Source organism: Tachypleus tridentatus, chromosome 12 (assembly GCF_004210375.1).
Source record: "Tachypleus tridentatus isolate NWPU-2018 chromosome 12, ASM421037v1, whole genome shotgun sequence".
NCBI lineage: Eukaryota > Metazoa > Arthropoda > Merostomata > Xiphosura > Limulidae > Tachypleus > Tachypleus tridentatus.
The window spans coordinates 118,760,244-118,826,708 of record NC_134836.1 but is presented as its reverse complement, the minus strand read 5'-3'; the positions used below and the strand labels follow the sequence as shown (position 1 = coordinate 118,826,708).

The 66,465-nt window shown below is 33.9% G+C and overlaps 2 protein-coding genes across 5 annotated transcripts in view; both read left to right on the top strand.

The window, feature by feature from the left end:
* Positions 1 to 5,735: 5,735 nt before the first annotated feature.
* LOC143234492 (corticotropin-releasing factor receptor 2-like) lies at positions 5,736 to 44,398 on the top strand. 2 transcript variants are annotated; one of them, XM_076471888.1, is made up of 12 exons: positions 5,736 to 6,227; positions 19,844 to 19,978; positions 21,656 to 21,744; positions 23,840 to 23,946; positions 24,930 to 25,059; positions 26,879 to 27,035; positions 28,213 to 28,343; positions 31,491 to 31,576; positions 36,217 to 36,352; positions 36,687 to 36,728; positions 38,330 to 38,385; positions 43,626 to 43,764. In XM_076471888.1, exons 1-11 carry the CDS (start codon positions 6,140 to 6,142, stop codon positions 38,378 to 38,380), a joined length of 1,152 nt encoding a protein of 383 aa, XP_076328003.1. In that variant the 5' UTR covers positions 5,736 to 6,139; the 3' UTR covers positions 38,381 to 38,385; positions 43,626 to 43,764. The 2 variants fall into 2 exon arrangements, with proteins under 2 accessions (XP_076328003.1, XP_076328002.1); XM_076471887.1 differs by lacking the exon at positions 38,330 to 38,385 and having other exon boundaries at positions 5,843 to 6,227; positions 43,626 to 44,398.
* Positions 44,399 to 53,227: 8,829 nt separating this feature from the next.
* Positions 53,228 to 66,465, top strand: part of LOC143234491 (ADP-ribosylation factor 1-like) — a 19,420-nt gene continuing 6,182 nt past the window's right edge. The window contains exons 1-3 of one of the 3 annotated variants that reach the window (XM_076471884.1): positions 53,228 to 53,385; positions 58,213 to 58,390; positions 63,213 to 63,323. In XM_076471884.1, coding sequence (XP_076327999.1) covers positions 58,243 to 58,390; positions 63,213 to 63,323 — 259 coding nt within the window. In that variant the 5' untranslated portion in view covers positions 53,228 to 53,385; positions 58,213 to 58,242. Of the gene's footprint in view, positions 53,545 to 58,212; positions 58,391 to 63,212; positions 63,324 to 66,465 lie in introns of all 3 variants that reach the window. The other 2 variants (XM_076471885.1, XM_076471886.1) reach the window with 2 other exon arrangements.

Sequence of the window (66,465 nt, the reverse complement as noted above, 5' to 3'; positions counted from 1 at the left end):
TTATAACTCTTACAACAATAGCACCACGAACATAGCTTATAAATACAGGATATTTTTATAACTCTAACAACAACAGCATAACAAACATAGTTTGTAAATACAGGATGGTTGTTTCTAACTCTTACAACAACAACATATTGAATATAGTTTGTAAGTGTAGGATAGCTGTTTCTAACTCTTACAACAACAGCATTACGAACGTTGTTTGAAAATACAGTAGAGTTGTTTATAACTCTAACAACAATAGCATCATGAACATAGTTTGTAAATACAGGATAATTTTTTATAACTCTAACAAAAATAGGATCACCAACAGTTTGTAAATACAAGGTAGCTGTCATAACTGTAAGATTAATAGCATCACGAACATTGTTTGTAAGTACACGACAGTTGTTTATAACTCTTACAACAATAGCACCACGAACATAGTTTCTAAATACAGGATAGTTGTTTAAAACTCTAACAACAATAGCATCAAGATCATTTTTTGTAAATACAGGATAGTTGTTTATAACTTTTTGAATAATAGCTTCAAGAACATAGTTTGGAAATACAGGATAATTGTTTATAACTCTAACAACAAAAATATCACAAACGTATTTTGTAAATACAAAACAGTTGTTTATAACTCAAACAAGAATAGCATCACGAACATAGTGTGTAAATAAAGTATATTTGTTTATAAATCTTATAACAATAACATCACGAACAAAGTTTGTAAATACAGGATAGTTGTTTATACCTCTTCTAACAATATCATCACAAATATAGTTTGTAAGGACACGATAGTTGTTTATAACTGTTACAACAGTAGCACTACGAACATACCTCTTAAATACAGGATAGTTTTTTATAACTCTAACAACAATAACATTACGAACGTAGTTTGTACATAGAAGATAGTTGTTTATAACACTTACAACAATAGAATCACCAACATAGTTTGTAACCACAGGATAGTGTTTTATAACTCTAACAAGAATAGCATCACGAACATAGTTTCTAAATACAGGATAGTTGTTTATAACTCTTACAACAATAGCATCACAAACGTAATTTGTAAGTACAGGACAGTTGTTTATAACTTGAACTACAAAAGCATCACGAACATTGTTTGTAATTACAGGATGGTTGTTTATAACTTTAACAAAAATACGATTACAAACATAGTTTGTAAATACATAGTAGCTGTTGATAACTGAGAGAACAATAGCATCATAATTTGTATATACAGGATAGTTCTTTATAACTCTTACAACAATAGCACCACGAAAATAGCTCTTAAATATAAGATAGTTGTTTATATTTCTAACAACAATGGCATTACTAACGTTGTTTGTAAGTACGGGACAGTTGTTTATAACTATAAAAACAATAGCATCACAAACGTAGTTTGTAAATACAGGATATTTGTTTATAATTATTACAACAATAGCATCACAAACATAGTTTGTAAGTACACGATAGTTGTTTATAACACTTACAAAAGTAGCATTACAAACGTAGTTTGTACGTACAGGATAGTTGTTTATAACTCTAACAACAATAGCATCACGAACATTGTTTGTAAATACAGGACGGTTGTTTATATCTCTTACAAAAATAGCATCACGAACGTAGTTTGTAAGTACAGAACAGTTGTTTATAACTATAAGAACAATACATCACAAACATAGTTTGTGAGTACAGTATAGTTGTGTATAACTCTTACAACAATAGCATCACGGAAATAGTTTGTAAGTGCATGATAGTTCTTTATAACTCTTACAACAACAGCATCACGAACGTAGTTTGTAAGTACAGGAGAGTTGTTTGTAACTCTAACAAAACTAGGATAACGAACAGAGTTTGTGAATACAGTGTAGTTGTTTATAGATGTAAGAACAATAGTATCACGACAATAGTTTGTAAGTACAGGTGTGTTGTTTATAACTCTAACAACAATAGCATCACGAACATTGTTTGTAAATACAGGACGGTTGTTTATATCTCTTACAACAATAGCATCACGAACGTAGTTTGTAAGTACAGAACAGTTGTTTATAACTATAAGAACAATACATCACAAACATAGTTTGTGAGTACAGGATATTTGTTTCTAACTCTTATAACAATAGAATCACGAACATTGTTTTTAAATACAAGATAGTTGTTTCTAACTCTTACAACAACAAATATAGTTTGTAAATATAGAAGAGTTGTTCATATCTCTTACAAGTATAGCATCACGAAACTAGTTTGGAAATACCAGGTTGTTGTTTATAACTCTAACAACAATAACATCACGAACGTAATTTGTAAGTACAGGAGAGTTGTTTATAACAATAACAACAACAGCATTACGATCATTGTTTCTAATTACAGGATGGTTGTTTATAACTTTACCAAAAATAGAATCACGAACATAGTTTGTAAATACATACAAGCTGTTTATAACTGTAAGAACAATAGCATCACGAAAGTAGTTTGTTGTTATGGGATAGTTGTTTATAACACTAACAAGAATAGCATCACGAATATAGTTTGTAAATAGAGTATAGTTGTTTATAACTCTTTCAACAACAGCAACACCAACATAGCTTGTAAATACAGGATAGTTGTTTTTAACTCCAACAATAATAGCTTTACGAACATGGTTTCCAAAATACAGGATAGTTGTTTATAACTCTTATAACAATAGCATCACGAACGTAGTTTGTAAATACACGATAGTTGTTTATAACTCTTGCAACAATAGCTTCAATAACATAGTTTGTAGATACAAGATAGTTGTTTATAACTCTGACAACAATATCATCACGAACGAAGTTTTTAAGTTCAGGAGTGTTGTTTATAACTTTGACAACAATAGCACCACGAACATAGCTTGTAAAGAAAGGATAGTTGTTTATAACTGTTACAACAATAGCATCACGAAAATAATTTGTAAATACAGGATAGTTGTTTATAACTCTAACAACAATATCATCACGAACGTAGTTTGTGAGTACAGGATAGTTTTTTATAACTCTTACAACAATGACACCACGAACGTAGTTTGTAAGTACAGGACATTTGTTTATAACTCTGACAATAAGAGCCTCACGAACGTAGTTTGTATATACAGGATACTTGTTTATAGCTCTGACACAGAACAATTGTTAGTATAAGAACACTTGCATCACAAACAAATTAACATATTCCACAAGAGGTTTATGATAATTTCCATATGTTATATATTGTAAACTTCCTCCAATGTGTAATTTGTGTAACTACAATAAACAATATATATACTCACAAGGAGCACATTTATGTTATCTGATTAACAAAATTTCATGTTTTAAATAGGCATAATACGCATTACTGGCTTCACTTATTCTCAGGGATTACAATCATCTGTAATCTTCACTTATTCTCAGGGATTACACTCATATGTAATCTTGACGTAACAGTGGTCGTCACCTTCATTATTGGCTTCACTTATTCTCAGGGATTACACTCAGATGTAATCTTGACGTAACAGTGGTCGGCACCTTCATTATTGGCTTCACTTATTCTCAAGGATTATACTCATATGTAATCTTGACGTAACAGTGGTCGTCACCTTCATTATTGGATGTAATCTTGACGTAACAGTGGTCGTCACCTTCATTATTGGCTTCACTTATTCTCAGGGATAACACTCAGATGTAATCTTGACGTAACAGTGGTCGTCACCTTCATTATTGGCTTCACCTTATTCTCAAGGATTACACTCAGATGTAATCTTGACGTAACAGTGGTCGTCACCTTATTATTGGTTTCACTTATTCTCAGGGATTACACTCAGATGTAATCTTGACGTAACAGTGGTCGTTACCTTCATTATTGGCTTCACTTGCTCTCAGGAATTATAACCAGGTGCAAGTGTTATTTGTTTTTTTAAACTTAATGGTAAAAGTGTCGAGATTTTGACGACCAAAACGGTTTTCGTCTTATGAGGAGATAAAAGCTGAAAATATGTTTGTAGGAAAACGTTTTATTTTTATTTTCTGCTACGTGCTCGGCTTCTCGTCACAGACGTTGAGACTCAACAAGTAGCCACTGTTAGTATGGTGCATACACTGCGTTGATACACACATGACGGGTGTGGAAAGTTTAAGAAATGTGGGTAGAGGTAGGGCGGTGGAATGTTTAATTTTCTATGATATCCTTAAACGTAATCACTCATTACTTCATAAGTAAGTTAGCGATTATTTTCCATTCTCTTCTGTTACTCATTTTGATGTTTCGCGCTCCTTAAGAGTATCACCAGAACACAATATTTGGAAAGAAACATGTAACTGTTCATTAGAAATGAAGAACTCAATATACTGGAACACGACACTTATTTCTACTAACTAGGAAGTGTGTACAGACTTGACAGAATATGTAAGCGATACCTTTTAAAACTAAAGATCATTGTTCATTCCAAGAGATCGAGTTAAACAAAAACATTGGTTTGGTTATTAAGTTAAATAAACTTTTTTTCTCGTGGTTTAAATGTTTATTTAACCGTTTTTGTACATTTATCTATCACTCTAAACAACTACATCAGCCTAACGTTTTTACGTTTCAGTTTTATAACTGCGCACCCGATAAAGTTGATCTTTCAAATCGCTCTATATAAGTATCTAACAAGTTTATAATACATGAACATAAACAGCATTTAGGAAAATACTAGAATCTTGTGAAAGTGATTTTCTTATCTTGGAAAATAATAAAACAACAGAGATCCCCAAATGAGGGAAGGCAGCTAGTCATCACCACCCACCGCCAACTCTTGGGCTACTCTTTTACCAACGAATAGTGGGATTGACCGTCACATTATAACGCCCCCACGATTGAAAGGGCGAGCATGTTTGGTGTGACGAGGATTCGAACCCGCATCCCTTAGATTACGAGTCGAGTGCCTTCACCACTTGGCCATGCCGAGGCCTGTGTTTAAAGAACATAAAAAATGAAGTAAGCAAAATATTAAATAGCCGATCACGTTATTTGCTTGGAGACAAAATAGGACGGAAATACTAAAAGAAATCGTAATAATTTTCTTTGTTTAACCAACATAAAAACATGGAAAATATCTATGATTTGATTGTTTAATTATAGGAGAGAATAATGTTAAAGCCATAACTTTAGTCTTAACTGTTTAAGAAACAAAAGTAGGAATAATGCATCGTTGTGTATAATTAACAACACTAACATAAATAGTTTGTTTAAAAAAAGTGACGAAACTTAACTTTATCTGTGTTTGTAATTAGGATATACTACAAAAACGTAATTGCACAGTTTGATTTAAAGTATAGACGGTAAGGAAACGTTGTAGAACAAATGATTTCTGAGTCGCGTTTACATTGTTTGACTAAAAGTTTGTTTTTCTTATAGCAAAACCACGTGGGGCTATCTGTTGTGACCAGCGAGGGGAATCAAACCCCTGATTTTCGGGTTGTAAATCTAAGACTTATCGGGTGTCCGGCGGACAACTCAATTAAATGGATGCTTTTAGATTACGTAATATCTAAAGACTTTTCCCCTAATGTACTTACTAAGTCTTGTGATCCGTGGTAATCGACAGGAACATTCTGTTAAAAACGTGTCTATTAAGGTAATGCACATATTTTATTAGTGAGACAATGTAGATTAAAAACGCGAGGACTGTTAAAAGAGTCTTCAGTGAATATTGTAAACATTTTCTCATTACCGGGATTTTGGTCTTTGTGGATCAGGGAAGGTCAGGTTCACAGGGACCTGTTCCCACTTGTAAGCAGCTGGAGTTGTTTCTAATTGCAAACAAATCAGCTGATAGGGGTCGCTTATTTCTCATTGGCTGCTTGATGAATGGCGTGTTTCCGTCTTTTTGTACTTGGGACTCGTAATGATTACTTGTGAAATCACCCAACCAGTTTATGGCCCGAGGCTTAACTTAGGAGTAGATACTATCTCGTACTTGCTTTAGATAGGATTTAGTACATGTAAGGTTTACGACCATTAAAAAAATAGATGGTGCGTGTATCAATAATAGAAACAGATTTATACGCTGAGGAAGAACTATGACAGATTCTCTCTTTCAGTAAGAATTTTGGTTACCATAGTTACAACGTGGTTTCGCAACCCAGTGAGGAGAAGAAAAAAATTCATCGTAATGGAATTCACTGACCAGAATGAAACACGTGCTCTGACCATGAGTGAGATATGTCACTTACAGAACGGAGATAAGACACTGAATAAAGGTATATATAATATTTTAATACGAACTATAATTCATAACCAAATTAAAATCATTTAATCTATTCAGTTTCAAAGGTTTACTGAATAAACAAACAAAAATAGAGTAAAATTGATCTTGTAAGTTGTTCTATTTTATCACTTAAATTCCAAACGCGTAATTTTTCTGGTTTGATTTCTCTTTTATATACTTTCAGTTTGTCCGCTCTAAATTTACAGATTTACAATGCTAAAATCCGGGATTCGATTCCATCGTGGTGGACACAGCGCATTAGGGATAAATAAATGTATTTTAAGCTTAGACACCTGTAAAATAAAACGCTAAGTCCTACGTCAAAGAGCTCGGCATGGCCAGGTGATTAGGGCACTCGACTCGCAATCTGAGGGTTACGTGTTCGAGTCCCGTCACATCAAACATACTGTGTGGGTTATAATACCACAGTCAATTTCACAATTCATTGGTAAAAGAGTAGCTCAAGAGTTGGCGGTGGGTGGTGATGACTAGTTGCTTTCTCTCTAGTCTTACACTTAAATTATGAACGGCTAGCGCAGATAGCCCTCCTGAAGTTTTGCGTGAAATTCAAAAAACAAACGAAGCTAAGTTGCATAGAACACCTGTAATCCAATAACAATTTAGGTGTTAAAGAAAACAGTTCTCACTTTGGAAATTCATTTGCACTCCTAAAATCGGAGATTAAGGAGAAAACATGTTTAACAAACTACAACACGCACAGGCTTCTTGCCTTTGATTCATATACCATGTAAAATGTCGCTAAATTCAATGTACTAAATACGTAGGTCGTTTGTAGAGTAAGCTTTCTCCAAACAATGACAGTAAAGTGTCAAGTGATCACAGTTAATAATGTCTTTCATAGAAAATACGAAACCAACTTCTCATTCAAACTAAAGCAGCAAGTAGTTTCCTGAACTAATCCAGAGACAAACACACAAAGGACAGGAAAGTAAGTAACGTATTAAACAATACAGAAAGAAGCGTTGCACAGCCATAATCTACTAAAGAGAACACAACGTGTGTATGACTTTAATATAATAAACAGTACACAATAAACAGAAGTATTTCTGACTCTAATATAATAAACAATACACAAAACAGTGTTATGAGTCTAATATAATAAACAATACACAACGTACAGTGTTATGAGTCTAATATAATAAACAATACACAACGAACAGTGTTATGAGTCTAATATTATAAACAATACACAACGTACATTGTTATGAGTTTAATATTATAAACAATACATAACGAACAGAGTTATGAGTCTAATATAAACAATACACAACGTACAGTGTTATGAGTCTAATATAATAAACAATACACAACGAACAGTGTTATGAGTCTAATATTATAAACAATGCACAACGAACAGAGTTATTAATCTAATATAAACAATACACAACGAACAGACTTATGAGTCTAATATAAACAATACACAACGTGCAGTGTTATGAGTCTAATATAATAAACAATACACAACGAACAGTGTTATGAGTCTAATATTATAAACAATACACAACGTACAGTGTTATGAGTTTAATATTATAAACAATACACAACGAACAGAGTTATGAGTTTAATATAAACAATACACAACGTACAGTGTTATGAGTCTAATATAATAAACAATACACAACGAACAGTGTTATGAGTCTAATATAATAAACAATACACAACGAACAGTGTTATGAGTCTAATATAATAAACAATATACAACGTACAGAAGTATTTATGACTCCAATGTAACAAATAATAAAGTGTAGATTAATTTTGTGAACCACAATATTATGTTCAACTTTCATTATCTATGAATCGAATAAAGGGTAGATTATTTTTGTGGACCATTCTATTGTGCTCAAATTTTATTATCTATATATATATAATAAAGTGTAGACTGCTTTTGTAGATCATTCTATTGTGTTCAATTTTTGTTATCGCTATATCTAATAGTGTAGATTAATTTTGTGGTCGACACTACTGAATACATAGTAATCAGTGTCGCCTATAGTAAACAATTCTGGAGAAATATTCTCAGAAATGTTAGTTGCTAACCGAAGTCACATGTAGCAAAACCTACTGGACAAAATATGAATTAAAAAACAAAACACGACAGCTATTGACTAGGGTTACCCAAAAGGTGATGATTATAAACTATGCTAAATGTGTTTTATTAAACAATATAATGTGTAATGACACATTACCTACCAGCACTACCCGTGTTTAATTAAACAATGTAATGTGTAACGAAGTATCACCTACTAACACTACCTGTGTTTTATTAAACAAGTAACAAAGCATCACCTACCAAAGCTACCTGTATTTTATTAAACAATGTAATGTGTAACGAAGTATCACTTACCAACACTACCTGTGTTTTACTAAACAAGTAACAAAGCATCACCTACCAAAGCTACCTGTATTTTATTAAACAATGTAATGTGTAACGAAGCATCACCTACCAACACTACCTGTGTTTTACTAAACAATGTAATGTGTAACAAAGCACCACCTACCAAAGTTACCTGTGTTTTATTAAACAATGTAATGTGTAACAAAGCACCACCTACCAAAGCTACCTGTATTTTATTAAACAATGTAAAGTGTAACAAAGCATCACCTACCAAAGCTACCTGTATTTTATTAAACAATGTAATGTGTAACGAAGTATCACCTACCAACACTACCGGTGTTTTACTAAACAAGTAACAAAGCATCACCTACCAAAGCTACCTGTATTTTATTAAACAATGTAATGTGTAACAAAGCATCACCTACCAATACTACCGGTGTTTTACTAAACAAGTAACAAAGCATCACCTACCAAAGCTACCTGTATTTTATTAAACAATGTAATGTGTAACAAAGCATCACCTACCAACACTACCGGTGTTTTATTAAACAACGTAATGTGTAACAAAACACCACCTACCAACACTACCGGTGTTTTATTAAACAATGTAATGTGTAATGACACATAACCTACCAAAGCTACCTGTGTTTTACTAAACAATGTAATGTGTAACGAAGCACCACCTACCAATACTACTGGTGTTTTACTAAACAATGTAATGTGTAACAAAGCAACACCTATCAAAGTTACCTGTGTTTTACTAAACAACGTAATGTGTAACGAAGCATCACCTACCAAAGCTACCTGTGTTTTACTAAACAGTGTAATGTGTCACAAAACACCACCTACCAACACTACCGGTGTTTTATTAAACAACGTAATGTGTAACAATGCACCACCTACCAAAGTTACCTGTGTTTTACTAAACAATGTAATGTGTAACAAAGCACCACCTACCAAAGCTACCTGTGTTTTACTAAACAATGTAATGTGTAACAAAGCACCACCTACCAAAGCTACCTGTGTTTTACTAAACAATGTAATGTGTAACAAAGCATCACCTACTAACACTACCTGTGTTTTACTAAACAATGTAATGTGTAACAAAGCACCACCTACCAACACTACCGGTGTTTTATTAAACAATGTAATGTGTAATGACACATAACCTACCAAAGCTACCTGTGTTTTACTAAACAATGTAATGTGTAACGAAGCACCACCTACCAAAACTACCTGTGTTTTACTTAACAATGTAATGTGTAACGAAGCATCACCTACCAAAGCTACCTGTGTTTTACTAAACAATGTAATGTGTAATGACACATAACCTACCAAAGCTACCTGTGTTTTACTAAACAATGTAATGTGTAACGAAGCACCACCTACCAATACTACCGGTGTTTTACTAAACAATGTAATGTGTAACAAAGCATCACCTACCAAAGCTACCTGTGTTTTACTAAACAATGTAATGTGTAACGAAGCACCACCTACCAACACTACCTGTGTTTTACTGAACAATGTGATGTGTAACGAAGCACCACCTACCAACAATACCTGTGTTTTACTAAACAATGTAACAAAGCATCACCTACCAAAGCTACCTGTGTTTTACTAAACAATGTAATGTGTAACAAAGCATCACCTACCAACACTACCGGTGTTTTATTAAACAATGTAATGTGTAACGAAGCATCACCTACCAAAGCTACCTGTGTTTTACTAAACAATGTAATGTGTAACGAAGCACCACCTACCAATACTACCGGTGTTTTACTAAACAATGTAATGTGTAACAAAGCATCACCTACCAACACTACCGGTGTTTTATTAAACAATGTAATGTGTAATGACACATAACCTACCAAAGCTACCTGTGTTTTACTAAACAATGTAATGTGTAACAAAGCATCACCTACCAACACTACCGGTGTTTTATTAAACAATGTAATGTGTAACGAAGCATCACCTACCAAAGCTACCTGTGTTTTACTAAACAAAGTAATGTGTAACAAAACACCACCTACCAACACTACCGGTGTTTTATTAAACAATGTAATGTGTAACAAAACACCACCTACCAACACTACCGGTGTTTTATTAAACAATGTAATGTGTAACGAAGCACCACCTACCAATACTACCGGTGTTTTACTAAACAATGTAATGTGTAACAAAGCATCACCTACCAACACTACCGGTGTTTTATTAAACAATGTAATGTGTAATGACACATAACCTACCAAAGCTACCTGTGTTTTACTAAACAATGTAATGTGTAACGAAGCACCACCTACCAACACTACCGGTGTTTTATTAAACAATGTAATGTGTAACGAAGCACCACCTACCAATACTACCGGTGTTTTACTAAACAATGTAATGTGTAACAAAGCATCACCTACCAACACTACCGGTGTTTTATTAAACAATGTAATGTGTAATGACACATAACCTACCAAAGCTACCTGTGTTTTACTAAACAATGTAATGTGTAACGAAGCACCACCTACCAATACTACCGGTGTTTTACTAAACAATGTAATGTGTAACAAAGCACCACCTACCAACACTACCGGTGTTTTATTAAACAATGTAATGTGTAATGACACATAACCTACCAAAGCTACCTGTGTTTTACTAAACAATGTAATGTGTAATGAAGCACCACCTACCAATACTACCGGTGTTTTACTAAACAATGTAATGTGTAACAAAGCATCACCTATCAAAGTTACCTGTGTTTTACTAAACAACGTAATGTGTAACGAAGCATCACCTACCAAAGCTACCTGTGTTTTACTAAACAATGTAATGTGTAACGAAGCACCACCTACCAAAGCTACCTGTGTTTTACTAAACAATGTAATGTGTTATGAAATATCTCCTTTGAAGGTAAGTTTTGCTGATTCTAAAAATAATGTTGAAAATTAAGTGATGACAGATTTATTTAAAATATTTTTACATATCGTAAAACTAACCTTTTCTTTCATAACTATTGATTGAAAATTTTAATTAAAAATGTCCAAAATCAATGCATAGTAGCAAGAACAGTTACAAAGAGTAACGAATATAATAAGATTATATACTGAAAATATACCCAAGTTATGTTCGAAACTTACATCGTGATATCGTTTTTTGTTACGAAATAGTTGCTTGACTTATACCTTTTGTGCATGTTCTAAGTTTCAGACTGTAAAAACTAACAATAATCTCTCGTGATCTCAGGATTCCATGTTCCATTGTAGAAAGATGTTGGTGGGAACTCTTACCTTGTTCATTGTTCACTGCACCTAGATCATTTGGAAAGATTGTTCGTTGATTTAGAATGAAGCACAAAGCTACACAATGGGCTATCTGTGCTCTGCCTACCATGAGTATCGAAACCTGGTTTCTCGCACCTTGAGTCCGCAGACATACTGATGAGCCACTGTGGGGCTATTTGGAAATGTAAAAAGTTCATCTTCAGTGCCATCATATACCTCATTTTCCTGTAGTTCTCGAGCATAGATTCAATCATCACATCATATCTTCATCTCTTTTCTAAAAAATGGTTGACAACTGACTTGAGTTATTTCTAGGCAACAAGTTTGTTTGTTTTTTGTCTGATTGAGAACTGTTCTAATATCATCATCCATCAATACTTCCGAAATCTGTGGCTTAACAAAGATTCATTCTTCCATTGGATGTGGCACTGGAAGATCATCCCTGTGAGGTACTTGTTTCAATGCAGATGCAATATCTGGATATTTAATGTACTGTTTAGTTACCCTGAATATCGAAAAACATTAATCATGAAAATCTAACTGTCAATTAGATCATCTTTGGGCTTCCTTCATATCGTGGGAACTGCGAATGGAATATTTGTTCTCTTCTAATTCGGCCACTGTGTCAAGCCAGATGTACAAATTGTACAACACGCATGTGGAGCCCAAAGTTTTTCTTAATTCCCAGTATGACACCCACAATAGTGATAAAATGTTATCTTTACTTTGTGTGCGACGTCTTACCTTCGCGAAACTGTAATATATTTTCCACAAATGTAACAGAAACTGTTTAGGTGTTAAAGAAGGCTCCGCCATTCAAAGCGCTCGAAGTGTTATAGTGTGTGTTGTATTTTTGTCTTATATTTCAAGAAATGTTGTGCAAGGTTTTGAATTTCGTGGAACAGAGATCAAATCCACTATAAACAAAAAACGCTAATGAGTTTTTTCGCATAAAAAAGGTCCAAGTTTTACGTGATTATTATTTTGCATCTTGTAGTTATATTTAAACGACATATAACTTACTTTTTACTACAGTCACAGATAATGAATCTTTCGAGTTTACTTTGCTCGGTAAATTACGTATCTTGTGTGTGTATATATAACACAAAAAAAAAAAAAAACAGAACGTTTACTCTTCGCTCGTCACGTTCGCTAAGCTTCGTTTTAATCAACAGACAAGAGATGTGATGTGAGAACACGAAACGTTAGCTTGAGAACAGAAACGTAAGTGCTGTCCCGCACATATCTCTCCTTAACATATCATTCCCACTAACCAAAGTTACGTCACCATCGTTATCATAATCGGGCAATTTGTTAATAAAAACAAATACTACGTTTGAAATGAACTTGTGGCTTCTTCACCTATACTGTCCTGGTGTCGTTTTTTGTTTTCTAACAGTAGAGATAGTCTTTTAAAGTTTTTTTTTAATTACTTTAAGTTTTACTTTGATTTGATTACGTTTTTCAGATTTCATATAGTTCACAGCGGTAAGATCAACATACTATGTCCTTAGCTATCCCTTGTGAACTTTTGAACTGGTTCACTAGAGAGAAGACGAATAATAACCAGCAACCACTGCCAATGCTTAAGCTACTCTGGTCTGACCGAATAGTGGGCCTGGCATAGCCTAGCGCGTTAAACAACTAAATTTCATGTGTTTTACGCCTTTATAGTAAGGCTTAACTAAGGGTAGCCCTAAAGAGGTGACTGATGGAGGAGGCGGGCTTAGCCACACCAAAATTTACTTCAGACACACCAATCACAGTACTCAACACACACACACTGACAGTAAAAAACCCACTATTTCTGTCTGGTCCACCTCAGACTCCCTATATGAAAAAGGCTAGACCCCCGCTTCACGTGGTATGTATAAAATGGTTTGAAGAACAACCATAGATGACATGATAACGTTATTCTCAATAAACGAACAATGGGTCTCGTTCACGACAACTGATGACGTAACGATACGTAAAACTGTAATAGCTTCTCGCAGCACGTGAGCTGCAGTATGTAAACTATTGAAAACTATTATATGGATATAATCTGTGGTATTTTTCAAGCCACGTTCGACGTTAAGAAATGGAACTAACTATATATTGTTCCTAACAATAGATTGTTCCTAACAATAGATTGGACCCGGCATGGCCAAGCGTGTTAAGGCGTGCGACTCGTAATCTGAGGGTCGCGGGTTCGAATCCCTGACGCACCAAACATGCTCGCCCTCCCAGCCGTGGGGCGTTATAATGTGACGGTCAATCCCACTATTCGTTGGCAAAAGAGTAGCCCAAGAGTTGGCGGTGGGTAGTGATGACTAGCTGCCTTCCCTCTAGTCTTACACTGCTAAATTAGGGACGGCTAGCACAGATAGCCCTCGAGTAGCTTTGTGCGAAATTCCAAAAAAAAACAAACAAACTGACCGAATAGTGAAAAGTGATTCGCACTCGTGGCCCGAAGTACGGATGGCGTTCTTGCGATGATTGAAGACTCTCAGGTTCACGGTTTGGGCACACTAACCACTAGACCACGTTTGGTTCAATTCAATAATGATAAATCTATTGAAATTATTTTATGTTTGATGACACACCTAAAAAGAACAGCAATATTAATCCACCTTATAATCTCATTTTAACAAAAACATCCATTTTTCATTAGTGAAAAAGATATATATACATGTAGATGTTAGTTAACCTACTATTTAAACGCAAAACCAAGACACAGGGGTCGCTAGGTAGTGATATAGTGGGCTGATTCCTAACGCGAGATCTGATGACAATGTCGGTTCATTGGTTCGCCAATTATACGTTAACATAATGTGGAAGAAAGACACAGGGTTCCCGTGAGTGACATATGAATGTAATATGAACGCCGACTTCACCTGTATCACTCCTTGGGGCCCTGAGGACACATGTCAGGTTTGGTGACAATCGGTTAAGTGGTTTTTCCTGATGTAAGCGGTCATACAGATTTTTTTTATCAAATAATAGTGTGTATACATATATACAGACACACAGAAAATACTAGTAAACCCCTTATTATTTTACTTTTGAACCAAGTAACAGATGGCAAAATGCAAAACTCTGGTGTCATTGGTATACACGTTGAACTATCTGAAAAACGTTTCATTCAGACAAACAACTTGTGGCGAAAATACTGTTAAAGTTTTGTTCGTTTTGAACATCGCGCAAAGCTACACGAGGGCTATCTGGGCTTTAGTTGTGTAGGACTAGAGGGAAAGCAGCTAGTTATCACCACCCACCGCCAACTCTTGGGCTACTCTTTTACCAATGAATAGTAGGATTGACCGTTACATTCTAACGCCCTCACGGCTGAAAGGGCGAGTATGTTTGATGTGACGGGGATTCGAACGCGCGACTCTCGGATTACGAGTCGAGCGCCTTAACCACCTGTTAAAGGATCTAGTGTCATGGGTATACACGTTGTAAAATCTGATAACGTATTTGGTATTCTAAACAAATAACTGAAAAAAAAAACACATAAAAACCAACTATTAGTGAAATATTAACCATGTAAATAACCTATTGACTACATTTTGAACGTGATTGGTCCGTTTTGTTAAATAAATCATATTAATATAGTATGGAAATACAAATAAATCAATCAAGTTAAAATGTTACCAGGCTGCGTTTGCACTTTCTTTAATTTCTGTGGTTTTGTTTTGATAAAATACTTCGTTTTTGTTTTTTTTTAGTTCGAAGATCACAAGTTAAAGTGCACGTACTTGTGTCGTATTACGTTAATAAGCCTAACAGCTGTTGCTATATGCGTTGTCAACTGAACAAACACGCTACAGAAACTAAGGCTTATCATTTTGATTGGTATAACTTAAAGACGAATTGTTATTTAATAAATGTTCCTTGGCTTTATGGTCGAGCTCGCATGTTGGTTATGTTTCTTTAAAATTATGTTTGCATATTAAAGATTGGTTTAATTTTTCATGTAAGCGGCAGCCATAATAATACAACCGTTGAAGTTAACACTAACGAATACGAAAAAGTTATTTTGCTAAAAGTCATCAGTGTGAGAAACAAAACACCTAAGATACAATTAACGATGAACATTCTGCACAAACACACGACTGATATAGAATATTATTGTGGCTGTCGCAAGTTTGCTCAAATTTAGTATTTAGAAAAATTACAAAGAACAGAAGCGAATCGTTTCGAAATATATTATTTTCTCAAACTTACTGACACGAAGTTATAGTGACGTAACCGGAAGAAATTCGAGGCTAGTGTTTGTCTGTTTTCGATTTCGGACTCATTTCATTTAGGTCACCGAAAAAAAACAAACACCAATGTGGTAAATAACTTATTTTTCCCCGTTCTAGCATCAATTATAACTATCGACTTTTAAAGGAAGAACTAAAATTTTACTTTCACGTTTTTACAACTACGAAAATTCTGCGCACATTTCTTGCCTTTCGATATGTTTAAATATAAAAACGCGAGTGCAAACTTTCAGATTCTATAAATTGATTCCGTCATGATTTATAGTTCATATCAAACAGGAAAATACTTTTGTCGTTTGGTTTTAGTTTAATGTTAAATACTTTATTTGTGTAGAATTAGGCTATATAACTATTTGTGCTCTGTCCACCACAAGCATCGAAACTAGTTTGTAGGGTTGTCAAAGCATGAAGACCTACAGTTGTGCCACTGAGGCATAACATTAGATTAATAAATATATTTGTTTTGTTGTTTTTAGTTTAATATTAAATAGATAAATACCTCTATTGTGTTGTTTCCAGTTTCATATAAAATGGATAAACATGTTCATTTTGTTTTCATTCTTATACAGAATTCGATACCCGTTGAAAGTAAAACGAAGGTAGTCCATTGTTTGGCTTTAGGTTTAAAAACTAACAGACGATTTCTAATAAGCGACATCTATAATGTTTGCTGTATTGTATTATTTGATTGTATATCCTAATTATTTTCAGGACATGATATTTCTGATTTTTAAATTATGAATAACAAAAATTGCATAGCGTTCAAAGATGTTTGAAAATAGCTTTTGAAATAATTAATTATAAATATCTTTCAATGAAGATGAAACATATAAGAGCATTAACAATATCTAATATGAACAAACAGTCGTATTCTTTATAAAACAATGATAATTTCAAAATATTTCATAAAATTATGTGCAGAAAGATTAAGTATTTATTTTTGTTTTCATCTTGTAAGAGGTCATTTGAAACAGCCAATCATATTCTTTGCAACTGTTAGTTTGAAATTAAGCACAATGCAACACAATGGGTTTTCTGTGCTTCGTCCACCATGGGTATTCATTACCCATAGTGGGCATACCACTGACAACGACAGAGGATGTTTTCTATATAGCCATTAGTTGTAGTGGCCTTAAATTATTACAAATCATATACACAAGGGACTTTACTGAAAACATCAACTAAAAATAAATAAAAATAAGGTAACAATTAAAAAAATTACCCTGCAACATGTATGGTTTTAAGGATAATTTTACGGTTTCTAATTAATCCACGTGCGCAATAAACTTGAGCCCTCTTGCTCCTGAGAACGAACACCCTTAGGCGTACATTTGAAGCCTTTTCTTAGTCCTTCTGTTTTTCAGCCGTGGTTAAAAGAAATTAACGCACAGGTTCATTTTTTTCTTCTGCTGTTCTTTTATTAAGTGTTCCTGGTCTTCCTGAACGGTTTATATATCGAGACCTTGAACAGTTTAGTCTCAGTGAAAGACGTGCAGCTGAGACGTTTACAAACTGTTTGAGAGAGCATGTGTAAGAATTAATTCCGAAGAAGTGACACCGTATTATTTAGACCGAAAAAATTAAAATAATGAACATTTTAATCGAAGAGCCATGGTAACAAAAATTGTTTGCGCATGAAAAGTGTTTTTGGAAAACAGTCACTAAAACCTAGTAAATATCCAAACTAACTCCATTCGTCTGAACTATTTAAACAGTCATGTTTAACTAATCGCAGTGATTTTTCTTAATTTTGATAACAATGTTTATACTTCAAATAACTATAATTATAAATAAAATAACTATAATTACAAGAAAACTTTTATCTTAACCGACGTTTTGCCTTTGCGGTTTCTTCAGCGCTGTAAATAAAAATGTTTTATGTCAAAATATTCGTTAAATTATAAAGCAGCCTTCGATGTTTTACTTATTCAACAACGATGTTAGGGTTAAGGAATAATCAAACAGTCGTCTGCAGTAACTGACAATATTAACCTGTTTACAATGGCAATATAAACAATGTTATGTATTATAACTATGATATACTACTACCATCGTGTAGCTTTGTGCTGAACAACAAACAAACAGAAATGTGGAGAGTTTCTTCTGTACAAATAACGTACGTGACTTATGTGAAAATCATGTGCTTGCTTTAAACAAAAACATCAGAAGGTAATGGACCTTCATGTTTCGTAGGGTGGTTGCTTTATGAAATACACGCATTTAATATAAACTTTAAATGTAATTTCAAGGACAGAGAGTGGACATCTGAATCATTATTCATCTACTAAAATTTTTTTTCTTACGCAATTCAAATGTTCTAAAAATGTACTTCGGCGTTTTTTAAACTAATCCATTTTGTCTTTTACATAACGAACATAGGGTAGTTTTATGTAACTATACGGGAACTTTTCAAGTAGAGTATGGGGCGTTTCGTTACAGACAGCTCGTGTCAAGGACTTATTGTTACAAAAACACTTCGTTACACCATCCAAGTTGCAGTCACGATGACTGTGACTGATGAATTTTGTTACTAGATTCACCACTATGATACATATGTCGAGTTTGCAAATGTTCAAGTTATCGAAGATGTTTTGAATTAAAGTCAAATTATTTTAAATTACAATAATTTGTTGTTGTTGATCTAAACCGTTTTCATTGTAATGTTTCATGTAACACTGTTCACGACACCTTCTGTAACACATCATTTTAAAGGCTTAGCCACCCTCTCGTCTCTATGGTGATATGTAATTCTTAAATCTATTATCGTTTTTCATTGTCGTCTCCAGTCAATTTTCTATTTAAAAACAACGTGTTACACAATCAATATCCGTAACAAAAACTACCATATCATAAAAATGATGTAACAATAATACACCTGTCACAAACTGTTCTAGTAACAATTTACCGACAAGGAAATCTTTTAATAACAAAATGTCCGCATCTCATCAAAATATCCACAACACATTTCTAAATATTTTTTACAAATAAAACTTTAGTATTTCACATTCGAAGATACTTCAGTTGTAAGATTTATGTGTCCTGGCAGAAGAGTTGTAGGTTTATGTACTTAGAATGCTCAAATCCTGGGTCTGATTTCCTACATTGGAAGCCCAGTGTGGCTAAAACCAAACGTTTTGTAAATACTGTGTTTTTGTATATTTAATAATTCTTTTCGTTAAAATTTATAAATTATGTTTAAAGTTCGAAGACTATACAAACTTTTAAAGAAAGATGGAATTTTTTATGTTTCTTTTTTCCATTTTTTTTCCATTTGTTTTAAAAGCCTCGAAACGTTTGGCTTTAACATGTCTCATAAAAAATAAATTATTGCTACAGAAAATTAATTTATAAAATAATAATTGAATTATATAGAGTGTGCATGGAAATTACCTAAGAAATGGACATTTTAAAGTATGTGCAGGTATATAACTCTGAATTTGCTTAAACCTTTTAGAGACACAATATTTAAGATTTGTTTGGTGTTTCATTAGAAATGCATATTTCAACTATTAACAAGTGTTAAACTATTCGCTACTTTACAAGTATATAGTGCGTTTTGCACATAAGCTCTTAGAAACTGTACAAGCTACCCCTTTAAAAGCGCACTCTAACAGCACAATCTGCTAACTTCAATATGTTTGTTAGTTCTTCAGTTTTACCTTCTGAGTGTGATATCACTAAACATAGAACAAAAACAAAATAAAAAAATAAAAACTTTTCTCTTTTCTAACAGGTGTCTTCTGTGAAGCGATCTGGGATTCTTTTTATTGCTGGCCAGCGACACCTGCTGGAGAAATGGCATTGCTATCATGTTCAGAAATATTTACACACAACCATGTTCCTATAAATGTGAGGACAATGGAGAAAGGTCTGAAATTTCGAAACAATTATTTTTTGTTATTAGAGATTCATAACAATGGTATTGTTGGATTTATATAACAAAGCCATGTTTGAATTTTTGAAATATACAGTTATTGTAATGACTTTCATTTAAAACGCACTGTGTTTATATTATTACTATTATCAGACTGCATAACAATAGTAAGTGTATCGTATTAAAATATACTATTGTTAAGTGATTTTCTGTAATCATGATTTTCTTTATAACTTGAATAAAATATTACAATGGAATATTAGTTAGGTTTGGTTTAATTTCGCGCAAAGTTACACGAGAGCTATCTGCGCTAGTCGTCCCTAATTTAGCAGTGTAAGACTAAAGGGAAGGCAGCTAGTCATCAACACCCACCGCCAACTCTTGGGCTACTCTTTTACCAACAAATAGTGGGGTTGACTATCACTTTATAACGCCCCCACGGCTGAAAGGGCGAGCGTGTTTGGTATGATGGATATTCAAACCCGCGACCCTTAGATTACAAGTCGAATACCTTAACCATCTGGCCATGCCGGGCCTGTATATTAGTTCGTAATACAATTTAAAATATATTAAACATATATGAAAACAAGTTAGAGATGGACAGACGAAAATCGGTTGAGCTCTAGTGTAGCTATATGATAATAAATTATTTATAATAAAATGTTTATTGAAACATTTACTTTTGATACATTATAAGTTTGTGAAGTTCATGGATCAAACTCTGAAAACGACAGAAACTAAGAGGCTTTAAATTTGTGAAAGGAAAATCACGTATACTGCACGTGCTTGATGTTACTCTCCCGCCTTCTTTAGTCAGCTTATTTTTGGCAGCATATTTCTTCTCTGGTTATTATCTGATATTTAGCAGTATTTTTCTGCTATGATCAGTTGATATGAGACAGTAATTTTCACCTATGATCATTTGATTTATGGCAGTATTTTTTCCCTATAATAAGTGGAGTTTTAGCAGTATTTTTCTTCCATGATCAGATGATTTATAGCAGTATTTTCTCCTATCATTAGATTTTTTTAGCAGTATTTTTCTCCTATGATCTGTTAACTTTTGGCAGTATTTTTCTCCTATGATCATTTGATATTAAATAGTATTTTTCTCCTATGATCTGTTAATTTTGAGTATTTTCTCCTATAATAATTTGATATTAGACAGTATTTTTCTCCTATGATAAAATGATTTTAGCAGTATTTTCTCCTATGATCAGTTAATATTTTGCAATATTTTTCTCCTACGATCAGATGATTTTTAGCAGTATTTTTATCCTATGATCAGATAATTTTTAGCAGTATTTTTCTCCCATGATCAGATGATGTTCTGGTTAATTCTTTCTGATCAGTTAATTTTAGCAACTACGGTTAAAAGTTCATTGTTTATATATTTTTCAATTTTTACTGGGAAGACATCAACGATAAGAACAACAATATTAGATAAACATAGTCCTTTTAACGTGACCACCTCTCAGTGGCTCAGGTGCAAGCTCGAGGGCATATTACACTAAAATTCAGGCTATAATTCCCGGTTTGGTCCAAGCACAAATATCTTAATGCGTAGCTTTGCTGTTTAAATAAAAAGAAATTTATGGTGCTCACCACATTTTAATAATTTAATTTTCCTTTCTGGTCTCTATAACAACAGTGTTTTATTTTTATAACAAGCGTATGCTTACCGTTATTGTAACGAAAACGGTGATTGGCTGTGGGGCGAGTGGACGAACTATACCGAATGTCTTGAGCTGCTTCACCAGGTAAGAAAAACATGATATAACATTCACTATAAGAATTTATTGTTATATATTTCTATCTCATTACTAGAGTCGAATAATGCATTATCTTTACGAAAGTTTATGTTAAGACTTTGCAATAAAATTTTAAATTTACTATTAGAAATAGGTCTAGTTTTCGTACGAACCACCAGGGGAAGACACCAACTTTAAAAATCAAGCACACAAAAACTTCTATATTCCCCTTACATGCACAATCAGCTAGTAAAAACACACACACTACATGGTGCATTATATGCTATAAAACTATCGGTTAGTATCATGGTATATTATATGTTATAAAACTATCGGTTACTGCCACGGTACATTATATGATATATGTTTCATGAATTAGTTTTAACCGTATTATAACTATAGTATTTAAATCTTAAAATAGATATTCACTCTAGGCCCTCTCCCAGTGGCACAACGGTATGTCTACGGAACGCTAGAAACTGGGTTTCGATACCAGTGGTGAGCAGAGCACCGATTGCTCTTTGTGTAGTTTTGTGCTTCTTTAAAAACAGTCACCTAACACCATCTATGTATCAAGAAACACTGGTGATTCTAAAGTTAAGAAATAAAACCCAGTTAATATTTGCAACCACAATGTACGAAAGAACGAAGATGGCGTTCAGCCAATCGTATTTGACCTTCGCACCGTTCTTTAACCATAATATAAACTTTTCTTATATTTCTGAGCTTTATGTAAGCCAGTACTTCAAACTCTCTGACACATCCTTTAAAATCGTTTATTCATTATTAGTTCTCAAGATCACGAAACTATATTTTACTACATAATCGACTCTAGTAAACAAAAGCTTAAATTAAACGAAGAGGGTAAATTCTACATATGACGTTTCTCTCATTTAGTTTCGTTTTCAAGAGAGAGAGCTGATTCCTCACAGGTCTGACGCCAGTAGTACGTCTCATCATTTTTCTGTGTTGTGTCAATGTTTTAAATTCTGTTCTCTTGAGTGAAGTAGTGGTTCTGCTAAAAATATCCTGACCTTATAGATATAAATAATCGTTCATTAGGACGACTATATATATATATATGTATAAAAAAAAAGAACTGATACGAAACTTTAAACTCGACGAGATCACATTTGATTTGAAAGTTTTAAACTGGGATTTGATTACACGACTTTTGAAAAGGGTCAGAAATATGTCGTCAGCTGAGCGATGCCACTAACACCTCATTGAATAAACACAGTGCCACGATGTACCTCGTGTCACCTCCTTACTTAAATTTGTCAACTGATTATTTGAATAGTATAACAAAGCAGTTTGTCAATTGAGAAGTGTCAACCATATCTCACTGGTATACATGTACACAGAACAGTTCGTCACTTGAGAAGTGTCTATCATATCTCACTAGTGTATATTATCATAGAACAGTTCGTCATTTGAGAAGTGTCAACCATTTCTCACTAGTATATATTATCACAAAACAGTTCGTCACTTGAGAAGTGTCCATCATATCTCACTAGTGTATATTATCATAGAACAGTTCGTCATTTAAGAAGTGTCAACCAAATTTCAATGCTATTTATAATTAAATAAAATTTTGCCACCTGAAAAGTGTCAACCACACCTCCTTTCTTTGCACGACCGTAAAATATTTCGTCATCTCAAAAGCACTAGTAATACAAGAGCACCGGAAAAGAGTGAAGCGTACGTTGTGAGAAAAACACCTTCATAAATGCTTTTCACCAGGATAGCTCATAATTTAGTGACAGTGACGTCCCATCGGTATCATTAGTTATGTCTTATCGCCTAAAGAGGACCATAAAATATCTTGTACCTTGAACACCATCTATCTAAGCAAGTTCACAGAGCACATTTTTACTTGGAAAGTGAGTGACTTGGCTTCCAACTAGAGCCTTGGGTTAACCTTTACTCTAGTACAGTCAGAGACGCCATTTTGACCCCACTAACACGACAATTTGTTAGGACTAGAATGACTTCAAGTTCTCAGAAAACTACGAAATAAAGGTTAAAACTATTCTTTAGATATTATAAAGGTAATGAAAGAAAGGACAGTAGAACTTATGTTGTATTGTTGTATTTATTTCAGGACAACTTTTCATCCGATCAGACTGCCGTTGCATACATTCTATTCGTGGGTTCTATCGTTTCCCTTGTAGCTCTGATCTTAACGTTAAGCATTTTCTGTTATTTCAAGTAAGTATTTATTGTTCTATGTAGATGCACTTGAGAGTTACAATATCCTGTAATTAAAATTATTTTTTGTTCTATTCGCTTACTCAGTTTTTTAAATATCTTATTTTATAGTTTATCGAACACATTCTGCGGCCCATAAATGTCGCTAGGTGTCATCACTATTTTCAAGTTTTGTCTTATAAAATTTATCGAACACTTTCTATGGCCCATCAATGCCACTAGGTGCCGTTACTCGCGTTAACTTTGTGATTTCGTGATGACGAAAAATATATCCAGGACGGTTGGTACGGGTATTAACACTTTCACTAATAAAGCAGAGAACAACTTTTCGACCTTCTCAGGTCATCTTCAGGTTAACTTTGTGGTTTGATACGTACAGACGGAAGGAAGTATTAGTCAACAGCAAAAAATTTATATTTATCGTGCAGATCTGAAATTATGTTGATAAAGTTTACTTGGGGTATTCTTTTAAGATGTTTCGGATCATAGGGTTTCTTTTCTGGAGATTTATCAGATTTGGTTTTTGTTCATATTAATCCTTCTTTCTCTACTTTATACCATGCGATTTACTTCAAATATTTTCAGATAAAGAAAACTTCGAAAGTATCTTTATAATTGCTTCGTCTACTTGGTTCATTATCAACCTCTATAAAATGAAGTGGTGAATAAAATGACCTTCTGAAGATCAGTCAATTCTGTGAGGAAAGAACAAAGTTTGTTCTTCGTAAAACAAAAACAAAAGGCCGTACATATCACGAACCTAAGTTATGATAAATCGAACTAGGAAAGGCCTTAGACATATTAAAGTACCCTAATGCTCATAACACATATATTATACCAAAGCATTACTTTTACTCATCACGTTTGTGGTTACGTTTCAGGTTGTTGTTGTTGTTGTTTTTTTCCGAATTGTCCTCTCTGGTTTGTCCTTTTTTGTTTTTTTCGAAAGCTACATGAAAATGATACAATACTGTTCTTCTTAGGTCATTACACTGTCCACGGCTGCACGTGCACCAAAACTTAGTAATAGCATTAATTATCCATTCCATTCTCCTGTTTGTAATCTCTACCCCAGGAGTATTGCAGGACCCAGCTTTGTCCTATGGAAATATCGTAAGTAATCTTTAATAGTTCTTTCTTTTGTCTACCTCAGTTTTTTTTAAGAACACATGTGTGTATATATATATAATTGTATGCTATACATTTTTAATATTGTAATTTGTTTGTTAGCTAAATGGAGCTAGTAATAACGTAAAGTTAAGAAAAGATTAGAACTTCTAAAAACTCAAAGAATGTGACGTAAGATATTTTACCCTATTCAAAGATATATTATATATACACGAGATAGTTAATGTAGAATAGAGGAACTTTCAACATATAGAGTGAACCAGTTCGTTTGTTCACTACCTCGGTTACTCTGAATAAGTAAATTGATCTGTTTTACGTTAGTTAAAGTAATTCGTAACGTAGGTCTACAGCAAATTTACTACAGTGTGCAAGTGTTCAAGATTGTAAGAAAAAGTAAAAGGAAGAAATGAACTGTTTCGTTATAGTGTACTCGGATTTTAAATTCTTTTCACCCAATAATTTGAAAGAATCCTTTAAATAATTCCAATAAAATTATGTGTCCAATAGCGACTCACTCTGTTGAAAACAAAAAAATACCACCCAAATTTAAGCCTCTTCTTTAATAAGTTAGCACAGTAATGTTTGTTTTAAAAAGCAAAGTCCATTTCCTTATAATTATGTGTTAAAATACAATTAATAAATGAACTTATTTGAGCATCAACAGACTTATATAAGACAGTTTTCTGTTGTTATGCAGTAAAATAGGTTTAAGTGCTGAACTAAACTGAACTGCTAGGGTTTTGTAAGTATGTGAAAGCTTTGATAGGGTTTAGTGAGTGACTTTTGTTGAAATTTACAGGAAATTCTAAATAGAAGATCCGATAGGGGCTTGTTAGTTGAAGTGTTACACAGGGTTGAGTACCTCATATTAAAATGATTTTGAATGTGCAAATAAACAAATCACGGACAACTGCAGTCAGTATAAAGTTACTATGGAATTGAATTCATAATAACTCTATTTTGACAATTGATTTGTATTAACATAACTATTGCAGTGTCAGTAATGAGAAGGGTTTATAACATACACATAAACTTACATCGTAAAAATGTATTCTGATAGAAGATTTAGGATTTCCAAGATGAAGATATTCGTCTAACATTAAAAACATTAAAAAAAACCGAAATGGATCAACTTGAGGTACCAGGAATATTCACAAAGAGACCTGCAGCAAGTTGTAGCCTAGTTGTGGAAACTAAAGGTCAGTTTCAAATACCGTCTTTATGAACCAGGCAAAAGTACATATCATAACTAAAAATGATGCCAGTCTGGATAAACGACACACGTTACATGCACACCAGCTACTTCTAGTGACGTATTTGTTCAATCATCACATATTTAAAATAGTTGGGGAATGAATGGTGATTTATGCTATTCTATATGAAAACATACTAGTCAATTCACCTACGTATTTCTCTGCAATCAGACTGTTGAAACGAGTGATAGGAAACTGTTGTCCTCTTGCACTAGATGGCTTATGAAAAGCATGCAAAGAAGGGGGTACTTCATGCATGACAGATTTACATCAAACTCTTTTGTTACGGAAGTTATGTTGCAAAATCTACAATCATCGGACAGATAATGATGAGTCTTTGAAATCGTTTTAATATAACATACTCGGCCTTTATAACATATAAGAGACAGACAGCTTGAAAGTTATTTCATTGTTTTTCCATAATAATATAATCTTAATAACAAAAAGGAATGATCATTATCTTTCATTAATTGTTTTTATTATAATCTTTGGAAATAATTTTATTTATTTATTTTTTGATGTTCATAAACTGTTTTTGGCGGCATCTACAGGACTGGCTGTGTAAGAGTATCTTGTCAATAAAGATGTATGCAGCTATGGCTAGCATCAACTGGATGTTTGTGGAAGGCCTACTTCTTCACAGTCGCATTACTGTGTCCGTTTTTAACATGGAGACACCGTTCAAACTCTACTATCTGCTAGGATGGGGTAGGACGACCATTAACGTTTACAGTAATACACTTTACAAAAATAGAAATCACAATAATAAACATTAAAAATATTTTAGCCGTGAATTCTTAGGGTGTAATGTAATTTTAAAATGGCCGTATAATTTTAATCCAGTTAGTGTATGCATAACATGTTTCAATTTTTACCTTTTTTGTAAGACAATTAAATAAATTTCCAAAATATAACTTGCCCGGAGCTTAACTATGATATATAGTTAAGAGTGAACTATATATGGTTCATATATAGTTCCGGCGCTAATGGATTAATTGTTAAGTAAAACTCTTAACATTAGATTGTAACTGTTTATATAATTTACACAGACATGTTTTATTAAGTATTTGGGATTTAGAAGTTAGGCCTACAACTTCAGTACCCTTATGAAATTTAGCTCATCGTGAAGAAAGGCAGTTATAATCAGTTATACACGTATAATAAATTAGTACCAGGCCTATTATATTTTTAACACCACATTTTCTTAGATATAGGTCTAAAACTATTTGTTATGATAGGTATAATTAATTATAATCATGCTTTGCTAGCTTGAAAAGGAATTATTACCCATATAATTGTTGTAATAAATGGCTTATTGCTGTGTTTGGCCTAGCCTGTCTTATGAGCTCTGGATTCAGCGAAACGCGTCGGCGCTAATGGATTTGAGGAACTTAATGTTGAAATACTATCATTATACCCGCTTTTACTTCTCGAATGTACATAAGGAACTAGATAAAAATGCAGAGTTTAAAATATGATAGAGATATTACCAATGTCTTAGGTTAACATTTAATTTGAACTAAAGTAACTTCATGAACTAATGTACTATACGAACTAAAACACAGTTTATGAAACGTTTTTGTCAGAAAAAAATGTCATCGGTAAAACCCACGTGCACATAATTAGCAATGAGAAAGTTCTCTCTCTTATTTTAAAAATTCCTTATGTTGAGATTTATAACTTAGGCCTACAAGAAATCAAAGACTGCTTTCCGTGAATTAGTCCAATTAAAAACCGATTAAGTTTCTCAAACTGTGACATACTTACACGAAAAGAAAGATTAGAAATAATGAAATAATACCTATAATTGTAAAATAAATATATATTTTGAAAGAGTACGAGTGTAATTAGCATAAATTGTTCACTTTTTGGTCTAATTCTACAGTGCTTCCGGCTGTTTTTATCATAACCTGGTCTGTAGTTACTTCTAAAGTACTAGACACACCATGTTGGAGAGGCTATGGCAAATCATCTTACATATGGATTATCACAGGTCCAATGTTAACAGCGCTGACGGTATGTGAATAAATTCAACTGCATATAGAAATAACTTGTTGATAAAATTCATATAACTTTATTTTTCATTAGTGTGTTAAAAGAAACGTCTTTCTTAGTTGTTTTAAAAGTATCATTAGCGTTTCAGATATAAAATAAAGTTCGTCTATTTCCTGTACGTAACAAAAGCAATATTTCAGCTACCCTAAATCTGAACTTTCGAGCAGTATTAGTTATTATTAGCCAATCTGTATAAGTCGATGATTGTCTCACAATGAAGATCTGTGTGATTTTATTTGTAAATTTTACCTTGGGATAAGACTGACACTTCTACACTCTTTCATTCCAAGAGGAAGAGACTTTAAAACAGTTTTACAAGTGATGTGAGCGCTGGGGTTATCTTTACATCTCAAAGTTGTAAGTTGTAACATTAATACCATTAAACTCTCGATATTGTAAGTTGTAACATTAATACCATTAAACTCTCGGTATTGTAAGTTGTAACATTAATACCATTGAACACTTGGTGTTGTAAGTTGTAAGATTAATATCATTAAACTCTCGGTATTGTAAGTTGTAACATTAATACCATTAAACTCTCGATATTGTAAGTTGTAACATTAATACCATTGAACACTTGGTGGTGTAAGTTGTAAGATTAATATCATTAAACTCTTGGTGTTGTAAGTTGTAAGATTAATACCATTAAACTCTCGGTATTGTAAGTTGTAAGATTAATACCATTTAACTCTCGATATTGTAAGTTGTAACATTAATACAATTGAACACTTGGTGTTGTAAGTTGTAAGATTAATACCATTGAACACTTGGTGTTGTAAGTTGTAAGATTAATACCATTAAACTCTCGGTATTGTAAGTTGTAACATTAATACCATTAAACTCTCGATATTGTAAGTTGTAACATTAATACCATTGAACACTTGGTGTTGTAAGTTGTAAGATTAATATCATTAAACTCTTGGTGTTGTAAGTTGTAAGATTAATAACATTAAACTCTCGGTATTGTTAGTTGTAAGAAACTCTCGATATTGTAAGTTGTAACATTAATACCATTGAACACTTGGTGGTGTAAGTTGTAAGATTAATATCATTAAACTCTTGGTGTTGTAAGTTGTAAGATTAATACCATTAAACTCTCGGTATTGTAAGTTGTAAGATTAATACCATTAAACACTTGATATTGTAAGTTGTAACATTAATACCATTGAACACTTGGTGTTGTAAGTTGTAACATTAATACCATTAAACTCTTGGTGTTGTAAGTTGTAACATTAATAGTCTAAAACATTATGGGTGGGAATTGTAAAATTAATGTTTGAAATAGTTACCATTGAACACTTGGTGTTGTAAGTTGTAAGATTTCAGAGCGATAGTGTAAGTAAACTCTTGGTATTGTAAGTTGTGTGGTTGTATGTAAAATAACTTGGTGTTGTAAGTTGGTACCATTAAACTCTTGGTGTTGTAAGTTGTAACATTAATAGTCTAAAACATTATGGGTGGGAATTGTAAAATTAATGTTTGTGGGTCTTTACGTGTAAAATAAACATATGATTACAGGCGCATCGACTTACTGATCATCCTAAGGTTGAAAGTATACATACAAACTCGTAATCTGAGGGTCGCGGGTTCGAATCCCGGTCGCACCAAACATGCTCGCCCTTTCAGCCGTGGGGGCGCTATAATGTGGCGGTCAGTCCCACTATTCTTTGGTAAAAGAGTAGCCCAAGATTGACGGTGGGTGGTGATGACTAGCTGCCTTCCCTCTAGTCTTACACTGCTAAATTAGGGACGGCTAGCATAGATAGCCCTCGAGCACCTTTTTGCGAAATTCAAAACAAACAAACAAGGAAACAGTACATACAAACACGACAGGGTATACCACAAGCTACTTGCGCTCTGTTCACGGCGGGTAATTGAACCCCTAGATTTTAGCATTTTATGTCCGTGAGCTTGGTATTAACCCACCGATGGGAAAATCACGATGGGTGATTCAGATATTTATGTATCTGTTTGTACTGTAACCCGCTTCTATATTGTTACATTAGAACTTGTCAAATGTGATTTAATCAACTAAGAAATGAGTTGGGATGTGTCAGTAAGTTATTTTTATTTTAAAATGCATAGATTTTGTAGATTCAGTGATGGTTAGATATAGATCGGCAGTGGGGGTGGCCACTAGGGCTACTGATGGGATTTCTCCAGCTTCCTCTTTCATTATGTAGGGTGCACATACAGTTCATGTAGTTTCACTTATTAACGACAGAATTAGGAGATAAAATTAAACATCAGTTATATTCACAACTAATAAAACATTAACTCTACAGTTGGTTTTCGTTTTCAAATACCCTTACTAATTTGAGATGTTTGTTCTTTACACATACTTAAATATTCGATTTTGTTCTCTTTGTTTGTTGTTAAGTGCAAAGCAACACAATGAGCTATCTCTGCCCTGCCAACCACTGGTACCGAAATCTGGCTTGTAGCGTTATGAGTCAGCAGGCATGCTACTGCACCACTAGGGGGCAAACTAGAGTAGAAAATAAAATATTATTTAAGAAATCGCCCTCCCAATGGCGCATCAGTATATCTGCAGACTCAGACTGCTAGAAACCAGGTTTCGATACCTGTGGTGGGCAGAGCACGGATAGCCCATTGTATAGTTTTGTGCTTAACTACAAACAATCAGTGTTTAAGTAGTCAAGTTTTTTGGACGTGGATAATTTTATTCTTATGTACTTTTATAATTTGGGAAAAACAACTTTCGTAAATCTTTCGTCGTTAGCTAGTTATATGCGACTTACGTATTAGGAACCGCGATGCTTTCGTCACAAAATCATATTTGGAAGCATAAATATTCTCTCTTATTTAATCTTTATTACTCTGTAAAAGCGAACCTCAAGAGTTGGCGGTGGGTGGTTTTAACTGACTGCTTTTCCTCTAATCATTCACTGCCAAAATATTGACCGCCATCACATATATTCGTAATGTAGCTTTGCAAGAGATTAAAAAATTTTAAAAATCAGTTTTTCAAATACCTTAAAAAATGTTACAGAATTCCGATTTTTGCGCCCTCTAATGTATTAATAGTTTAATATATTACGAAGATTGAGCAAAATATGAAATACTTTTATTCTTTCGTCTTTTCAGATTAACACGATCTTCCTGGTCAACATTGTTCGTATCTTGGTTACGAAACTGAAGATGAGTGTATCCATAGAAACGGCTCAAGTCAGGTAAGAATATTTATAGACTCAGTTACTGATTGGAGCGGCGAGAACCAGATGGGCCCGTGGGCAAACATCCTCGTCGGGCCCCCTATTTTACCTTTTTAAAGAGTTTTAAAGAACTTATTAAAAAGAAGGTCAAAAATTAGTACAGCAACGAACTCATAAACAAGGCAGAAGGCTTAGCAACAGCCGTTTTTAGGTCACAGCACAAGCACTGAAACGTTGATAAAGTAATTCTACCAAGTAACAGATATATATGAATTATTACTGATCGTTTTCAATTTATCAAACGTCTACGTGCAAAGAAAGCCAAAAGCTATGCCTTTTATGATTAAAGTTGAACATACTGCCTAAAAGTAATTTACGGACTTGAGGGCGTAACCACCTTTGCCACCATCTCCACGTCGGCGGGCCTGGTTAGTGTAACCTTATTTAAGTAACTGTGATGATATATAGGTTTAAATTACCTGTATGACTATAGTGTATATTCTTACATATCAGAACAAATTACTAATGTTACTTGCACGTGGTAATTTATTACGTAAATGTGTACGTTTTACTTTTAAAAACTTGCCACTAAGTTATATCCTGATTATTTTGACGTGTCATTAAGTTATATCCTGATTATTTTGACGTGTCATTAACTTGCATCCTATTTATTTTGACGTGTCATTAAGTTATATCCTGATTATCTTGACGTGTCATTAAGTTATATCCTGATTATTTTGACGTGTCATTAAGTTATATCCTGATTATTTTGACGTGTCATTACGTTATATCCTGATTATTTTGACTTGTCATTAAGTTATATCCTGATTATCTTGACGTGTCATAAAGTTATATCCTGATTATTTTGACGTGTCATAAAGTTATATCCTGATTATTTTGACTTGTCATTAAGTTATATCCTGATTATTTTGACGTGTCATAAAGTTATATCCTGATTATTTTGACTTGTCATTAAGTTATATCCTGATTATTTTGACGTGTCATTAAGTTATATTCTGTTTATCTTGACGTGTCACTAAGTTATATCCTGATTATTTTGACTTGTCATTAAGTTATATCCTGATTAGTTTGACGTGTTCTTAAGTAATATCCTGTTTATCTTGACGTGTTCTTAAGTAATATCCTGATCATCTTGACGTGTCCTTAAGTTATATCCTGATTATCTTGACGTGTCATTAAGTTATATCCTGATTATCATGACGTGTCTTTAAGTTATATCCTGATTATTTTGACAGGTAATTAAGTTATATCCTGATTATTTTGACAGGTAATTAAGTAATGTCCTGATTATCTTGACGTGTCATTAAGTTATATCCTGATTATTTTGACTTGTCATTAAGTTATATCCTGATTATTTTGACGTGTCATAAAGTTATATCCTGATTATTTTGACTTGTCATTAAGTTATATCCTGATTATTTTGACGTGTCATAAAGTTATATCCTGATTATTTTGACTTGTCATTAAGTTATATCCTGATTATTTTGACGTGTCATTAAGTTATATTCTGTTTATCTTGACGTGTCACTAAGTTATATCCTGATTATTTTGACTTGTCATTAAGTTATATCCTGATTAGTTTGACGTGTTCTTAAGTAATATCCTGATTATCTTGACGTGTCATTACGTTATATCCTGATTATTTTGACGTGTCATTAAGTTTTATCCTGATTATCATGACGTGTCTTTAAGTTATATCCTGATTATTTTGACTTGTCATTACGTTATATCCTGATTATTTTGACTTGTCATTAAGTTATATCCTGATTATCTTGACGTGTCATAAAGTTATATCCTGATTATTTTGACGTGTCATTAAGTTATATCCTGATTATTTTGACGTGTCATTAACTTGCATCCTATTTATTTTGACGTGTCATTAAGTTATATCCTGATTATCTTGACGTGTCATTAAGTTATATCCTGATTATTTTGACGTGTCATTAAGTTATATCCTGATTATTTTGACGTGTCATTACGTTATATCCTGATTATTTTGACTTGTCATTAAGTTATATCCTGATTATCTTGACGTGTCATTAAGTTATATCCTGATTATTTTGACGTGTCATAAAGTTATATCCTGATTATTTTGACTTGTCATTAAGTTATATCCTGATTATTTTGACGTGTCATAAAGTTATATCCTGATTATTTTGACTTGTCATTAAGTTATATCCTGATTATTTTGACGTGTCATTAAGTTATATTCTGTTTATCTTGACGTGTCACTAAGTTATATCCTGATTATTTTGACTTGTCATTAAGTTATATCCTGATTAGTTTGACGTGTTCTTAAGTAATATCCTGTTTATCTTGACGTGTTCTTAAGTAATATCCTGATCATCTTGACGTGTCCTTAAGTTATATCCTGATTATCTTGACGTGTCATTAAGTTATATCCTGATTATCATGACGTGTCTTTAAGTTATATCCTGATTATTTTGACAGGTAATTAAGTTATATCCTGATTATTTTGACAGGTAATTAAGTAATGTCCTGATTATCTTGACGTGTCATTAAGTTATATCCTGATTATCTTGACGTGTCATTAAGTTATATCCTGATTATTTTGACTTGTCATTAAGTTATATCCTGATTATTTTGACGTGTCATAAAGTTATATCCTGATTATTTTGACTTGTCATTAAGTTATATCCTGATTATTTTGACGTGTCATCATAAAGTTATATCCTGATTATTTTGACTTGTCATTAAGTTATATCCTGATTATTTTGACGTGTCATTAAGTTATATTCTGTTTATCTTGACGTGTCACTAAGTTATATCCTGATTATTTTGACTTGTCATTAAGTTATATCCTGATTAGTTTGACGTGTTCTTAAGTAATATCCTGATTATCTTGACGTGTCATTACGTTATATCCTGATTATTTTGACGTGTCATTAAGTTTTATCCTGATTATCATGACGTGTCTTTAAGTTATATCCTGATTATTTTGACTTGTCATTACGTTATATCCTGATTATTTTGACTTGTCATTAAGTTATATCCTGATTATCTTGACGTGTCATAAAGTTATATCCTGATTATTTTGACTTGTCATTAAGTTATATCCTGATTATTTTGACGTGTCATAAAGTTATATCCTGATTATTTTGACTTGTCATTAAGTTATATCCTGATTATTTTGACGTGTCATAAAGTTATATCCTGATTATTTTGACTTGTCATTAAGTTATATCCTGATTATTTTGACGTGTCATTAAGTTATATTCTGTTTATCTTGACGTGTCACTAAGTTATATCCTGATTATTTTGACTTGTCATTAAGTTATATTCTGATTAGTTTGACGTGTTCTTAAGTAATATCCTGATTATCTTGACGTGTCCTTAAGTTATATCCTGATTATCTTGACGTGTCATTAAGTTTTATCCTGATTATCATGACGTGTCTTTAAGTTATATCCTGATTATTTTGACAGGTAATTAAGTTATATCCTGATTATTTTGACAGGTAATTAAGTAATGTCCTGATTATCTTGACGTGTCATTAAGTTATATCCTGATTATCTTGACGTGTCCTTAAGTTATATCCTGATTATTTTGACTTGTCATTAAGTTATATCCTGATTATCTTGACGTGTCATTGAGTTATATCCTGATTATTTTGACGTGCCATTAAGTTATATCCTTATTATATTGACATGTCATTGAGTTATATCCTTATTATATTGACGTGTCATTAAGTTATATCCTTATTATATTGACGTGCCATTAAGTTATATCCTTATTATATTGACATGTCATTGAGTTATATCCTTATTATATTGACGTGTCATTAAGTTATATCCTTATTATATTGACGTGTCATTAAGTTATATCCTGATTATCTTGACGTGTCATTAAGTTATATCCTGATTATTTTGACGTGTCATTAAGTTATATCCTTATTATATTGACGTGTCATTAAGTTATATCCTTATTATATTGACATGTCATTAATTTATATCCTTATTATATTGACGTGTCATTAAGTTATATCCTGATTATCTTGACGTGTCCTTAAGTTATATCCTGATTATTTTGACGTGTCATTAAGTTATATCCTTATTATATTGACGTGTCATTAAGTTATATCCTTATTATATTGACATGTCATTAAGTTATATCCTGATTATCTTGACGTGTCATTAAGTTTTATCCTGATTATTTTTTTTTCTATATAGTAAACTAACAACTTTCCCAGTTTGTAGTTTGGGCCCTGTACCAAAAATAGATTCACTAACTATTTCGTACAACGTGATTGGCTGCTGTAATATCGAATAAATTAACACATTCTGGGTCAAAATCTGATATTTTTGACCAATTAATTGTAGGTCAGTGATAAGACATACTTCTGTTATTGTCCGGTTTGTCATCTGGCGACGTGTACATATATGTGTGGGTGTATACGTATGAGTAGTTTCGAAGAAATAACTACTTTGCATAATATAAATATATCTATAAATATATAAATACTGGATTCACTAACATTTATCACCACATAATACGCACGTTTCACGTGCATATCTCTTGGTGTTGATGGATGAGGTAAGTCTTATGTTCATGTGAATCTAGGACAGCAGTTGTACTTCCCAAAGTCGAGTATTGTGTATTTTTGTTTCTCCTAACAGGAAGGCCATCAAGGCCACGGCCTTGTTGTTTCCGTTGCTTGGTATCACCCATCTTCTGTTCTGTATAAACCCTCGAGACCACGCGTATCTGGAAAAAGCCTACATGTTTACTAATGCTTTCTTCCAATCGTGGCAGGTCAGTGACAAAAATTTATTGGTCAGAGAAAGTGTCAGTGGTTCTTAGAAATAATTAGTAAAATTAATTGATAAAAATTAATAACTTTTCACTTCCGGTGGTCACGTTTCGTGAAATCGATAAAACAGTTTAAAAATATTTTAAGTCACTAGGCGGATAGATCAAGAGATCTAAGCTTCTTTACAGAGAAATCTATGAAAATGTAAATATTTTGACGAATCTATGAAATACAAACATACTTTCACTGATAATTTCAGATTATTTTAGGTTCCTTAGAGTGAGTGTGTTGTTTCTTACACGAGTTTCCTTACGATAAATATGTCGTTTCTTTTAGGGGGTGTTCGTGGCTGTCCTGTATTGTTTTACAAATTCCGAGGTAAGAACGACCATAGTTTTGTTATAATTATCACATTCATACTGTAATCACGCAATGTTCGTGTATAATTTGTCTCGAAACGGCCTAGGATAGCGCGACTCGCAATCTGAGGGTCGCAGGTTCGAATCCCCGTTCAACCAAACATGCTCGCTCTTTTTCAGCCGTGGGGGCGTTATAATGTGACGGTCAATCTCACTATTCGTTAGTAAACGAGTAGCCCAAGAGTTGGCTGTGGGTGGTGATGACTATACGCCTTCCCTCTAGTCTTTCGCTGTTAAAGTTGGGACGGTTAGCGCAGATAGCCCTCGTGAAGCTTTGCGCAAAATTCACAACAAAGAAAATTCTGTCAAACTAAAGTGTGGTACTATCCTTCTAGACTTTCCATGCTTACTCTTTGTGTTAAGGGGTCATTTACTGGTTTTAATGAAATACTAAAGATAATGGAGCCCCCCTCAAAATGTATGAACAGTGTTTAATTTTTAATATTAATATGTGTATGTGATTATATCAAAAGGTGGATTGGTTATACATTATTTTAATCAGTTAAAACTGTCATAAAATAAATTCATCGCCAAAACAGTAAATAAAGATTTTCATGTAAAACATTATCCGTTTTATCACATCAAGATAGTGATTTTTTGTACATTAACAGTTAATTAATATATCTAATTATTATAATTATTACATTTAATGAGTAAATTTTAATTATCTCAATTATGAGCATTATAGATTTATTATTATATTTTTCTTTTGAAATAGTTTCTGTCTGAAAGTTACTTTGATTAGCTATGTGTATATTGTGGAGGATTTAAAACGGTTTTAAAGCCTCACCACAGTGTTATGGTCCACATCATCACGTCCGGTCATGTTCTGTTTATCGAAAGACAACAGGCCCGCGGTGTAGTGTACATTTTAAAACGCTTCGGAGTAAATATGTCACGTACGAACACATTATTCTTTCCTGACTGCTTTCTATAATCCGTTTAGTGTATGAGGACAACGGTTTTTCCATGCCCGTTTCACTAGTTTAATTGCGACAACGTGACTGATGTGTTTGTGTAATAGCATGAATTAACCATTCTGTTTTACAACTGCTTAGGATATACGACAGTTGAATAGAAGGTATGACTGAAAATCTTATCTTGGCGAACCCGTACTCTGGTGGCTATGTTTCGACACAATTTTTTTTTATCATATTTCATACTGGCACTTAAGACATGCAGTCGGCAGTTACTACTGTCCTTCATGTTCGTGTATTATCAGTTGTTACAAGTTGCCGCATTTTATTTACTATGGTTTATGACTTGTTAAAGGTCTTTTCTTATGGTCTTGGTTTCTCAATTTGTTACACATTTCTTTAAATATCATTAAGAGAATTGGTTATATACTCTTGGAGTTTCTAAATTTATTATCTGAGTGTCTGAATCCTTTGTCCTAGAAAGGGCTGTTACATATCCTAATGAAAAGCAGTCAGTTTTCAGCGACCTCTACGAAACATCAAATAATGTCAAGATGTAGGCCTAAAACGTTTCCTTCCAACGTGATCTTACATCGAGTATGGTTGATTTCTGACTTGCTTAACACCGATTTCTTTTTCTTAGAACAAAGCCACATCGCTGTGTCCACTCGGAGAATCAAACCCCGAATATTAGCGTTGGTAAGTCCATAAACTTACCAGTGGGGAACCAAACTCGCTTTAATATAACGTACTAAAACCTATATGATATAGATTTATAATATAACGTACTGAAACCTATATAATATAGATTTATAATGAAAGTTTATATTACTATTATATTGAGCATAGATTGAAGAATCTGAAACATTAAAATATCTTACCTTGCTAGATGCAAAATATTTGTATTACACTATGTAACAAAATTTTTACTTTTTCTTGTTCCTGGACAGAAAGTGTTATTTCCCAATTGCTTATGCCGAAAGTAAATGGAACCTATTTTTCTCTTCAAACTTTGTTTTTGTGACCTGGGTAATGAAATTTTCAAATTTACTTATTTTCCAGAACATTCCAGGTAGATTCGGTGCAGAGTAGCTGATATAAAATTTTTCTCGAACTTACAAGAATTTTCAAGAACTTTCTAGAATGTTGTAGAACTTACGAGAATTTTCAAGAACCTTTTAGAATTTTCTAGAACTTTCCATAGTAATATATATACATGGGCTCACCACTTCAGTTTAGCTCTAGCTGCCTAAGTGAACACATAGACCTATCTGATTTTATCAGAGATGGCATCAAAAAGCTATGAGCATTCTGCTTTGTACGTGGCCAATTTATCAAGACAAGAGCGAAAAACTACTCTGTGACAGCATCTGTCTTGAAGTATGATGAGTATGGCTGGGAGGTTATCAGAGACTTCAAAGTGGTGGCATTCCTGATGGGTCTCCAAGGAGGCTTTATCAAGTTTCCGTGTTATCTTTGCCTTTGGGTCAGCAGGGACACCGCAGTGCACTACAACAGGAAGCATTGGTTGCAAAGGACCGAGTTCTCTGTGGGGAGGCACAATGTTAAGTGTGAGCTACTAGTGGACCACCAGAAGGTGTTGTTCCCACCATTGCACATATAATTGGGTCTTATGAAACAGTTTGTCACAGCTCTTGATAAGAAGTCTGCAGCCTTCAAGTACCTTCGAGACTTCTTCCCTAAGCTGTCTAAGACAAAGTGCAAAGCTAGTGTCTTCGTTGAACCACAAATAATGAAGATCCTGGAGTGTACAGAATTCCCCAAGAAGCTCAGTAGGAAGAAGAAAAAGTTTGGGGCAGCTTTGTCGCAGTGGTTTTGGGCTTTTTGTGCAATCACAAGGCCGAAAATTATGTGGTTTGTTTGTTTGTTTTTTTGAATTTCGCACAAAGCCACTCGGGGGCTATCTGTGCTAGCCGTCCCTAATTTTGCAGTGTGAGACTAGGGGGAAGGCAGCCAGTCATCACCACCCACCGCCAACTCTTGGGCTACTCTTTTAGCAACGAACAGTGGGATTGACCGTAACATTGTAACGCCCCCACGGCTGAAAGGGCGAGCATGTTTGGCGCGACGGAGATGCGAACTCGCGACCCTCGGATTACGAGTCGCACGCTTTACCGCGCTTGGCCATGCCGGGCCAATTATTTGGAACTGGTTGATGGTCTGGTGAAGAACTACGACAAAATGAGCTGCAGGATGTCCCTGAAAGTCCATATCCTTGACGCTCATCTTGATAAATGCAAGGAAAACATGGGAGCATACTCAGAGGAGCAAGGCGAGCGCTTCCACCAAGATATACTGGACTTTGAACGTCGCTACCAAGGAGCGTATAACGAAAACATGATGGGAGACTATATTTGGGGGCTGACACGTGAAAGTGATTTACATTACAGTCGCAAATCTCGAAAAACTACTCACTTCTAAACATTTTTATATAACTTTAGTATAAATACATGTAAATCTTGGTTCATATATGTTGTATTATTCAGACCTTATGTAAATGTGCAAATTTGCCCGTTTTTACATAGAAAACAGGTTAATTTCTAAATTTTAATATCCAGGTCACAAAAGTAAAGTTTGAAGGGAATAATGGCCACTTTCTATATTTTTACAACATAAGCAATTAAGAAATAACGCATACTATCCAGGAACAAAATTCGTGTTACATAGAGTTACGAACTAATAATTCGATTTCATATTTCAGTTGAGTATTATATAAAAATTCGTTTAAGTATGAATTTTATGATTTAGCTTGATAGGAGTGTTGTTTTTTAATAAAATTATATAAATACGACTAATGGAATAAATAGTACAAGTAACTAAAACAATTATACGTTTTTATTCAAACTAGTTGTAATAGTTGGAGGAAACGAAAACTGAATAACGGTCGAAGTTGTCTTACAGTTCGAAAACATTTACAATAAACGGTGTTTGCGTGATGTCAAATAAATACTCGTAAAGAAAAACTGATAATGTTAAAAACTTATCACATTATAAAACCGAGAAAAACATGGAAAACGAATGTTAATTAGCAAATAAACTTTCTAATTTCGAAAGTAAAATAGACACAATAATTATTTTCACAAACTTTGCATAAGCAAATAATTTACAACTGAAGCGATATCATACATAATAAAGAATAATAATAAATATTGTACGAACTTAAAAAATTCAGATACGAATAAACAAAGCTTATTTGTTAAATTACTGGCTAAATGTTTATTTCTAACATTTCTATCGTCAAGAACAATAATAATTAGTTTTAACTAGGTGTTAGCTGTTGATTAGGGTATTAAATTCATTTTTATAAACAAGATCTTAAGTTGTTTTACGATCTACTTTAACCAGGAACAAAAGATCTGATGACTGAAATGTTTAAAATATAAATAACTGCTAACCCTAAAATCTATTTTAACCAGGAACAGAAGATCTGATGACTGAAATGTTTAAAATATAAATACCTGCTAATTCTAAATTCTATTTTAACCAGGAACAAAAGATCTGATGACTGAAATGTTTAAAATATAAATAACTGCTAACCCTAAAATCTATTTTAACCAGGAACAGAAGATCTGATGACTGAAATGTTTAAAATATAAATACCTGCTAACCCTAAAATCTATTTTAACCAGGAACAAAAGATCTGATGACTGAAATGTTTAAAATATAAATAACTGCTAATCCTAAATTCTATTTTAACCAGGAACAGAAGATCTGATGACTGAAATGTTTAAAATATAAATACCTGCTAACCCTAAAATCTACTTTAACCAGGAACAAAAGATCTGATGACTGAAATGTCTAAAATGTAAATATCTGCTAACCCTAAGACCTACTTTAACCAGAAACAAACAAACAAACAAACAAAAACTGATGGCTGAAATGTATAAAATGTAAACATCTACTAACCATGAAATCTGCTTTAACTTGGGGCGAAAGACGTGATGACTGAAATGTTTAAAATGTAAAGCTTACTAATTCTGAAATTATTGGTTACATATTATTTATTTATTTGTTGTTGTTTTCAAAGAAAATCACAAGTTTTTCCTTTCCGTCCGTATTCATGTATATTTAATTCATTGTTAATTTTAAACAGCTTTGTATAAGCCACTATGTTGCATAACAATCTTCTAGTGGGACAGTGGCATGTATGCGGACTTATAACGCTAGAACATAGATTTCAATTTCCGTAGTGGGTATAGCACAGATAGTTTGGTTTGTTTTGTTTTGAATTTCGCGCAAAGCTACACGGGGGCTATCTGCACTAGCCGTCCCTAATTTAGCAGTGTAAGACTAGAGGAAAGGCAGCTAGTCATCACCACCCACCGCTAACTCTTGGGCTACTCTTTTACCAACGAATAGTGGGATTGATCGTCACATTATAACGCCCCCACGGCTGAAGGGGCGAGCATGTTTTGGAGTTAAGGGGATTCAAACCCGTGATTACGAGTCGAGTATCTTAACCATTTGGCCATGCCGAGCCAGCACAGATAGCCCATCGTGTAGCTGTGTTTTTAACTACAAACAATCAGGGAAATTTTAAAATATTTTTACAAGATATAGTTATCTGTAAATATCCATCAGTTCAGTCCATCTATTTCTAATTAATATTATCAGTCCAGTCCTTGTAGCTTCATTTTTGTTCTTCTACTTTATTTATTTCTTTTTTAAGATTATAAATAATTTGTTTTCGATATCGTACTCTTCTCTCGTCTCATGTTTTATTAAGTTTATTATTTTATTTAACAAACTATTTTAGTTATGCCACTCGATTTAATAGAAAATATCATGTTCGTAGATTAATAATTAATCATAGATTATATTCCAAAGGTTAACGCCCTCTACTGCCACAGCGGAAATTCAGCGGACCTATAACACTAGAAATTAGGCTTCGATATCCGTGATGGACACTACACAGACAGCCCATTGAGTAACTGTGTACTTAACTACAAACAATAGAATGTAATGAATCTTTTTTTTTTTTCATGCGTATATATACAGTGGCACTAACTCACAACAAAAGCGACAACACGTTTTCTTTTCACTGAACGAAATTTCATTTCAGGTTTTTAAAAGTTATTCTGTTACCGAGATTATATCTACTAACTGATTTTACCAACACAACGAAATATGTTCGTTTTGTTTACTGAGATTTCAAGTGCTGTTATTGATAAAACACTGCTTTGTTCTACGTAATATATGTGTATGTTGTTACGTTCAGTTTACGTAGCACGTGGCGAAATCTATTTTTAGAAATACAAACCTATCTCGTGCAACTAAGTTCATGCTGATTGGACACGACCAAGTATATGGCGTTTCTTTCTTCGTTGGAACAAAAGTTGTTTATTCATGTCCGATGTAAACTTAACATCGTTTTTAGTTTCTATACGAAAACTGTTTTGCTCTGTATTTAATATTCTAAAATCTGTTGTTTTCCCATTATTTTGACATGCTAAAACATAGTTATTTCGATAAATTATGCTTATTTTATGTATACATTTTCGCGACGCTGTTTTGTGTTTTACTAAATCAGAATTTCCTTATTTATTTACGTTACGTATTTTTTATTTGATGTATATTATTATTCACACCTCAAAAATTCTCTGCGGTGTGCGGAGCGGAAACATACCGTAATACTCAGCAGTCGCAACGGTAAATAAATCTCAAATCAGTCAAGAGATGGCGTCATGAGCTAAAAGATTGTACTTAAAAAATTAAAAAAACACTCGGAGTCCTTCTATGATCCACTCTGCCGCGGCTGAAAACATCATAATCAAAGTAATATTTCATTACTGACGGTTATTGTTTACTGGATCATCTTACACTATGTGTCTTCAAATGCATTCTGTTAGAATTTATTATTTTTTAAACTGCATACATGTTCATAAAAGGCTAAACATAGTTTGTGGTTTTATTTCTAGGTTCAGTCTGCTCTGAGAAACGCTTATCTGCGAGCTAATCTTCGATGGCATCACAACGGTTCTCACCTGACCAGAAGGTACTGTAGTCATGCATCCACCAATTATTCTGCAAATCTCGAGGCTTCAATTGGTGAGAGATCACACCACAAGGTGTCGCCCTGCGCAAACATTTCTCTTCTTCCCTTACACGAACCTCTCGAAACAAAAGAAATTCCAATACATAAAAACAACGTAAAATGATTAATCACAGCGTTTACCATAAGCTGTGTTTCAACATAACTGTAAACTGTGCAGTGAACAGTTTGTTAAAAATATCTGGTCATCTTAACACTAAACTACTAGCTGCACGCGTACCGATTTGATAGCGACGACTTCTCTGGACAAAGCAGGTCATAATGAAAACTAACGTTGCAATAATTTCTGTGAAAAAATAATATAATATTGAAAACAAATACTAGTGAGGTCACAAAGCAAGAATCACGAACTGAAGTTAGGCCTATTTTTCTTCACGATTGTGTATTCAGAGGTCGTGTTAGTCTGACTTGCCAGTTAAGTATGACGTAGAAACGGAAAACTGCTACAAAAGTGAATTCCATGGTGTTATAGTTTACTCTATAAACACAGTGACTTAACTGGAAAACAATCGTCACATTTCTGTGTCCGTGCTTACATAAGAAATACCAGTAAGTAAACCCAAGATGGACAACTCTTGTTTCCAGTTAATTGTCTTTATGTGTCATATTGTATGTTTATTAATAAATTCTAAACCTTCACTATTGAGAAAAGCAATTTATTCTTCCAGGAAAGATTTCCTTTCCAGTTGCTCAGCAGACCTATAACACTAAAAATCAAGTTTCGATACCATCGGTGGACGCGCCACAGATATTCCATTGTGTATCTTTGCGCTTAACAACAAACTTATACAAGTATCGAAACCCGGTTTCTAGCAGTATATGTCCGCAGACATACCACTGTGCCACTGAGAAAATTTCTATTGAAACGCATCCTAATGGTTGCGTTAAGTCTAGAGGCTTATAACACTAAAAACTGTGGTAGATACAGCAAAGGTTGCCAATTGTGTAGCTTTGTACTTAACAATAAAGAAAGAAGGGAACAAACCTGTTATCAGTTTTGTTCGACGTTTATTATTATAGCTGAGGAAAATAAAGAACAATGTCGACTTTTAAACAATATCGTTAAGAAGTAATTATGTTATACAAACAAAATTTATTGAAAGAGAATTCGATGTATTGTTGATAAGACAATATTTTAAACAATCACAAACAACAGTTATTTGTTTCTGTATATCTATCTCCCAGTTCTTTATTATACTGACCGACCTAATGCCTATTTCTTTCTCCTAATATACGTCAGTGTTATCGACTCTAAAAGTAATGAGGATTGGCATGGCCAGATTATTATGGTGCTCAACTCGCAATTTGAGGGTCGCGGGTTCGAATCCTTGTCACACCAAACATGGTCGCCATTTTAGTTGTCGGGGCGCTATAATGTCACAGTCGATCCCACTAGTCGTTGGTGAGAGTAGCCCAAGAGTTGGCGGTGGATGGTGATGGCTATGTGCCTTTCCTCTGGTCTTACATTGATAAATTAGGAACGAATGGCGCAGATAACCTTCGTGTAACATTGAGCGAAATTCTAAACAAATAAAAACCAAAAATAACATTGCATAATAAGTTACTTCGTTTCGATGCCTCATCCATCTCGCAACGCCACCGAAAAGTTCGCCTATGGTCCTTCAGACTCAGACTGGTGACAGAGGCAGGAATCTTTTGCTTGTTAGTAAAGGCAGTAGATGGCGTTGTTGTCAATTCTGGAGATTTCAGGAAAAACCTGAAAAAAAATTTCTCGGCTCATAAAGTCGACACACACTAGCTGTTACCGTAAGGAAGAGTTTGTCCGGTTTCTAATCTCTAACCAGCTGCGAGTCCACCAAAATTCACATAGTATCGTCTTACAATTAAGTGTAAGTAACAACAAGTATCCGGGGGGACTGTGGCAAAGTTACAGACTTGAACAGCAAGAATATTTGGATCGATTCTCCGCAGAGGACACAGCAGATAGTCCATTGTAGTTTCGTTCTAAAAACCAACAAAAGTAGATCAATAAAGGGTCAAAGATCAAACACATAATGTAAAGAAAGGTTTTCTGTAGACTATGTAATCCTATTAATATATATTTGTATACGTTTTATATTTGATTTTTTTTAACATTAGACATTTACCACTGGATTTTGAGAACATCTAACATCAGGCGAGCTTTGCGGTCTTCTAGTACCACTTGAAGTAATTGTTACCAATGTGACAAACATTATCTAGTGCTTCCTCTAAGATGCGCGGCCACACAACAATCATCCAAGAACCGCGCACTTCCTGAATAATAATGAGGGATCTCGACAAGCTGACAGGGTTAATGTCCAAATAACCAACTGGTAACATTGCAGAGCATCCTAATGCTCCAGTAGAGTCGACGGTCTAAAAATACCCTCCCTTAAAGAAACAAAAACAACCGACATACACACCCGCACGTTGCATTGTTATTGTTGCACATGGAAGAAATGTATTCCGTACATGTCGATCAAAATACATATCGATGACTAAGATGGAATTGATTGAAACTTATAATAATGAAACTTTCAACATTAATGTATAATACACATGAACGCGCGTTTTCAATTAATTAATTTAATATTTTAAAAATTAATTTTGAGATATTAAATATATTTTGAAAAATTACGAGTTTTTTTCCAGTTTTAAGATTTTCGTGCTGCTAAACACAGTATAATCCATATTTTATACAATTTGTAATTTTTTTTTGTAATCTCGCCTAAAGCTAAACGACGCTTATCTGCATTAGTCGTCCCTAATTTAGCAGTGTGAGACTAAAAGGAAAGAAATTAGTCATCACCACCCACTGCTAACTTTTGGGCTACTCATTCACCAAGCGAATAGAGGAATTTACCGTCACATTATAACACCCCCACGGCTAAAAAGACAAGCCTCTTTGGTGAAGATTCGAAACCTTTACCTGCTGATTACGAGTCGAGTGCCTTAACTATGTTGTCATGCAGGGTTCGATACGCACTCCAAGAAAAGTAAACACATTGATTCTTGAGGATTTTAAACAAAAGAAAGAAAAAAAGGACACTTCATTCTTGAGACAACTAGAGATACAATTTCTATTGGTTATAAAAATATACGTGTCATTCCTAGCCACCTGTAAAATTAATTAAAATTGGTAACACACATATGAATATTTAATTTAAACACTTGAACGCAAATCTTTATAACTTAATTCTGTTCCATTTTTAAAATTAAAAAAGAAAATTATATCTGTAATTATACCACTGTAGTAAAAAACAACAACACTAGGGTCATTAATTAGACCAGTGTGAAAACACAAGTAATACATGTAATTGGATCGCGGTATAATTGGACTACTGTGATAAGGTAGGGTTTGTAATTGGACTACTGTGATAAGGTAGGGTTTGTAATTGGACTACTGTGATAAGGTGGGGTCTGTAATTGGACTACTGTGATAAGGTAGGGTCTGTAATTGGACTACTGTGATAAACTATGGTCTATAATTGGACTACTGTGATAAGGTAGGGTCTATAATTGGACTACTGTGATAAGGTAGGGTCTGTAATTGGACTACTGTGATAAGGTAGGGTCTGTAATTGGACCACTGTGATAAGGTAGGGTCTGTAATTGGACTACTGTGATAATATAGGGTCTGTAATTGGACTACTGTGATAAGCTAAGGTCTGTAATTGGACTACTGTGATAACCTAGGGTCTGTAATTGGACTACTGTGATAAGCTAGGGTCTATAATTGGACTACTGTGATAAGCTAGGATCTGTAATTGGACCACTGTGATTGGACTACTGTTATAAGCTAGGGTCTGTAATTGGACTACTGTTATAAGCTAGTGTCTGTAATTGGACCAGTGTGAAAAACTAATATGTATAATTGCATCACTGCAGAAATGAAGATTTTTAATTATACTGTTGTTGTAAAAGGGATGAAGTTTTTGGTAAAGTTATTTTTGTACCGACTGAAGCATAACTGAACTTAGAATAGGGAGACGCAGTACTAGTTAATGAATCAGTTTTATATATGACATAACTCTCATGGAATTATAAAATTAAATAAAATGGTCTATACTCGTGGTATTTACAACAATAAACCACTGTTATCAGTAGACCGGCATGTCCGCTAAGTGGTGTTGAAATCTACCTGTGAGGAAGTCATGAATTATTTCTTAATCTTTGGTCCGTTCTAAAATCAGGGGTTTGATTCCCCTCGGCGGACTCAGCAGATAGCCCGATGTGGCTTTGTTATAAGAAAAACACAATCTATGTCTCTATTATCCACAAAAGTATAAAGTCAGTTATTTTATTATCTCAGTTAGTTATATTATTAATTACCACCCTCTGGTGGGACATTGGTAAAATTTATAATGCTAAAATTCGGTTTCCAATTCTTCGTGTTTGAGACAGTAGAGAATTTAATGTAGTTTGTTTTTACAACAACCAGAACAGTCGCGCCCTTTTGTGGATAGTAGTAATTATATAAACCAATAGTTTTAACTACACAAAAATTTCATTTTACTTCTACACATCATCAAGGAATGACAGCTGTGATGCGAAACAATATGTCATAATATATGTTAAAGTTAAGAAAATGGCTTTCAATTGAAAGCGCTTCTAGCCAAAGCTACTTCAGAAAATGTACAATAGATGGCAGTAAAGTTTGCAAATTGATCATGCAACCAAAGTTAGTTCAGCTCATTTACAAGAGACGGCAGGCACCAGGATCCTTTAAATAACCATGCCGCCTATATTATTTTAGCTAATACACAAAAGATGGCAGCAGGGTCTTCCAAATAACTATACCACATAGATTATTTTAGCTGATACGCAAGAGATGACAACAGAGTCCTCCAAATAATCGTGCCACATAGATTATTTTAGCTAATACGCACGAGATGACAACAGAGTCTTCCAAATAACCATACCACATAAGTTATTTTAGCTAATACGCACGAGATGACAACAGAGTCCTCCAAATAACCGTGCTACATAGATTATTTTAGCTAATACGCAAGAGATGACAGCAGGTCTCTTCTCCAAATGACTATGCCGTATATATTACTTTAGTTGATACACAGGAGATGAAAAGTAAATATAATTTTGAAATGCCTCATGAACCTATGAGAGAAAAATGTTAACATTATGACGTCAGTTAAAACAAGGAACAAGTTAGATTAGAAAACATCACAACATTATCAAAACTATAGCATTTTTAGAAAAACGTTTTTTTTATTGTTAATAATATAAACTTTATGGTTTTATGGTGTTCCATTGTTAGTGATATATGGTATATGAGTATATGAAAGTCTCTCTTGCAGCTCTCGTGAAGTTTTGCGCGAAATTCAAACTAAACCCAGACAAGTAAACATTAATTATAACAGGCGACGATTTTTAGTTTTTCTACGATTTGAATCCAGAAAATAACTGAAAATATAATGAACACGAGTTGATGTTGTATAAGGGTTAAGTTTTAAACTTATAAGAACCGAAAACATAGATATAATTGGCCACACCCTCCAATTCCACTCCCGGAAGGGGAAATTATATTGCGTATAATTTGTTTTATGATTTGTAAGCAGAAATGTCGATGAGAAATATATAAAAACTGTAAAAGGAAGAGGTGTGTGTTTTTTTCGTATAGTAAAGCCACACAGGGCTATCTGCTCAGCCCACCGAAGGGAATCGAACCCCTGATTTTAGCGTTGTAAATACGGAGACATACCGCTGTACTAGCGGGGGCGAAGTAAGAGGAGGAAATAACGGTATAGCACAAGTTTGTCCGGATACACAACTGGTGAACACCTGAACTGAGATCTTCCATTTTAGTGTTTATAAACATATGTTGCTTCTTGTTTTTTATACAGTTCTACTTATGTTGCGATTGACATATAATAAAATAAATAATGTAAGATGGTAACTAAAGAGTGACATCACTCCAAGTTTAATTATAGCAATCGAACGTAAAAAAACAACAACAAGAAACGGGTAGTTTAAAGATATGATAAACGAACAATCATTTCGCTTTCAACAGTGGAAACAAATGAATTCCAAACCTTGTTTTTAATTTATCTCTAAGAGAACATAACTGATGAAAAAAATTAATATATTCCTTTAGCAAATGAGTGTGTGTGCGTTATTCTATTAGCAAAGCCACTTCGGGCTATCACCTGTATCTACCTAAATTCATAGACTTACCGGGAACTTATCAAATGATCTTTTTAAGAGTTATTCCCGTGATTAGGGTTGAGTAAATAGTACAACAATACAAAATTAAGTGTTTTGTGTGTTTTCTTATAGCAAAGCCACATTTTGGCTATCTACTGATCCCACCGAGGGGAAATCGAACCTCTGATTTTAGCGTCAACGCCTTAACCCACCTGACCAACAGTTTGTGAAACGTTATCTTAACAGTGTTACTTTCTGTGTGATTCATTTGTGGCCATTTCTGTTTCTCCTTCTTAACGTTTCAACCTCGACTCTTCCAAATTAACTGACTTTTATTATTATTAGTAGTAGTACCTGCCTATCCGTGCATCCAGAATTGAGGCCTGGCATGGCCAGGTGGGTTAAGGTCCAAGAGATGGTGGTGGGTGGTGATGACTATTTGCCTTCCCTCTAGTCTTACACTGCTAAGTTATGGACGGCTAGCGCAGATAGTCCTCGTGTAGCCTTGCGCGAAATTCAAAAAAAAACAACAATCTTCCAGATTTTCACATACTTCTACTGGCTTGAGAGAGGGCGCTGCTAGCTCGCTAGTCTTCTTCCTGGAATTTAAATTGAACACAAATGTATCGAAACTAGTTTGTTTCAGTTTCAACATTTCTGACAGTTTGTTCAGCTTACTTTTTTTTTTTTTTTTACCTGGGTCAGACAAAATATCAATAATATAAACCGTGGTGGAGGGTAGACTCCCGAGCTGGAGACATTGTCCCCCTTCTAGAATCCCACGTGGACGAGGATTAGTCCTGGATACCCAGGTTCATGAACAACACATTTCACAGACTGTTTAGTGGTAGTGAGTCCGGCATGGCCAGATGGTTGAGGCACTCGATTCGTGATCTGAGGGTCGCGGATTCGAATCCTCGTCACAGCAAATCTGCTCATCCTTTCAGCCGTGGGAGCGTTATAATGTGACTATAAATTCCACTATTTACTTGATGATCAGCTGCCACTGCGCGAAACTCAAAAAACAAACAAAGAAAACAATAAAAAACAAACAACAGATAACTTAAAGAGCCAGGAGATCAGATACTGGCTAATGAATCATATATAATGTAGAAAATATATTTCACAACTGATAACAACTACTTACGTCTAAAGTTTGTTTCAAGCGCCTTTGGAGTTTGTGGTATTTGTAATTTTATTTTACATTTGCACAGTGTTATCTACTTTGGAATTTCATCATTAATTTGCTAAACATTGATTATGTGGTTCCAATTTTACAGAACTAGTACATATTTAAACAATGTAGCTGGTTACTTTTTATTACTCGCCAAGCTACATAAGTATCTTTGCACGAAAATTCAAAAAAACAAACAAACAGTTATCAGTTGTGTCCATTGACACGAGGTCACATTTCGTCCAGTAAATTTAATGTGACTTTTGTTTTATGAAGGCAATTTTTTTGGCATTGTTTACCTAATCCCAGATAGTGAATACGTGTCTGTCAGGTTCAAATAGCACTTTTGGTGATACAAGCGGTTTTGAAACACACTCTGAAATCTGTGACACTTTTCAATGGACTCGACTCGAGCACATCACATTACAAACACTGTAATTATTTTATTAATATTTTTTTATTTTTTAATACAAAATTTCTACCTAGAGTCAAGTGTAAACTGTTGGATTTTGGTTTGAATTTGAACTCTAGCTGGATGTAGAGGCGAGAATACGGGTAGGAGTTACGTCTTTCTACATCAAACAAACAAACTTTCTAGGGAAGTAAAATACCACATTGTTGACAAAAACAAGAATCGATTTTATTCCCTATTTCACGTATTCAAGGAATGTAAACACAACTTAAATTATTTTAAACAAATCCTTGTACCATTCGAATCTCCGTCGCACCAAACATGCTCGCCCTTTTAGCCATAGGGGCATTAAATTGGGACAGTCAATCCTACTATTCGTTGGTAAAAGAGTAGCCCAAGAGTTGGCGGTAGGCGGTGATGATTAACTGCCTCACCTTTAGTCTTACACTGCTAAATTAGGGATGGATAGCGCAGACAGCCCTCGTGTAGCTTTGCAATGTTCACAGTAATATGAGACCTTCACTTCCTATTGGGATAACAATGTTCACTGAACTATCAAACCTTCACTTTCTGTGAAGATAACAATGTTCACTGTAATATGAAACCTTCTCTTCCTATTAGGATGATAACGTTCTCTGGAAAAGCCTAATAATTGACATTTTATGTATGAAAATAACAAATATCTTCAAGAGCAATGGAATATCTTCAAGAGTAATGGAATATCTTCAAGAGAATAATGGAATATCTTCAAGAGTAATGGAATATCTTCAAGAGTAATGGAATATCTTCAAGAGTAATGGAATATCTTCAAGAGCAATGGAATATCTTCAAGAGTAATGGAATATCTTCAAGAGAATAATGGAATATCTTCAAGAGTAATGGAATATCTTCAAGAGAGTAATGGAATATCTTCAAGAGCAATGGAATATCTTCAACAGAGTAATGGAATATCTTCAAGATATTTTTGCCTAGTGTTCAGACACATCCATCTTCATAAGGGTTTATTTGATTAATGATCTGAAAAAGTGGAGTTTGGTTAGTTTCTTTTATTTGTCTGAACATTTTTATACACGTCCTACTACATATTTTAGTCATTAAAACCTTCTACAAAGACAGAAATGATGATGCACTTTCTATATTAAATTTTCGGACGTTACTTATGGGTTGACCTGATATATTTCCCTGACAACAGCATTTTAGAGCTATGATACCATTGATTTTCTGTACTTTTTTTGAAATGGAAGAGATCTTGGTCAATGCTATTTATCATGGCTTATTTTCATATATACTTTGAACTATGGTCATTCCCCGAAAGAGGGCCAAAGGCCTCCTAGATGGGTTACTTATTTGAACTACTTGCATCGCTCTACAGTCGTGCGTTGTCTGTTAGTAGACGCTAAAATGATGTGACATAAGGAACGCTCAATGTCATGATTTGTTTTGGTGTGACGTCAGTGAAACGTGTGCATGCTATGAATCATGAGAAGAATTATGCACTTTGTAGGCTACAACACAGTATGACATAAGTACTTCAAATGCAAGAGATAAAAATATTTATTACTCTTAATGTTAATTTTATTTGCCCTTGAAACAAAACACTATGGGTCACTTTGCGAAGATATATCTAGTATTTTCAATATGTTTATTAACCAGAAGAAGTACATTTTGAAATGTGTAGGTGTATGATTTTGAGTGGCGTCATCGAGTGGTAATTTCCCAAACGATGACTCCAACTCACGTGATAATCGACTACGAACCAGAATACGCTAGGTGTTTTGCGGCATCCATCTTGACGTGGCAGGGATTGCGAGCCTTTTTCCATACCAGCCATTTTGTACGTTAACTGTATTGGTTTGCTAAGGTGATTGTGTCATATTCGAACTCATATAAATAAAGGTGAATTGATGTTTGTTTTTCAACAGTTTAGTGATTTATAACCTCGTATAATCAACTGTGATTTTCTGGTGTTAGTACTGGCGCGGTAGTTATTCAGTAGTACTGCTGTAAGTTGCTGGTATTTCTTCGCTTTGTGAATTTTAATTTTATTTTGAAATTGTAAGTTTATTTTTGTTTTAACTAATGATACGGTAACAGTAGCTTTCAGTTATTTAACACACTCTTATAATTACTTTTAGTCACTATAATACAGTAATGCAAAAAGGAGGCACAGTATATTCCGTAGAGGCCTAAGGTGTAACATTTGTTTTCAGTCACTTTAATTTTATGAAAGTTTACGTTATTATATCTTAAATATCCTTAATGGTAGAAGAAGTAAACGTCATAACTAACATGCTGTAGACAGGAAGTTTGTATCTTAAAAACAAAACAGTTTTAAAGTTAATTCATTTAATAAAATAATTTGAATTTTCTTAACATTGCAGTTGAAATAACTTAAGGCTGTAACTTGCGAGGACAGTTAAATCGTGGGATTCGTGCCTAATAAATAAGCGTGTTTGCTGCAACATAATTTAGGGACCAATCACATTTAATGGTTACAACTTATAAGAACAGCTTATAATTTTATTGAATTTTAAACTTTAAAAGTTACAGCTTAAATGTAAAAGTTGTTGTGTTCAAGTTGAACTAGTTTTAGTATGACGTTTTCTGAAGACGTTCGTGTATGAAGTATTTTAGAATCATCAAGGTTAGTGAGTGAGTGCACGTTGATGTTTAAGTTGCACTTAACATCAGCGATGGTTTTAACTTTCAATCAGTCAGTGAAGTTGTAAGATCCTAAATGTTTATTAGTATATGTACCTGTTCTACTATGTTGATTGAGACAAGGTATACCAAGTTAAGATGAACTCCTGTCTTTAGTCTTTCTCAGTGGGAAACTTATCCTGTCATGGAAGTTCTTTCATAAATCTAAAATAACTTACATTCACAAAAGTTGTAATAGATTGTGGACTACTAGTGGCCCACAAATTTTCTAAACATACACATTACCCTTGTGAGTGTTGATAGTACAATATGGAATGAGTTACAGTAAATTATGAGACTGAATTGTTTTCAACCTAGAAGAAATTGAATAAAACATTTGCAGTGGAATTTGCAAAGACTGTGTGTGTGTGTTTGCTACAAGTGGCCAGGAATAATCTAATGCAATACTAGAAATCTGGTAGTTTATAATTGCATGATCGTGAACACTGATAAGCTTTCAGTGTTGTAATTTATATGTTTATATAATTTGTGATAATATTTTTATTGTAATTAATACTTATTAATCATCATTATTATTCTTATTGTTGTTACAAAGTAATGCATGTAAACTGTCAGAGGGTGCTCTTTACTGTCATGTTGGTATGTCTAAAGGTTTATTGTATTGTTTGTTACAAAAACACAATTTATTCTACCAAATACTGCAAAATTAGTGATCTGTCTACATGTAGATGTAGGTGTCCTTTGTAGATTTAGCTTTCTGTACTTGTACCATCTTAGCAATGAATTATAATGCTAAAAACTTGTTTTTGATATCTGTGGTAAGGATAGCACAGATAGCCCATCGTGTAACTGTGCATAACTACAAACAAATACATTTGAGGGTAATGGTCATTGGAAAACTTAACTAGATACTGGAAATACAGTTTTGAAACTAAGATATATGAATGTTCTAATAGTAAAAACTGTTTTCTCTGGAGTGTAGTAAAATTCTGGGTGATTTCACTTGGTGCTTAAAACTAGGCAGGATGGTTATTTGATAATGTATTATGTTTTTTTTCTTCTGTAATGAAATGGAAAGGTTAAATATTCATCTGATTTCCAAAACTCGTCTTATAGAATAAACATTTTGAAGACAAAAATTCATTTAGTGATAAGTGGATGATAGACATCAACATTACCCATTACCAAGTCTTTGATGTATTGGTATAATTCATTACAAGAACTTTCAAGGAAACATCTCCTTTGGTCATGTAAAGTTTTGGGATTCTCATCTAAAAAAAAAAGATGTTGGTTTGTTGGAAAATATTTAATAAGAGGATTTCTCAGGTGATGCCAAGAATGGATTTATCTGTATAGTTTAAGATCTGTTTTATCTTAAGAAGGTAATAGGTTCTCTGACTAAAGTATACAAGATTATCCATTGAATTGACAGAATCAAGACTTCAAATCTCTCTGTGCTTTGCTCTAAAGTAATAGGATAGAGATGACCCACATCTCTCTCTGTGCTTTGCTCTAAAGTAATAGGATGAGATGACCCACATCTCTCTATGCTTTGCTCTTAAGTAATAGGATGAGATGATCCACATCTCTCTGTGCTTTGCTCTAAAGTAATAGGATAGAGATGACCCACGTCTCTCTGTGCTTTGCTCTAAGGTAATAGGATAAGAGATGACCCACGTCTCTCTGTGCTTTGCTCTAAAGTAATAGGATGAGATGACCCACGTCTCTCTGTGCTTTGCTCTAAAGTAATAGGATGAGATGACCCACGTCTCTCTATGCTTTGCTCTAAAGTAATAGGATGAGATGACCCACGTCTCTGTGCTTTGCTCTAAAGTAATAGGATGAGATGACCCACGTCTCTCTATGCTTTGCTCTAAAGTAATAGGATGAGATGACCCACGTCTCTCTATGCTTTGCTCTAAAGTAATAGGATGAGATGACCCACGTCTCTCTATGCTTTGCTCTAAAGTAATAGGATGAGATGACCCACGTCTCTCTATGCTTTGCTCTAAAGTAATAGGATGAGATGACCCACGTCTCTCTATGCTTTGCTCTAAAGTAATAGGATGAGATGACCCACGTCTCTCTATGCTTTGCTCTAAAGTAATAGGATGAGATGACCCACGTCTCTCTGTGCTTTGCTCTAAAGTAATAGGATGAGATGACCCACATCTCTCTGTGCTTTGCTCTAAAGTAATAGGATGAGATGACCCACGTCTCTCTGTGCTTTGCTCTAAAGTAATAGGATGAGATGACCCACGTCTCTCTGTGCTTTGCTCTAAAGTAATAGGATGAGATGACCCACGTCTCTCTGTGCTTTGCTCTAAAGTAATAGGATGAGATGACCCACGTCTCTCTGTGCTTTGCTCTAAAGTAATAGGATAAGAGATGACCCACGTCTCTCTGTGCTTTGCTCTAAAGTAATAGGATAAGAGATGACCCACGTCTCTCTGTGCTTTGCTCTAAAGTAATAGGATGAGATGACCCACGTCTCTCTGTGCTTTGCTCTAAAGTAATAGGATGAGATGACCCACGTCTCTCTGTGCTTTGCTCTAAAGTAATAGGATGAGATGACCCACGTCTCTCTGTGCTTTGCTCTAAAGTAATAGGATGAGATGACCCACGTCTCTCTGTGTTTTGCTCTAAAGTAATAGGATGAGATGACCCACGTCTCTCTGTGCTTTGCTCTAAAGTAATAGGATGAGATGACCCACGTCTCTCTGTGCTTTGCTCTAAAGTAATAGGATGAGATGACCCACGTCTCTCTGTGCTTTGCTCTAAAGTAATAGGATGAGATGAGCCACATCTCTCTGTGCTTTGCTCTAAAGTAATAGGATGAGATGACCCACGTCTCTCTGTGCTTTGCTCTAAAGTAATAGGATGAGATGACCCACGTCTCTCTATGCTTTGCTCTAAAGTAATAGGATGAGATGACCCACATCTCTATATGCTTTGCTCTAAAGTAATAGGATGAGATGACCCACATTTAAGAATTGGAAAAGTAACGAGCTGATATTAGAAGTTGTGGAGGATAGGATATCATGGAAGTTTAATAGGGGAATTCATAATTTTTTAAAGGGTTTAAGTTTTTATGTATGTGAGTAAGAACACTCAAAGGACTTGATGATCCTTTGTTGAATCCTGCAAGGTGATCAGGATATTCTCTGATGGTAACTAAATTTGTACTTTAGTGACATGAAACACTTGCATTAAGAAAACCTTAGCTTTTTGAGACCAGAATGATTAAAAGTTGCATTGAACCCACCTTCCCTATTTTTCTTAGTTAGATCCACTTCAGGTATATTTTTGGCTGTAAGATATCTAGTCTGAGATATTAATTTGCCTCAAATTCAACAAACTAAGTATTCGCTTATTCAATATTAATAAAAGCAAAGGCCCACAGGGATTGACCTTTGGGGTACTCTTCTAGTAGTAAGGACATATCAGGCAGTGACTATTGAGGCACTCTTCTAGTAGTAAGGCTAAAGTTTCAATGGACTTCACTTATAACAGTTTGCTCTCTGCCATCCATTCATTCCACAAACCAACTGACCAATCTTTATTGAAATATGAATTTTTTTTTTTTAGTTCATCATTTGTGTGACACCTTATCAAATGTTTTGTGAAAATTAATTACATGCACCAAGTCCAGACCCCAGGGGCTTCTATGGGCTTAATCAAAATCAGTTTTTGAAATCATATTTTTTTTACTTTTGGTGGTGGTAAAATAATTTTTGAAAATATAAGTTTTACCAACCTGCTAGTAGTGCCGTATCACAAGAAACAGGGTCTCGGGACTACTGTGGCTAATAAAAAACAAACAAACTTATCAGCCTAAGAATTCTGTGGCCAGCTTTCAAAACCAACAGCCAATTGATTAATATATTGCTTCTTGAACGAACAATTTTATAGCAGGTGTTAGCAGAAAATTTCATAACCAGTGATCTTACCAGCACATACGCAGACTCTGAAACGTTAATCATTGCACATACGCACACTCTGAAACGTTAATCATTGCACATTCGCACACTCTGAAACGTTAATCGTTGTTCCTTGTTCTAGGCCCACAAGTGATCAAAGCTCAACTCACCCATGGGGAATATATTTGTTTCACTCTTCAAAGGTCTGTTTGGAAAGAAGGAGATGCGGATATTGATGGTAGGACTCGATGCAGCTGGGAAAACAACGATTCTCTATAAACTGAAGTTAGGGGAAATTGTTACTACAATTCCTACCATAGGTAAAAATTTTGTATTTAGAATAAGTTAACCAAGGGAAGTATCTTCCCTTATCTTTGATGCCCATAATATATAGATCAACACAACAAATGTGGTTCTGAAAGAAAAAACTGTGATTAGTTAACCCTCATATTGGTCAATTGTTTTTATACCAGCAACTAATGATGGAGTGTCCACCTCCATTTTTTGCAACCTGTGACAATTCTTTATCTTCTGCATTACCAGAGGTGTTCTAAGCAGTGTTATCTCTGGTTTTCTACCTTGTGGTAACTAACAATCTTGTGTCCTAAGCAGTGTTATTTCTGGTTTTCTACCTTGTGGTAACTAACAATCTTGTGTCCTAAGCAGTGTTATCTCTGGTTTCCTACCTTGTGGTAACTATAACAATCTTGTGTCCTAAGCAGTGTTATCTCTGGTTTTCTACCTTGTGGTAACTATAACAATCTTGTGTCCTAAGCAGTGTTATCTCTGGTTTTCTACCTTGTGGTAACTAACAATCTTGTGTCCCAAGCAGTGTTATCTCTGGTTTCCTACCTTGTGGTAACTATAACAATCTTGTGTCCTAAGCAGTGTTATCTCTGGTTTTCTACCTTGTGGTAACTATAACAATCTTGAGCAGTCTTGTTTTCTTTCACTCTGGTAATATGCCTGTGTCATCTCATTTGTGCTTTTACAGTATTGGTTAATCTGCCTGAAACTAGCTCTAATATTCTACATAAAACCATATTAAAAATACTTTTGTTTTCTAAATATTTCATAAGTGACCATTTTTTCCAATCTGTATAGGACAACTGATTTTATAATGTTAGTAAATAATCTAATTTTAGTTTTCTACTGACTTGTACCTAGCATTTCTTTTAGGCTTCAGAATGATCTATACACAAATACAATTCTATTAATCACTTTCTTTAAATTATTACCATTTGTCCTTGTGATTCCCAGATGTTTGAACTCGGTACTTACCTTCACAACTCTGTTGTGCAACTTAATCTTTAAATACCTTTTTATAATTTTTTTTTTTTTTACAGATTAAATTAACAATAAATCTGTTGAACCTTTTGTTTGAAAGATAATGCTAATTCAGTAACTGTTTCTTTGCTTTTTGCCCTGTTGTCCACATCATCTGCATGGACAAGTAAACTTATAATTTGATTTTATTATTGTATCTCAGGTTAAATCCCTGATGCTGAAACAGAATTTTGTTGTTTTTAGTGCAGTATTGAAGAGCAATATTGATGTGTTTTCTGCTAAAGATCATTCTCCACAGTAAAACAATCTATGGTTCTGTTCTATAAGTGATCATTCAAAGTAGTTTTATGATGTGTCCATGTTTTTTTTTACTGCCGTCAGCACCATTAATTACCCCTTGTCTGCTACCCTTCTCGTAACATTTTCAAATCCCTCTAATGTTCTCAGCCTCTTCCTGTGTTTTATCTGACATCGCATTCAATGTTTCTTTTCTTCCTTCTCGTGACTCTCTTGGTTTTCAACTTGCATATTCTTCATTATTTCTATCGCTCATTCAGTTTAGTTTAGGAGATTTTCTCTTTGTTATACATCATCTAGATTTATCATCAAATAGTGGTTTCCTTCTCTCTTTCTGGGCAGTAACGTTCCAATACCACTTCGGCTGTTTACATTTGAATCATCCCAATCCTGTTTACCTCTTGACTGTTGATAATTCTAAATATTTGAACTTTAGGTTTTCCACATCATTGTTTTCCTACAGTGTACTTGCAGATGTTGTACCATAATTGTTGCTATATCAGGATGACAACATTTATTGAATCATGTTCTTCTGTATGTTCTTGCAAAACATAGTACGATTAATTGTAATATTCATGGATTGTTTTAGCTACAGTTTTTTATGACTTATTTTGTTTGGAATTTTTAATGAACAACATCATGGATCCCCAAGTAATTTGGATTATAAGTAGTTTAGAGAAATGCTTTATAGGACGTTGCAGTCCACGTGAACTTTACAAGTAATTTTAGGATTAATATGTCAGCAGCCAGTTCTCATGTGTACAGTGGTCACTTATGCTGAAACAGTGTAGATAAATTATCTGTTTAAGTCTTGTAGTTGGAGGTAACTAGTCTGTCTTGGAAAACAAATTACAGTTGGACGATCTTGTATACTAACTGTGGAAAACTGAATACAAATGTATAACATGATGGAAGGATGGGTTAAAGAGTTTTAAAATTATTTTCCATGTGTGCTAGTTATACTTGTGATACTAGACCAAAGAAATGAATTCTGTCCAAAGTACAGTAGCCTGACACTGATTGTTACGACAACCACCAGGTTTTGTACACACTCAGTTTACCATAATGCTTAATTTTAAGGGAAAGTGTAATAGCTTTGGAATTTAAAATAACATTGAAACATAAACATCATGGTTTTTGGAAAGTGTAATTCTTTAGACAACACAAAATTATGTACAATATTGTATATCTTTATTTTCATCATGAATTTTCCAAAAACAATGACAAACATTTATAAAGTATTTCAGTTATACTAAGACGTTAAAAACACAGCAACGTACATACAGTTAAACAACTTTAAAACCCAGGCATGTTTGCACTGTTATTGCTCAACCTGTATGAAACAACTCATTTTATTACCTGTTATGTTTGTAATGCTGCTCAGTATAGTTATATTACTTGAAAGTAAACTTTTATTTAGTTTATCTGTTACTTAGGTATTTACCATATGTATGTGGCTAATACAAATTTATCTTGAACCCAACTTTTATACTTAGAACTTTTGCAGTGAATTAGAAGCTTTTATACCTAGAAGTGTTAGTTCTATGCTATGAAATGTAAGTATATACTGTATATACCATAGTTTGTTATTTAAAAAATCCAATTTCCAAATTAGACTGGCTACAACATATACTTCAGAGCAAAGTGCTTATTAGAACAAAGTAATCATTTCTTCTAAAGATAAATTGTACACTTCTCTGGAGTACCACAGGGGGGGCCATGAGGAATTTAAGAAAAACTTCAAGAATATATCCACATAAATCACAATTAATGGAAAGATGATATGTCCTATTTATTTTTAAGTGTTGGAAGAAGTGGCTTTTACTTTGTCAAAGGTTTTTGTTGTAGGTTGCTTATTTTATTAGGGGTTTCAGTAGGTCTTCAAATAGATAAACACAACTCGTGGTTTGAGTTACTGCAAACTCAAAGTGTTTGGCAGATGTTTGTTAGGCAGTATATATATATACTATGCTGCATAGAAATTATGTCAGGAAAAGAATTGTAAAAATTCTGACTTGATGTGCTGAATAAAAAGCAGTACTGTTGAACATTTTTGTAAATTATTAAAATTTGTAAGAAAATATTAATTTTTCTTTTAAGCTTCTGGGAACATAAGTTCAAATATAATTATTCATACCTAATATATACTCTTCAAAACAAGAAACGCAAAAAGGATATTTTTGTTATTTTAAAGAGAAATATATGTAATAACGTTACAAGCTCAGAGTATGTGATGTTACACGTGTTAAGGCACTGATTGTCAGACCAAAATGACAATAAAAGTTGTGCACTTTGAAAACGGAGGAAAACATCGGATTTTTCGCCAAAACGCATTTGTGTCCAATAAATTTGTTTGAGAGATCTGCATGTTCTGCAAGTGCAACATGTGCAAAATCCCTATAAAAGTGACGGATTCTTGGTTTTCATAGCTCAGTGTTAAGCCACCGACACGCAATACAGTTACGCCAAGACTGACTGAAGCACAACGCAACAACGCCATTGATCGCTTGGAAGCAGGCGAATCTCGATCAGATATTGCCAGAGCTGTGAATGTCCACCCCGCGATCTGGCAGACCTCAACAACATGGATGACTTCGTGACCGCCCGCACAAGATCGCTACATCCGGTTACATCACACCGGGATAGGACCGCCACTCGCGACATCTACTGCCTCAACCATACCAGGGCTGCGTAGGATTTCGATCAGACCGCACGCAACCGTCAACGAGATTCTTAGGCCCCATGTGCAACCCATCATGGTGAGCGCCAACGGCGTTTTCAACATGACAATACCGTTCTCACACAGCCCGACTCACCACTGTCTTCTTGAGACACCACAACATCAATGTTCTTCCCTGGCCCTCCAGATCACCAGATTTAAACCCCATCAAACATCTTTGGGACGAGTTGGACTGGCGTCTGCGACGGCGACAACCTCAACCGCAGACTCTACCTCAGCTTGCAGCAGCTTTGCAGGCTGAGTGGACAGCCATTCCACAGGATGTGATTCGTCATCTCATCGCTTCCATGGGCAGGAGATGCCAAGCAGTTGTTGATGCTCACGGGGGGCATACTCATTATTGACGTTGAGTGAAGTTGAACTCCACCTAGTGAGCGTGAACTTCGCCTTTGCAGACTTTGGATGTTCAGCAGTGAATGTGCAAAGTTTCACACATGTCATACAGAACTACCCGGAATAAAATTGTTAACAATATGTCTCAAATTTTGCCTTTTGCATTTTTTTTTTTTTTTGAAGAGTATATAAACTTTCAGAGAAATTTTGAATAAACAAAATTATATGAATTATTGTGAACAAGTAACTGTTTGGTGTCCCACTGAGTGAATGTTTGTATCAGTACTGTTTGTTATGTTTAATATGTGTTCTGATGCTAAGGAAATTCACAAAAACAAATTTAAAAAATGTTTTGTTATCCCCACGAACCATGTTTAAATCCAAACATGTTTCTGTAGTTTTTAATATACTTATAGAATGAACAATGTACAAGATGTATTGGTGTCTCATGCATATATGTCCACAATCTCCTATTTGTTTTTCAGGTTTTAATGTGGAAACAGTGGAATATAAAAACATCAGTTTCACAGTATGGGATGTTGGAGGTCAAGACAAGATTAGACCTTTATGGCGTCACTACTTTCAAAATACACAAGGTAGAAATTTGTACTTCAAATACATGTAGCTTGTTGGTTAAAGTAACCCCTACTTTCAAAATACACAAGGTAGAAATTTGTACTTCGAATACATGTAGCTTGTTGGTTAAAGTAACCCTTCTTATTACTGGGTCTGTCTGCATTATGCTATGATCTTTTAAGGTATTCATTCAAAATTTAATTTTGGGTATGGATTACACCCCACATTCAGCCTGTAACCAAGAGAATAATCGTATATGTTTTGAAAATGTATAGATATCTTTAGGAGGTTTTCAGACTATTAGGAAGTATTACAAGGTTTTCATGAACGAAATATCGGTCTTTTATTATTATTAATTAAGTGTTAAGACCATTTAATTGTTTGTTCATAAATTGTTTCTTTTGAAACACTATCTAATGTGGAAAGTAATCTTAATTTTAACTCTACAATACTTTACTTCCTCTGAAAGTTGTCACATTTAATTTGTACAATATCAACTCCTTAAGAATAAGTTTTTATTTAGAAAAACTACATTTTCTGTGTTTTTTTTTCTACCTTAAACTATACAGGGTTTGGATTTAACCAACTTCATTAATTACCATAAAAATATTAATAAATAAGGTTTGTTTGTTTTCATTGTAGAATTACTGCATAATGTAACAGGAAACCACAAATATTTATTAACAGACACGTTTCAATATAGAATACAGGAGGTAAATATGAATGACAATTATAAACAATGTTGAAAGTGACCCCCGTTGGCATCAATATAGGCCTGGATCCTTCTTATTTTGTTTCTAAACACCGCTATCAGTTGCTGGCTTGAAATAGACTGAATGAATGCTGTTATTGTTGCTTTCAAAACTGCACAGTGACTTTTCGAACACCCTGTAATTTAAATCTTGTAACAGTATATATTACTTAGAATTACTGCATAATGTAACAGGAAACCACAAATATGTATTCTAACTAGTTTAAATCTTGTAATGGTATATGTTACTTAGAATTACTGCATAATGTAACAGGAAACCACAAATATGTATTCTAACTAGTTTAAATCTTGTATCGGTATATGTTACTTAGAATTACTGCATAATGTAACAGGAAACCACAAATATGTATTCTAACTAGTTTAAATCTTGTATTGGTATATGTTACTTAGAATTACTGCATAATGTAACAGGAAACCACAAATATGTATTCTAACTAGTTTAAATCTTGTAACGGTATATGTTACTTAGAATTACTGCATAATGTAACAGGAAACCACAAATATGTATTCTAACTAGTTTAAATCTTGTATCGGTATATGTTACTTAGAATTACTGCATAATGTAACAGGAAACCACAAATATGTATTCTAACTAGCTTAAATCTTGTATCGGTATATGTTACTTAGAATTACTGCATAATGTAACAGGAAACCACAGATATGTATTCTAACTAGCTTAAATCTTGTATCGGTATATGTTACTTAGAATTACTGCATAATGTAACAGGAAACCACAGATATGTATTCTAACTAGCTTAAATTTTGTATCGGTATATGTTACTTAGAATTACTGCATAATGTAACAGGAAACCACAGATATGTATTCTAACTAGTTTAAATCTTGTATCGGTATATGTTACTTAGAATTACTGCATAATGTAACAGGAAACCACAGATATGTATTCTAACTAGTTTAAATCTTGTAACGGTATATGTTACTTAGAATTACTGCATAATGTAACAGTAATTCTAACTAGTTTAAATCTTGTAACGGTATATATTAGTTTTTATTTACCTTAACACCATCACTCGATTTGGATATCATGGTGGACGTGTAGCTAACTGTTATCCTAGCGAATAGCATAAAGCTGGTCTTTACAAAGTAGGAACGTCTGTTATGGTGTGAACACGCCAAGTGTGCGTGTGTGTGTATATTAATACTGTAAACGAATAAAGTTGTAAACTTCAGTTACTTTTCTGTACAGAAATAGAGGAACAGTAAAAGAATAATACATAGAAAATGATCGTTTCTACTGATTAAGATGTTTGTACTTGAGTGTTACACTTGCTTCAGCCTCAGTGAATCTCGTGTTGATGGAAAAGACATTTTTCTAGAATTTATACATATATTTCGAAATAATAAGATTGTATATTGATATCATAAAATTCCACTGTAACATAATGGGTTTCCCAACTGAACCGTGTTTGTCTAAAAAAAAAAAAAAAAAAACTGTTTATATGTACCACATTACTTTGAGACCTTTTCAATTATGGTTTGTTACAAACATGTAAGTGAGAGAAGTGGAGAAGGTAGGTGGAGACACTGGTGAATTCACTAGATATAATACTTTGGCAAATAGAAGAAACAAGAGGTTTTTATTATATATTGTTGCTTGTCATTATTGATAACTTGAGTTTTTTTGATCTAAGAAACTAAGTTTTATTATGTGGGTATCATAAAATGTAGTTTTAAAAGAAAGCAGATATGTCACAACACACACACATCTGACATTTGAACCTGTTACCTTGATTTACATGGTATTTACATTTGTAATCTTTAGTAACAGTCACTACAAAGCTGATGGACTTGTTTGTGACAAATATAAAAAGGTTGTGTTCTGTATAGAAATCTTAGAGCCATCATATAGATTTCTCACATACCATTAGCTGACAGAAGTATTTGGTTTTGATGTACTGCAATATCATAATTTTGTTTAACCTGTTTATAACTAATTTAGAAAGTTAGATAGATTTTAGTAATATTAAGACATTTTGTTCCAATGCTTGATATGCTGTGGGTCTTACATATTGTATATATTAAGTTATTTGGATGACTTAGTGAAAACAATATAAGGCCTAGCACACATACACTCGCACTTGCAAAAATCACGTCATGCACTTTGATCATGGTGTTGACAACAGGTGATGTTCTCTGTAATTTGTTTCTTTTAGTGTAGGTTGGTGACCCAAAGTACAGACAATGATATTATGAAATTGAGACAATGGATATGACAAAGTTAACAATTTAAATTGTAAATATATAAAAACTTTAAATGTTAAGTGATATTTTTGAAGACTGAAAAAGTCCCTGTTCTTTGTGATACATTTCCTACAGTTCATTGATAATTTTACCACAGTTAGTATTAGGATAGAGAATATAATGACAAGTT

Coding starts and splice junctions, on each gene's coding strand:
- LOC143234492 (XM_076471887.1), top strand. CDS start 6,140: ATGGAATTCACTGACCAGAATGAAACACGTGCTCTGACCATGAGTGAG. Junction 21,745..23,839: donor GTCTTGAGCTGCTTCACCAG/GTAAGAAAAACA, acceptor TATTTATTTCAG/GACAACTTTTCATCCGATCA. Junction 25,060..26,878: donor CTTTGTCCTATGGAAATATC/GTAAGTAATCTT, acceptor CGGCATCTACAG/GACTGGCTGTGTAAGAGTAT.